Raw genomic sequence first — 72,089 nt, forward strand, 5'->3', positions numbered from 1 at the left:
ACACGCAGACAAACTGACATCTTTGTTAATATCTTATTTGTTCTGCATAAATTTTTTTGTATACAAGTCTACAAAAACGTTTTAAAAAGTTTACTAAATGTTTATTGTTCCATAAGTGTACATATATATGCTCGAAGTATATATAGAATCAGTACATGATACACAACATGCGACAAATAAAAGGGGGGGGGAGGTAGTAATTTTAGGAAACTAAATTAAACTAAGGCTTTGATGAAAGTAAACTTTGATAAAACTGGAAGTTACATAAGGGGAACAGGAAAATAAGAATATATTGCATCACTTACAACAACCTTTAAATTGATCAGTGATTTTTTTTATTACTGACCAGCAAAACCAAGATAATCCAACGATTTTAAGGGTCAATATGAAGTGTGGACCTTAATGTTCTTTATCTTTAAATATAACGCTTATTCTGTAAAATCTTCAATTAACGATTTTGTAAAATTCTTCTATCATTACATGATTTCTTAATTCTGTACATGGTATACACTATTAAATTAAATAATTATTTTATTTTCCGTTGTTATTCTTTATAATTGTGCAAACTTTTTTGTTCAATTTTGACATTCGCCAGTTTCCGTTATACTGCAACTCCCTTTGATATGTACATATTTATGTTTAATATGCCTACAAAAATACCCCCCCCCCCCCCCCCTTAAACGGAAAAAAACAAGAAAAAAAAACAATCGCACACAGGCTGAGACAAGACTGGTAATATTGTGTTTTGTTATTTAGTCCATCTACACACATGAGGGGGGCCTTAAACGGGACTCCGGGATCGGGTGTTTTTAAGCACGGGATTTCGGGATGGATCCTTTATGGATCCGGCTATTCTTTTTTCGAATTTCGGTATGGCGGGATTGCAATTTCTATAAATTCGGGACCTCAGGATTTCATGTTTTTAAGTCCGAGATTTCGGGATCAGGACCCCTGCACCCCATCCCCGTCAAATGCATATCAAAAGATGTCTTTTCCTTTTTAATTTTCTTTTGACCTTGTGTTGTTGTCTGGTTGCTGTCTTATTGAAGTACTGACTACTTACGGGATTTACATTTAACTTTAGGTACTGAAAGTCTGTGACACTGTGCATATTTTTCAGTCGGTATATATAGTAGTACTATGATATAGAGGTGATCGATATAATCTCGTTCTCCACCTTCAAGTTTTATGAGTGTAATATAATTGAGAACAGTTCTATTGTATATTTGAGATGCTACTTTCAGCTAGGGTACATGATTTTTATTCGGTTAATTTTTACCCATATATATATAACAATTTCCTTTGAGGAGACAACCATACGAATCAATACTATTAGGATACTAAGCCCTGTATAAATCTTCAAACCATATACTATTTATACATGTATCTATTTAAAGATTTGTGTTCTATTTTTAACATCGAAATTGCGGACGTGAAAGAAAGCACCATTACAAAAAAAAACAACGTTAGATTACAAAATGTAGGGATGGATTAATGAGGGGGGATAGGAGGGGTCCTGATCCCGAAATCCCGGACTTAAAAAAACGAAATCCCGAGGTCTCGAATTTAAATAAAGTAAATCCCGACGTCCCGAAATCCGAAAAAAAAGATTCCTGGATCCCGAAAGGGTCAATCCCGAGCTTAAAAACACCCGATCCCGGAGTCCCGATAAAGGTCCTATCCCCCCCTCATTAATGATCGTGAAACATCATTTTTGCTTATTTTTAATTTGTTATAGTCTAAAAACTGTATGAATATTAAACTATTGTTCCAACCGTGAACAATGTTAATTAATTTAAGTGTATTATAGTTTAGTGCCATCCATGACTGACTGACAGCAGCGGCGAATTTATGACCAGTATTAGTGTATGTGGTTCATTTCCTTTTCTCTAATTTGAAAATATCTTTACTTGTTCCGACTGGTGTGATAATTTTCAAAATATGGGAGATAGTCTTACCGTACAATACTAAGTTTTAACTTTAGTATTAATGTCCCAAACTTGCACCCCTTCTGCTTATTTTCTGCTAGACGATGTATTTTCCCACTGAATATAGGGTTTTTGAAAGGACAGTTATGACATACCACATATAGAATACTTCCGAGACCACACTTTTTTTCTCATCACAATTATGTAGAATAGTAGTGAGCAACAGTTTTCACACTTGTTTCAACTGGTCGGCAGATATACAAACTCTACCACCCTACGTCCTTATTTTCATTTTGAAGATCGTCTTCAGGACTGTTTTCATATTCATTTTCAATTTTTAGTTTTAGAAAAACAAGTTCATTCTCCTAGAAGTAACATACTTTCCGTCAAATTTACCGATGACATTGTCCCATCGAAAAGTCGCCGGGTGCAATTTTAACATTGCAAAATCTGGTCAAAGGGACGTAATTCGTACAAAACGTCGCAATATTTCGCGGAATCCGCTAGACGGCGTTCATTTACTGTTACTTGACCTTAAGTGTTTAAAAAGTGTCAAAAATCTTTCGTTAAATGAACCTGAAATTTGAGGCCAAAATCGGTCCTTACCAGACCTACTCCTTTGTTACAATCAATATATTTTTACAGGTTCTCCCAAACATGGACTTCCAGGTTTGTTTGAAAGTGTTAAACAGACCACTATTGAGCTGTCAGAGACTCAAACAGATTTGGAGGACCTCTTTATTTCATCTTACCAGATAAGTAGGTCAAAAAACTGACAGGGATGCTTTTAAGGCATATAACAAAACACATTATGAAGCAATAGCTGTCTTGTGTGCATCATTGATAATTAAAATATGAGGTGTGATCACTGGAAGTATTTTTGTGTGTTACAATGATGTATTTGTGCCATTGCTTTATATTTTTTCTCATATAATACACATCCTAGCCCAATAATTTAGATTTCAAGAGTATAAATGCCAATTTTAGAATTATTTCAGATGATGTTCTTGTCTAATTTGATTGCCAAGGTTGGCTTTAGGTTTTTTTTTTAAATTTACTACCTATAAAGGCAACAGAAGTATACCGATGTTCAAATTTGTACCCTTGTTGCTTTGATTTTTAACTATCGAGGCATTGATTAGAAAAAGTGACATATTTAATACTATGTGTTTTGACCATTTTTGAATGTTTCCTGCTTGAAATCCATATGCCCAGCCTTTCCTGGCTTTTATTATAGTATAACGAATTCCCATTTTAGCTCCGAGTTCTTTTACTGCTGTTGATATTCTCCTAGTAAAGGCTCGAAATAATACGAATTTTTACGCTCAACAAGTTCCCATAGAAATACCTCATGGCGAAATGGATTGAAATAATGTACAAACCTTTTTATGCAGGTTCAGAACACATAAATAAACATCAAGAAATGCCAGGTTCAAATAATAGGTGATAAGTACAAGGCGGTTTAGTCGATTGCGATGTGATTTATACATACAGCCAACATATAAAGCATTAGTTCATTGGAATACCTTTGTATATGTAATGAATTAAACAATTACAGAATATTTCTTATACAAAATACATGAACCATTGCTTAACATGTATTTTTTTTTTTTTTGCCGGCTGGGTCATCTGTGTTTGTATGCCCATTCTTTTATTTGGAGCAGGCATAAAACATTTCCTATTGGATAAAAAAAATATAGACTTTACAGAGTATGTAGTAGGTAATGGAGAACCCCTACGATAATATATATAGAACATAATGTCATTTTCCACTTTCTTTTGCAGTCATGCAATTAAAAATCTGGAGGTTATCATTTTTATAAACTTCCTGTTACAAAACTTTGAATTTTTCGAAAAACTAAGGATTTTATAATCCCACGAATAGATTACCTTAGCCGTATTTGGCACAACTTTTTGGAATTTTGGATCCTTAATGCTCTTCAACTTTGTACTTGTTTGGCTTTACAACTATTTTGATCTGAGCGTCACTGAGTCTTGTGTAAACGAAACGCGCGTCTGACGCATTTAATTATAATCCTGGTACTTTTTTATAACTATCTTCTCAGACGACGTGTGACACACAACTTATTGAGCAGAAATATACATCTCCATGAAAGCTCTTTGTGATGAACTTAAGACAGGATGGCCCTGTGCTTAACATCTTAGATTATGTTTTATATAAATTTTGGTCAGACACGATCCTTTTTAAATGAGTTAAATTTCAAGCTCATTAAAAGACTAGGAAGCCAGGATTATACTCCTGCAGTTGTAAATGATAACATAATATAGAATAACCATTTGGAAACAGAGAGGAACGCACAGTGTAAGTATCACTAACCTGTCAGCATACAAGACTACGGGAAAGTTTATAGTTGAACAGGAAGGATTTTAACTGATATCTGCGTCCGTGATGTCGAAAATCAGTAATGCCACTTGCTTAATTAGACTTAAAAGGGGGAGGGACAATTCTCCTTTTATTCGAAATTAAATAACAGAAAAAAAAACACGTTAAAAGATAAATTGGCATCACATACTTTCCAATATCTGTATATCACAAACTCTTGTTTATCATAACTTCCATTTAAAATTGTTGAAACTTGTGTCCTTTTTCATGTTGTTAACTAAGGCTAAAGTGTCGTCTGCTGCCAGTGCCTCGTTCTAAAATTAATTTGCATTTTTAAACATGTGCTGATGTCAATCCACATAGTGTTAAATACTGTCAAAAACGCTATTGTTATGCTTGTTGTAAATAACTGGTCGATGTTTAAAGAAATGTTTATCCTGATATCAGTCCTGTTGATTGAATCGTTGTTACATGAAGTTTTCCATTCTAGACTCTAACAGAACATCTATTGTTAAGCTATTTCGAGAGATGTGACAACATAGACTTTGATAATATTGATGAAACTGACTGTAAAATTTAACAGGACTTTCCCATCAACAATTTGAAGATTTATGTTTGCATGTATTATTACAAAAGTACTCCCCGTATTCCAAAGACATCGGTTGGTTTATTCCTGATTAAAATGTCTAATAAACTCATGTCAACCCTCTTCAAGGTCAGCATTTCAAGTATGCGAAGAGCTATAAATACTTTTAGACAAGCATTAATGAGATCATTTGTATCTTGGTTTTGAAAGTATTACCCGTGAGCAAATTGTAAGGGAACACACAAGACCGCTGGCTTAAACACTTCAAGATGCTGATGATGAAAATATGATGCTTGTATTGGGTGGTACTTATATCTATATCCAGAAAAGCAATATTTTATTTTTATTTTCAAAGGAAATCGTTCAGCCTTCATGAGTTCAAACCACTTGTAAAACCAATGGTAGTTTTTCAACTATTCAAAATCACATGATGATATGTAACGTCGATGACATTAAAAGTTTTGTGACGGATAAAGATATATTTGATGTGGACAGAGGATTTATAGATTTAATTTATTTATTACACGAGCTTGGTATCAAAGCAGCTTTGCCAACATTTTTGAAAGAATACTAGCCGAATGGTGAGTAAGGTAAAATATCATACACATATTGTTGATTTTTAAAAGTCGAGAGAGAGTCTTTAACTTTTATTTATATTCAAAATATTTAAATAAAAAATTATAGATTGAAAAAAGTAAAGATAAACTAATGTTCAGATCGATAACAAAAGAATTGATTGAATAAAACAGCTAATTTCCGAATTCTTGTAGAGTAATACTTTGGTAGGCTTGCTTGCTCTGTGGGTATATACATTTATTCAAGCTTTGTAGTTTACATTGATATCTATGATTTATGGGTTTCAAACAAAAAATATTAACAAATGAAATATGCATGTAAATTTCAATATTTGCAAAAAAACAAGGTTGAATCGGACCATGCACTCATATGCATTAGAAACAAAAACAGGTTGAAAAGGTGGTATGAGTGATTAAATATTGTTTCGGCAATTTCTATTAAACTATTATTGAGTAAAGTGATATCGGGTCAGTGACTGTATTTGACAGAATTTTACAGTCAAAGCATTATATTATATATTTCAGACTGCTGTTGATTTGGGAGGTCCAAGAACAGAGTTTTTTTGCCTTGATATCAAGGGAAATAAATTGATTGATTGTTGGTTGCTTAACGTCCAGTGGCAAATATTTCATGCATATTCAGGACAAGAACAAGTTCACAATGAATACAATAGGTAGGTTGATACAATAGAGGCAATCTGGGATGATGGCCGGAGAAATTTGGACTGCCCCGGAAAAGGAGGGTATATTGGATATGGACAGAAATTTGCCTCTCAACAGGCCACCTACGGACCCCTCAAAGAGTTGTTGAAAGGGTTCTTAACACGAGGCATCGGATTTAACGTCCCCCTCCTGACTGGACGTACCTGCGAACTTGATACACCCCGCACAGCCAAACGGACGCCCCGCTTCGGCAAGCGTTTTACTGCCGGTCGGGAGAAGACCAAGTAATCATATTTCTACACCCCAGTCACCCTTGGTGAAAGGGAAATAAAAGAAAAGTACTTTTCACCACTACGAGAATGGTCTCCAGACTGTACTGTTATTGAAAAATATTTGGTAATTATATTACTTGTAATTGAATGTAAATTTATACTTGCTGTTAACTAGATTTTGTTATTTTCAGCTGAAAAAACATTTTTTTTACCAAAACTATTTGTGCAAAGGAAAAGGTCATGTAAGACCCACTTTTAGCCCCATAAATTATAATTTTTTAAAAAATCGATGAAAGTTTCACTTTAAGTTAGTAATTGTTTAGTAAAATGATGACATTTAAATTACCAGAACAGGTTTTGTCAATGCTCTGCACATGCGTCCTGTACTAAATTTAAAAGTAAAGTTCTGAAGTTTTTCGACATTTTTGCTAATTTCAATAGAGTAGCCCAATTCGAGAGCCAATTGGTTAACATTTTTACTTTAAATTAATCAAATCCAATGTAATAGACATTTAAGTCTATGAAAATTGACGCAATTTTTTTTTTTTTGGGGTGGACGCATTCAACCTGGCAATCATATCTGAATTGTGTGCACAATAAGCCTCAAGGTGTATTGGGCGTTTAAGTTCTGTATTGTTGGCGTAAGTCTGACGTGTGTCTAACTTTGATGGAATGCAAGCTACGAAGAAAAAAAAAGTCTCTTTAATGTATTTGAGATGCACCCCAGTCGTATGTGGGACGATGTTTCGTGCTTTCGGCGTGTCTTGGTAGTTTTATAATGGGATGTTTGTTGCGTAATTTGTGCTTTTATTATTGTATTGAAGGATATTTTTTTTCAAATCGGACCAAGATTCAAAAACGCTTCATTTTCAAAATGAATTTCTCAAACTTACTTTCAGAATTAACCCAAAAAAAGAGAAAGATTTCTTGTCCTTTCTTAACTTTACAATATGGGACATATGAACCAAAGACGCATACAACAGTCAACAGCATGGGTGAAAGGACTTCCAGTTCCATAGGTAGTCTGCAAGATTATTATTTTCATATAGAAACATTATGACTCCTTACCATTCTCCATCCATACATCTGTACATTTATTTGATATCTGTACGTTTCTTTAACCTTAGTTTTTTCTACCTGTCCTGTTATTTGTTGGTGAATTACATTAGACATCTCTAATGCTTCGTCTCTGGTAGACTTCATTCCATAATATTTGTCAGCAGTTGTTGCTAGACGGTTCATATGATCGGCAAGTTTCTCTCGAAACTCAGGGTTAGACTCTCTGATTGACGTTGATACCGACTTCCTTAATTTTGTTGCTGTCAGTTTTTAGGAATCTCCTTTTCCCATAAATGCTGCATCCCCTTAGCTTTTCCAACCGCGACCCGGAACCTCGTTGTTTCTGGGCCATGTGATGAATATACTCTCATCCTCGTCTTCCGTGTAATTAGGTACAAACTTACATAGGTTTATGTACTAAACAATTAAATCATATAACTGACAATCAATTCCAATTTTTTTATCTATTGTCAAAGATAAAAAAAATCCATATGAAGTAGTTCTTGTACATTGACGGTTACATGCTCATTGGCAGCTATAAGACAACACCAAACTTAAACTGAGTACCATTCTCAAAATGTGATTGAAGAAGTGAAAAAGACAGACGGAATGACAAACAATAAGATAGGCGGACTGAACTCGATGAATATCACCTTATTTTGCTAAAAAAAAGACCGTGTGGCTGCGGGATGTATCAAGTTTGCAGTCACATCCGGTCAGATTTGGGACGTTTAATCCGATTTCTCGTGTTAAGAACCATTGCAACAACTCTGAAGTTGTTCGTAGGTGGCCCGTTGCAAGGGAAAATATCTGTCCCTATCCAATATATCCTCATTTTCCAGTGGGAGTCCAAATTTCCCTAGACCATAATTTCGGATGGCCTGTATCTCGTTACAAATTTATCTATTGTATTTATTGTTAACTTATTCTCGTCCTGAACATGCATAAAACATTTGCTACTGGACGTTAAGCTACCAACAATCATGTTTTGGTGAATTTTTATTTTCTTTAACTTAAAACTGTTATTTCGCATTGTATGCATTTTGGACTGACATGATTCCACTCTTTAAATGTTTTTATAATACTCACTTCTGGTGTTCCAGACTCGGTCCAACGGGATGTGCCTTGTCTACTTAAAACTGGTGTGTTGCAAATTGCAGAAAGAGTGCATATGCTTGCTTAACTGCAAGTGGCTTGGAAGGACTATTCGATGAGAAATTTGAGATTCCCAATGATGCAATAGCTCCATGTATTATCGTAGCATTAGGTGAAGTATATTGAGGAGTATAATTGTTATACGTTGTCATTTCGGGGACTTTTATAGCTGACTAGGTGGTATGGGCTTTGCTCATTGTTAATTGTTAATTTTTGTGTCATTTTGGTCTTTTGTTGAGAGTTGTCTCATCGGCAATCATACCACATCTTCTTATTTTTAAAATAATCCGTGTCAGATGTTGTCATTTTTGGGTCCATCAATTCATCAGAGTCTGAAGAATAGACTGTCAGGTCTGGTATCTGTAACTATGTGCTGTTAAACAAATTGTGTTTTGGTGATGGTGATGCTTTTGTAGATCTTACTTTACTGAACATTCTTCCTACTTACATTCATCTTTATTTACAATGAATTTAGCCCATTACAAAAACACAAATTTACAAAATCTATGAAAATTGACTATTAAGGACAATAACTCATCAAGGGGTCAACTGAACATGTTGCCTTATTATTTGCCAAATTGTAAATGGACAAGTTGTAGCAGTTTAACTTTCTCATGTAATACAGTTGACTAACTAAGCTGCAATACTGCTTGCAGATCAAATGTGCCAACCAAAAGTTCAGGTGTACTCTTTGCTGACTCTTGATCTTTTTTCTTTTCTTCTCTGGCTTTGATTTTTCTTTCCTGATGTTTATCGTATGCTTTCTTTATACAATTTGTAAGAGTCCGTTCATTGTTTCGCTGATGATAGATTGTGCACACTGGTCTGGGCTACTTGTATTGTACGAACTTGGCTTACTTTAAAGTAAAGATAAGATTGGGAGAAGTGTTCAAACAACATGTATCTTTAAAGTTTGAATTTAAATGTCTTTAATTTATTTCATAAATGATTTATATATCATAACTTGTTGCTGCAATGTATTTTCACGAAATTCAAATAACAAATGTATCATGGCACTTTTGTTGATTTAGTGATGTTACTATCAGACATTTCAAATTTATTTTTTGTGTGGTACGTTTTACTGCAGTCGTATAATGTTGTGTATACGAGTCTTATACACCCCGAGGGTGAATGGGGTCTAGAAATAGGGTCACTTGGTCTTCTCCCGACCGGCAGTAAAACGCTTGCTGAAGTTGGGCGTCCGTTTGGCTGTGCGGTATGTATCAAGTTCGCAGTCACGTCCGATCAGATTGGGGACGTTAAATCCGATGCCTCGTGTAAAGAGAATGTCACGCTCTTTGCACGTTAAGAACCCTTGCAACAACTCTTTGAGGGGTCCGTAGGTGGCCTGTTGCAAGGCAAAATTTCTGTCCCTATCCAATATACCCTAATTTTCCAGTGGCAGTCCAAATTTCCCCGACCATCATCCTAGATGGCCTCTATTACAACAACCTACCTATTGTATTTATTGTGAACTTGTTCTCGTCCTGAATATGCATGAAATATTTGCCACTGGACGTTAAGCAACCAACAATCAATCAACGAGTCTTATATTTCATTACACAAGTGTCAGTACTCCATGCAATGGCGCCGGTCCCCGAACGGTTGTAAAAAAAGATAACGTGTACTAGTATCTATATTACGATAACCCTGTACCCCTGTACTTCCGCTAATAGTTGACAATCATCTTGTTTCATGTGCTTAATCATTTAAGCAACAAACTCTCAAAGGAGTAAAATTCCTTTGTGGTAATGTCTAGCCTGTATGACAACTTTGCCAACAGTAGTTTTGATTTTAAATCGAGAGTTGAATCCCTGAAAGGTTATAACTAAAGATAGGATAACGTATCAACACATAGTTATAAAAAATGGATAACGTTTACCATAATGAAGCAGCCCTTAGAAACAAGCACTGTTTAAGTCTGTAAATTTCGGTTAGACATGTTGAAGTTCTGCAAGTTTTATGTTGACTTGCATGACTTATTTTAAAAATTGGAAAAATTGTAGTAAAAGAATTTCTATAAAGCTTGCAAATAGAAAATGTTTTTATTTTTTTTATTTTTTTTTTTTTGCAGGCTTAGAGGATACAGAACAAGTATCATATACACCTACCAGAACAGAAGATCTAGAGGAACTGAGGAACGGAGTAATATTTGATGGAATACCATATATTTTTCAGCGGAGATGGACCAGCACGACAGTTTGAGGCTGGTCAGCAGAGAGGGGGAAATCATTCTTGCTTATGCGGTGTTCATAGTAAAGAGCACATTAATTTGGAATGCTGTTTTAAGCGAACACCCTCTGATTTGGAAGACCGCAGGGCAGTATTTTTGAGTCTGGTCAAAATAAAACAAGGAAATATCAACCCATTTCCAAAATTTAAGTAAAGACGAATTAATTGAAGAACTCGAATGTAGAGGTATTAATACTTTTAGGCTTAAGACAAAAGCAAGACTTCAGGAAGAAATGTCAGATTTGCTGCATGGAACATTTCGCCCACCTGCCCTCCTACATTATCCAGAAAAATTCTTGACAGAGTGTAACGTCAGCTGTTATGAGGTACTCCCGTGCGAGCAACTACATGACATTTCAAATGTAGTCCAAAACATAATACAAGAATTGCCACATCATGTTAAATAAAAGTCTACAAAACTTGAGTTGGACAAATTTTGTAACAACAGCATCGGAGACAAAAACCAAATTAAAGGATCGGACGCGCGTCTGTATGCCATAAAACTTTTAAAGTTCATAGAAAATTTAAAATTGGATGTAAAAAGAAAATCGAAGCACTAAATAAAAACAATGATTTTCATAAGATGTAATGTAAATAAGTTTTATTTTACGCAAGTATTTATTTTAACATATATGTGCAGGAAAGCATGGTTATTATTTTTTTTTTAGGTTTTTTTCCGAATTGTATAAATACACATTTGCCACTCATCTTAAAATTATTTTAATGCAGGAAAAGGATTTCCTCTTTTAATGTTTAAATGACATTCTATGTTTTATTTTATTTCTTGACGAAGGTAAAGGAATACACACATTTGACACTCATCTTAAAAGTTATTTTTATCCATGAAAAGGATTTCCTCATTTATTGTTTAAATGATATTTTATTTCTCGTGAAGGTAAAGAAATGCCTGTTATTTTAATTCATATACTAACCAGACCATGAGAAGGCAGTGAGAGCTTTTCATTAAAAGCTAGTCCTTTTATTCTTAGGGATTTTTAAATTGATTCCTTTGTTCCGTCTGGTTTCACGAGAGCATGGCATTTATTCATTTCTGAACTGAAGCAGTCCGTGATTTTGTGCTCTTCTTTTCTTGTCTGTTTTTGCCATAGTTGGTTTTACATTGTTACACTCTTTGATGCTTTTAAACGTTGTAGAAGGGGTTTTGAACCTTTTTTGACTCAATTGCAGGTATATTGTCAATTGTGTTCCATAATACAATTTGTCTCTGTCTGTTTTATGCTGTAAGCAATTTTCTGCCTATTCTTACAAAACTTTGCAATTTTTCGAAAACTTAAGACTTTTCTTATCCTAGGAGTCTGTCATCAAAACTTCGTACATCCTTCTATCAATACCTTAAAATGCCATATCGATAATGAATCCAGACTTTATAGTGCATGGTTGTTGTCTCAGAGATTTTGCGCGGACAGTGCCATACAAGATTTTTTCATTTTCTGTACATATGGATTTGGTGTTCATTGTTCGATAATTTTGCTACTATACCGTGGTTGATTATCATATAATTCTCTAGTTGTCATTTGACGGGTATATTTATTAGTTTTTGTTTGGAGTTCGAAATAAAAGTCCGGTTGAAAAGTATGAGAATATTTTTTTGGCGTGCTGCTTTGTTCTGAACTGTAGTCCTTCAGAATATTTCTACAAGGTTATTTATCATTTCAAGGATTGCATTTGATATAAGATTGGCAATTAATAAGGCTTCAATGTATTTGGATAATTTAATAGCGATGCATCTGGCATCAGATCCTTTCAGTTGATTTTTACCCAATGCTCTTGTATGAAAAACTTTCTCAATTCCGAGGTTTTTTTGTAAATCAGCATGGTATGGCAACTATATTAATATTGTGTGCAGATATTTATCAGCTGATTGGTTTGTCTCAAACATCATTACAGCTTTTATCCATATTGCATTGCAACTATATTAATATATTTATAATACCCCTATTCACCAGTTCATCGATTAATTCTTCTTTTTTATAATTTTGGAATGGGTTTATGATCCCTGTGTACATTTTGTCCAGCATACCCACTTTGTTACTGTTCTTTGTTCGAGCTCGGCTCATAGGTATTTGAAGGTAACAACTTTCTTAATTTGAGTGATTTTTAGAAGCTGTTCGACATAAACAGTTGTAGTTTTCTCCCTTTTGTGACCAGCCTCGAAGTGTCCAGCTGAATTGTTACCACTAAAAAGGAATACCTTAGAATTTGTACCACTTGTTAATTGTGAAATATCATTTAAATAGTCTAGTATCAGCGTATGTTGTTAAGTCCTTGTCCTTATTTGAGAGTTAAGACCATCTAGTAGAAATAAAACTAACCAAGCCACCAGCAACAATGTCACCACTATGTTAAGCAAACAGCAAATCAAGATATCAAAGATATGCAAAAGAGAGAAAATAGAACCTTCAAAGAACAACCACCTTGTCCTGAATACCTCGTCAAACCTTTTCTCTGCCTTGTCAACAAATGTAGCCTTAGCTTTTGATTATGACAGGTGTTTACATGAATGATGATAATATTTATATTCCTAATTAAGAGTATCCAGGTATTTCTTCAAATAATTAATAGAATTGGCTGCCTGTGATGCTTCTTGCCTACATTTACCGCGACCAGTGCAATCTGTATGTCCAGAACAGTCTGAGCTTGTATATTTTGCAGTATTTGCTTTCTGAATTGAAGATACAGATTCCACACAAAAAGAAGAATATCTTTTTTTTTTCTTTTTCTGAAAAAGTAATAAGGAATATAATTATCTTACTACAATCTCTTAATGGCATCCTTGCTGTCAGAAGGAGCTCCTGCATGCAGAAGTACTCTATCCTTTCCCTATACTGTTTCCCAGCACCTGCAGTATGACTGAGCTTAGGAATACTGCGAATGTCAGCAAATTAATCACTATCGTTTGAATCGATGTACAGTTGAGATATAAGATCAATGCGGACAAATAACGAATTACATTGAAATGACCTTTAAAACATTTCTTACAATATCATCATCCAATCAATTAGTATTGCTTGATAACAGTTCAAAGAACGATTCATCAATTTCCGCTCCGTCGTCCTCAACGAGCAGTAAAAAGTAAAATCACAAAAATACTGAACTTAGAGGAAGATCAATTGGGAAAGTCCATAATCACATGGCAAAATCAAATAACAAAATGCATCAAAAACGAATGGACAAAAACTGTCATATTCCTGACTTGGGACAGGCATTTTCAAATGTAGAAAATGGTGGATTAAACCTGGTTCTATAGCGCTAACCCTCTCACTTTAATGACAGTCTCATCAATTTCCGATATTTTTACATTAAAAGTGAGCCCGTATACTGAAAATTTCAGCACCTGAAACTAAAAAAGCAGCAGTCTAATATTCCACAATATTTTTGTTTATCGTGCATATGTCACAGCTTCACTCCGACCTAACAATTGTCCAGTTATGACAAATAAACAACTGTCGTATATCTGACTTGGTACAGACATTTTCAGATGTAGAAAAAATGAACCTGGTTTTATATATCTAGTTAAACATCTGGTTCTTATAACAGTTGCATCAGATTACATTTATTGTACTCAAACTTCAGCATGATATGGCAAAAATCATATCGCTTTATTAAAAATTTCCCATTCTCAATCCTATCTCACACGCAGAGGAATGGGTCCTCTTCTTTTTTTTTTTTGTGCATCAACTCTGGCACATTTCATGAACCCATTGACCACAAAGTGCACTCTACCAACACTGAATCCGATTGTTGGTCAGTATTGGCATTCCCTCCAATGCGCACTCATCTAAGTGGGATCCAAATGCACCAGACAAGCAATCTGCTGACACAACAAAATTTAACCCTTATTATAGTTTCAGTTTTACTTGACTCAATAAATATATCTGGATACAAAGATGAGGTTTGCTTGGTCCAATTTCAAAAAAAGTTTTTTTAATTCGCATAAAAATAGAACTATAAATGTACTAACTATTAAACATCATGTGAAAGTTTTAACCAAAAAACACCATTGACATTGGACAGTAGAACTAATATATACAGCCATGCTGCGTGGAAATCAACATTTGTAATGATGTAATAAAGTTTTCAATAATTCAAGTATTTATAGTGATATCTTTAAATGATAAGTTGATAAGTGGAAATTTGGTTTTTTAATTGGCAGTATTCTTTATCATTCAAACCCTCCTTAACATACATTAGACCGTTGGTTTTCCCGTTTGAATGGTTTTACACTAGTTATTTTGGGGCACTTTATAGCTTTGTTGTTCGGTGTGAGCCAAGGCTCCGTGGTGAAGGCCGTACATTGACATATAATGGTTATCTTTTTTTTAAATTTTTATTTTGGAGAGTTGTCTTATTGGCACCTATGTTCGATGTGAACCAAGGCCTCGTGTTGAATGGTTGACTTTTATAAACTGTTATTTGGATGGAGGGTTGTCTCATTGGAACTCACACCACATCTTCCTTCATCTATTTAACAACAGCTTCCTTGTTTCAGAATTGTAGACGGATACTCGTGTATTGTGAGAACTAAAATAATATTTTTGGATTATTACTGTGACTTTATGGTTGACATTGTCATTGAATTATTTACTATTATTATAGTAATTCTTCTCAAATGGTCATATTATTCAAACTGTATCGAACACAATAATTGTTTTGGTATACTAGTTCCTGTGTGATGAATTAAATTAAACTTCCTCAACTTATTCATCAGATAATTAAGATTTATTTAACAACTCATTCCTTACTTGTATTACATTATTTGTTGTGTAAAGTTATATGTCTGCTTCTTCAGAGGCAATACCCCAACCTTATCCAGGTCACATTATCCGTCAATCTGCGGAACTAATTTAACTATGCAATCTTCAATCAGATAAGGTACCTGTGTGTGGCCATCCTTTTCTGCTCTCCAGATGGACAATCAAATGGAATTTTACCATTAGAGATGCTTTGTGGCACATATCTTGATCTCCATTTCATTGCATGGTTAAAGGTCTATTTAACATTGACTGGAATGTCTGAGGAGGATTATTTATCTGATATTTCTAGGTATTTACAGTTTGCAGATGAATGCGGGCAGAATTGACATGCCAATTGTGGTGTCAGACCACTTTATTCTACTCTCACAATGATTATGTTTAATCCTACCATCTTACACATAGGATACTAGTACTTGACTTATAATCCAGACCAAATACCCCAATCTTAATAAATAAATGAATATATTTAAAATTATGTTTACCAAACAAATTTCATATGAGCAGAAACAAACCGTTGCATTTTAAAAGACTGGACCAAAATGAATAAATATCTGAAAAAAGGAACATACAGAAAGAAATGAATTCAGAGTATTCGCTGTCAAATAAAGACTTCATATCTATCTATAAAGAAAATACGATTCTCCAATCACCGTTTCACAAAGCCTTCTCAACTTGCGATCATCGTTTACGACCTGTTTACATGTGGTTCTAAGTTCACGCTACGTGTGTTTCTCAAAGGCATCGTGAAGGACAACTAAGTTGATGATCGCAAGTTACGTCCTGTGTATCATCGTAAGTGTATCGTAAATCGAGAAGAGTGCTTTCTTTCACGCCCGCACTTTTATCGAGCATGGAATGCCAAATAAACATTTTGAATAATTATTACGGATGGCGAATTAGGGTGATGTTTTAAATAAATATGAATGCAAGTAACAAATTTTAGCCCATCCAAGTTCAATAATCAAGATATGACACTTTTATTATAGATATAAACTTTATACAGAATTTAACACGATTGAAGATCTATGCAAGTATTCCTGAAAATTATTCTGCCTAATGAGTATAATAACATATTGCACAGGGAGAGAAGCTTTCAAATACTTTCTTTCATTGAGTTTAAAACATCTCTCGCCGAGCGGAGCGAGGCCAATTTCTTTAAAAGCGTTTTGGAACTGCTGAAGGCCCGAGAAGCTATAAAACATATGTTGCAAAATCATGCTTTCTGGGTGATCCCCCGATCAGAAGTGAGCAGACCAGTTAATAATTCTTTTTACACTTTCTGTGAAAATATAACCAGAAACCCGGCAATATTGCAGATTTGAAGGCAGATCTTGTTTGACATGACTTAAAGAAAGTAAATTTTCAACGACTGTTGTTAAGCAAGATTTTATATAAGGCTTATATGGAAGGTTTGTTGTTGGAGTGATTAAGTAAACTAAGAGGGCATCATTTGGACTGATTCTATCGTCTGCTGTGATATAGTACCATCAGCACCATTGATGTTTCTTTCTTTTTGTGGAGAGCTTTGAAGGAATTCAATACATTCTTAAATTTGAAGTTTACTTTCAGCTGGTGTCTGTTAAGGAAACATTTTTTTTTTTTAGATTTTTCACCGAATACAAAGTACTTTGTTGGGACAACTTGAAAATAATGCAGTTCCTTCTAAACCTGTAATCAATTTTACAGATTCATACTGAACATCACATAGACATTTTCAGCTGCAACTGTCACTGGCTGTCCAAAACTTCAATAGACAAACCTTTTGGTGTTCTTGCATGGTGGATTGTTGTGATAATTGGGGAAACAGGTCTCTCCGAATTGTTCCCCTGGAGAGACATGACGTGTCACTGGGTTGTGTCGACCGGGATTCAGACTGTTCTCCACACATTTGACTGACTTCTTCAATAGTTCAAAGAAACCACTGTGCCTCAAACTGGAGAGTAACCATTGTACCTAGAAATTAAGGTACACATTTGAAAATGCCTGTACCAAGTCAGGAATATGACAGTTCTTGTGCATACATGTAATACATGTAATAAAAGCATTTTGGTGATGAGCTGAATTAAACTAATGCAGCCTAATGACGTGAATAGTAGAACTGATGATCGTTTGTTAACGTCGGTTCAATGCTTGTTTTAAAATTATCTGTTTCTTTCAGACATATGTTTTTGTGAATAAACATACATATAAGATGAATTAAACATTACACTGTTTTCTATTTTACATCGTCAATTGAGAACGCATGATCTAGTATTGTGTCCTATTTCTCTTTTTGATTGATTAATATACATGTACCACTCTTATCCACACAAATACAATATACAGTATGTCTTGAAGATGAGCATTTTTTTTTTCGATAACATCATTCAAACACATATAATCTAATATTATATCGTATTCTTTTTTTTTACATAATAAATAAAAGTCATGAAAGAACACAAAATTAATTAAATATTATTAAATCATATGATTATGGGGAACTCAAAAGACGATTCATGTAGTGACGGAACACTTAGCATATGGCGAGAGGAGGAAAAAGGATGTTTGCTTAGAGCTTCCTACACCAGGATTGATTAATTGTTGGTTGCTTAACGTTCAGTGGCAAATATTTCATGCGTATTCAGGACGAGAACAAGTTCACTACAAATACAATAGGTAGGTCGTGTCATATTAAAGGCCATAAGGGATGATGGTCGGGGAAATTTCGACTGCCACTGGAAAATGAGGGTATATTGGATAGGGACAGAAATGTTGCCTTACAACAGGCCCACTACCTACGTTCTCTCAAAGAGAGTGCAAGGAGAGTGGCACTGGCACTCTCTTACCACGAGAGATCGGATTTAACGTCCCCATTCTGACCGGACGTGACTGTGAACTTAATACATCCCGAACAGCCAAACAGACGCCCACTTCGGCAACCATTTTACTGCCAGTCGGGAGATGACCAAGTGACCATATTTCTATACCCCAGTCACCCTTGGGGGTCTTACAAAAAGATACAATAAACGGAAAATGCAATGTAATAATCTATAACTACAACATTCATGACATTTCACATGTCGCTGAAAAACATCTCAATTGAACGCCTCTTTGCAATTTGTGCAGGTGGTTTCAATTTCTTCTTTACACTTCTTCTTTCTACCATACTTTTGTCAATAACTTCTGGCCAAATGAACATTCCATTTTTTTTCATGAAAGATACATCAATATCTTCTTCTGCTACACTGATGATCTGAAAACAAAATATAATTGATTTCGTTGGTTTTTTAAACTAAGTATGTAATAAATAGAAAAAACCAGTATGGACACAGACCAGCTTGGATAGTATCCAGCATTCTGTGAGTATTGCATGGCAATACATAGTCCCCATCCAATTAAAATGCATTGTTCCCGAAAAAAAAACAAAATTCAAACTTGATCTGTAACTTGTCATGTTAAATCTATATATAGTTATATATACCAAATATCAAATCAATATAGTCAAGCATGACAAAACAAGAATATTAATGTGTCCATAGTACAGGGATCTATTTAAATAAATTTTAAGGCTCATACTTAATGAATAAGTGAAGTCTTATATTTTAACAAAATACTACTGTTTACCAACCTTTCCAATGAATTGCTTTGTTTTTGATGTTTTTTTCTATTGGAAGTTCCACCAGGACAAAATCATCTGAAAGCAAAAAAAAAAAATTAATCCGTATGTCCCACAACTAATTTTGTCCCCCAAAGATTCCTGATAAAGTGTGTTATTACTTCTGTCAATGTTGAAAGTAAAGAAGTTGAAACATTTCCTTTCTGTACATACTAACTGTTTTATTTAAATGTGATTTATAAAGATCATCTTTCAGCAGTTCCCTATTTATGTGTGAATATTTTGTAAATATATGAACTTGCAACATGAAAGACAGTAGCAAAGTATACCTTTACTTAAAATGTCCTCTGGTGTTTTGGTTGTTCTTGTGTTTTCTCTGGTTGTTCTTGATGGTAGTAAAACCCAAAACACACTTGGTGAAACAGAAACTACATTCAACATCAGACTTAACAATCACCGGTCGTTCTATACAAAAGGAAGAAACTGTCCAATTACGAGACAACTCTTAAGAACAGGACATACTTTTGATAATATCACTTTTTCAAATAATTGAGGTAAACCACAATTGGGACTTCGAAAGGAGAAAACAGCAGAGTGAAATGTTCTAGATGCATCAGCTACGTACTCTTGAATCTGATGGACTTCATGAGAGGGCTGAAAAACAGTTCTACCCAAACCAAAGGAATAAATCATGAATTTTAATTCTATTTAAGTAAAACAACTATTTGTTTTAATTTTAAAAAAATGTTTAAGTACAATAAACGGCATAGTTTGTTTTATACAGATCATCAATAAATACGTTAAACTTTTGTTTAGCTCAAGCTACAAAGATATTTTGTCATGCATCCGATTTCACCTAGATAGATTCACACGCCCGATGAAGCTCATATGTTTAGCGAAATAACTTGCAACTGCAAGTATACTATTAAACATGTTTTAATTAATTGTAATGACTTTGCTGATATTCGTAAGAAGCATTTCAATGTCAATAATATGTATGATTTATTTAATAATGTTCCATTTACAAATATTGTTGCATTTTTAAAAGAAATTGGAATTTATTATATTTAAGTCGTTTTTAATTTTAATCACGTTATTTTACTCATATTGATTTTTATTTGTAAATAATCAATTTGCTTTAGTCTAGAATTTTAGTATATTGAAGGACTTTTTGTCTTATTTTCGAATTAGCTCTCGCTGCGATATAGCCTTTTTATGCTAATGCGGCGTAAAGCAACCAACAATCAATCAATCAATTTAGCGAAATAATGCGTGAATAATATTTAAGATATATCACCTAATTTTATAACACTCATTAGTGTGTTCAAGTTACATTCTTAGACACATATAATTTAATTAGTTATCAAAAGTATCAGGATTGTAATTTAGTACGCCAGATGCGCGTTTCGTCTACATAAGACTCATCAGTGACGCTCGTATCAAAATATATATAAAGTGTATCAGTTTATTAACAAATTGGTCCACACCTAGATAGATTGAATGTTGATTGTTGCTATTTTTAGACACTATATATATATATATATATAAACCAATTTATAATATGGAAAAAATAAATCTACATCCTTTCATTCAAAAGGTAACATAACACGAACAAGTTTACATATTAATCACTGCAGGACATATGATTATTAGTAACTTGTAATACCATCGACAAAAAATGTTGTTACCTGTAGTATGAGATGGCACCAGAACTTTCACCGACTATTAAAGCGGTACGTCTAAACACTGCTAAGGATTCCTTATTGCACTAAGGACTAGGATGACACATCAAAGGGAACATGTTTACTAAATTTCAAGTGGATTGGACTTGAACTTCATCAAAAACTACCTTGACCAAAAACTTTAACCTGAAGCGGAACGAACGAACAGACGGACGAACGACCGAACGGACCCACAGACCAGAAAACAACATTCCCCTCTACTATCGTACGTGGAGCATAAAAATAAATATTAACAAAATTTCAACAACAATTCATTTATTAGTATCCAACTTTACCAAACTTGTCGATTAAACAGAATAGATAGCAGGATTCCCGTGTAATCAGTTATAGAATGAAATTCAAAACAGTGTGGCTGTGGCCATTGATTGACACATTAAATTCATCCATTGACTGGGGCAATTTACGTGAACGTTTGTCTGTAACGACCACTGTTCACGACGTACCTACGATAGACATTTAAACTGTGGGGTTACCAAAGGTTTCTTAACGCCTTTAATTATAAAATAATTCGAAAAAATAACCAGGAATAACCTTTATGTTTTGATTTATATAATTGATATAAATCAAAACATCGTGTTATTTCTGATTAATTTTTCGAATTACTTTATTAAGGTGTTGAGAACCTTTGGTGACCCCATAGTTTAAGTGTCTTTAAAAAGTACATAGTGAGCAGTGGTCGTTACATACAAACGCTCACGTAAATTGTCCCAGTCAATGGATGAATTTAATGTGTCAATCAATGGCTACAGCCACACTGTTTTGAATTTCATTCTATATAATTTGACACGTGTCAAACGGTTCATTGATTTTCGGCACCTCAAAGACGAACAGTCTAAATAATGTTGAATATCTCGTTTATTTATGATTATTTTTCTATAAAATTTGAAATTTATGCATTAAATATCAATTTCTACCTTAGTGGCATGTTATCAGTCCTTAGTGCACTAAGGACTCCTTAGCAGTGTTTAGACGCACCCCTATTAAAGATTCTACTAGCAACGTCAAAACTTTTTACACCAGGAATAATTTACTTTCCGTATTAGCAACGACAAAATAACTCACTATAACAAACATGTTTGAAAACAAGGGGATATGCAATTACATATTTACACCCACTGTAGATAGGTAGAATTAAGACTTTGTTGTATAATTTGAAGACTACATTTAGATTATTTGGGGAAAAGATTAAAGATGATGACATAAGAAGTTCATAAATAAACAACATGCACAATGATCATCAATCAATATGAAAGCTTGTGGTATTTGTTAACTTTAATAATAGGCCGAAGTTGGGTTCTTTCAGGGATCAATAATCGTTGCCGCACACAGAATGCCACACTTTCAATTCAATTATATTTGAATATTTGTAAACTTGGTCCACCATGTATGTAAAATTTGGATAGGATGATGAAGTTTAATTTTCAGAACTGTACTTTAGAAATCCTTTTGCATTAGGTTTTTTTGTTTGAATGCATACTGTGTCTAACATAAGGTAATACTTACTCTTGAAGAGTTCCCAAATGAAATATAAGTAAGAGGCGCCAGCTTTTGTGGTGATCTTTACAAAACTTTGCAAAACTTTTAGCTGAATCAGATTTAAATCCCATAGTATGACAAAGGTTTTCCAAGACTGGTATCCGATTAAGTTAAAAAAAATCCTTTTATAAAATTCATCTCATAATGACCAGAATCTATTCTTACATACAACCAATCAAATTCAAAAACAAAGCGTCATTGAACAGTGAGATGGATTTCTGTGGTATGGTTGGAATAATTGTCCATTGACATAAATGATTTTCCACATCCTTCAATGGCACATACAACAGCTTCTACTTTCATTTTTTTTTATTATCATGTATGGAAGACCATCACAGCATACAAAAGTCGTTTTTTGTTTAATGCTAACTGTCTGTTCAACATGGATTTTTTTTTTTTTTTTTCAACTTATTAAAAACAATATCTTCACAGAGTAGAATATGTAAGCACCTGCAATATATCTCAGTTTAAATGAGCTAGCAGAAGAAGATACTTTGCAGTGTACATTAACACACAATTCTTCTCTTTGTATTTACAATGTAGCTTTAAGTCCAATTTCTTGTTGAATAAATAAGTTGATACTCTGTTTGTTTCCTATCTAGTATTTCCGATTCTTATATATGTTGATATATGTATCACTAATTGAGTATGCATTTATATGTTTAGATAAAGTAGCAAAATCATTAAAGTTTGCCAAAAAGATTATAATTCATATACAAATTCACTATCTTGATTAGCAACAATGCCACAATTCTCATCGAAACTAAAGTAATTTTCCTCAATATCATTATCAATTCATTAATTTATTACCCATCTCACCTTTAATCGCAGCTTTATTTTCATTAAATCCTTCTTTTCTTGGGGTCAGAATCACAGCCTGGAAGTGCAAAGTCCTTGATCATTTTTGCAGCATAGTCGCTAACAATTGCTGCTATTTTCCACCAATTTCGTAGGAAGTCATCCCTTCTCCATATTCCTTTCGTATATTTGTAGATGTATGCCGCCCCTTAAACCTCTTGCAACATATCATGACTGATTTCAAAGTCATCAATAAAACAAAGACGGTTTTTTTTAAACATTCAATAAATTTCGCAATCTTCCAAGGAAAAGTGTGCCTATTGGAAATATGAAAAAGCAGGCTTCTACATGTCTCTTAAAGTTGATCAGGATCACCTACGGCTTGTCGACTTGTCATCCTGTATTATAACAACCTACCTATTATATTAATTGTTAACTTGTTAACTTGTTCTCGTCCTGAATATGCATGAAATATTTGCCACTGGACGTTAAGCAACCAACAATCAATCAATCATTCAACAAGAGTAAATTATAATTAAAGAATCATACATTGCAACCTGTATCTCTTTGCGAGGTGATGGTGTCAAGGCGGCCTTAATGGCAGATGTAAGGGTTGGTATGCATTTGTCACTAGCATCTATAAGCGGCTTCCAAGAAAACTCATCCAGAGTACCTTCATTTAAAGGCTTTGAGAGATTTATAACACCAAGATCCAACCGCTTTTTCTCCTGTCGAACTGCATATTTGATCAATTTCGTGAATCCCTGTCTTGCTGACTTGCTCTTCTCATAAAGGCATTTAAAGGCACTAAAGTAGTGAGAACTTCAAAGGGCCTGAACAGCCGTGTCCACAAAACCCTTTGAACAATGAGTACTAGCTTTTTTTGGAGAGACAACAACCTTTTTTGGTGAATAAATGTTACATCTCTTCTTAGAGACAGAAGACAACAAAGATTAATCTACAGTACTTTGAGGCGAAACAAATTCAAAAGTCTGTTTATTTGGCGTCGTTTAACAGAGGCCGTTTTCTCCTTCTCATGTAAGAAGTGTCTGCTTGAAGTTTGTTGAACTCATCTAATGCGTCTTTAGTAGTCAACTGTGATTTAAAAATTTTCACAACTGAACTGGCAGTATTACAAACATACAAAGACTTGTCAGGGGTTACTTGAATGTCAATTTTTGAAAAATTGGTAATTTTATCTTCCAGTTATTGTCCCTGATATGATTGAATCTACCATTGCTTTTGAACAACTATATCAATATATACTAGAATAAATTGCATTAATGGTTAGTAGGAACTGTTCTTTTACAGTCTGAACTTTAACTTAATTGTATTAATTCTCTTTTAAAGTTGTTGCTCTGAAAATGTGTGTTTTTATCCGCTTTTAGTGCATAATTTGTTAATTTAAGTTATTCTGCTCCTATGAGCCACTTCATTTATGATGAATTAATTGTTCTTTTGTTTGATTATTTGCTAAAAGCATTAAATTAAACATGAATTATTCTTTTCAATTTGTTGTTATACTTATTTATAAGTCCAGCTCCAATATTATGTCAGTAGTTACAAACTAGATGGCAAAATTGTGAAAATTTGAATATGCAGGTTACCCCATTTTGTTTTGGCATATACCAGATACCAACATTATTTGCCGAGCTTAATATTTTTTTTGATTGGGTATATATAGTTTTACTTTGCAAGCAAATATGTTGTTTTACAATAATAAACGGGTCTTGGAGTATTTTGGCTCTGAAAGATGACCAAAATCAGCCATTTTGGACATGAGGCTAAACAAGACATATTGAAACGGTTAGATTATACATACACGTAATAGACAGCATTGTTATTTCTATGCATTCTTACACTTAATGTGATGTATTACTAGGAACAACTATCAAAAAATAATTATTGTTGCCATATATTTTTATTTTAACTTGAAAAATATGCCAAAAAAGGCTTGTTTTTGCTGTTTTCGAGCAATTTCATCTGTTTTAAGATGGTGGTAAAAAAAAATCCAGATCGGTTCAAAATTTTCAAAAAAAATTTTGTGAGGTTATTTACATTACTAAGGTGCACCAATGTGCCAAATATGAACTCATTTGGAAAAATTGGCATTCGGACGGTTTTGCATGGTTTTCTGGCAGATTGGCTCTTAAATGTGATGGATTGGATTTGCTTTAGGACCAATGGTGTATGACTAGACAAAATATATAAAACATACATGTACAGTATATTGCATGAAAACAGTTAAATTTATAACTAAAAATAAATTACATGTAGTAAGCATAAACAAAAATAGGAACAGAAATCAAACTATGACAACTTGAAGTCTTACAAAATAATGTAACATTGACTTACAGTGTGTTGAATTACATGTAATAAACATGATTAATTATAATGAAAAGATGGATCTAGGAATTTAAAAATTGAAAAGACTGACAGTTTGTTTGCTGAATTATATTGTATAGTTGGAACTCAACTATTTTTTCATGAAATTTAGAAAATTTTAACCCCTGTTATCATACAATGTACACTGTTAAACATTCTAATCTCTAATATTTTACAGTACACTTTCTACAATTTCTGCAGCTGATTCTCAGAAGAACCCCTCCAGCATATACGAAAGACAGTCAGAATCAAACCTGCTGATTTTTCCAGGAAACACTTGTGTAATGTCTTCTATTTCTGTTACTTGGTTTACACCAGACAGCGCTGGAGAAAAGAATTCCCATTGAGTACAATGATCTCCTCCTTTTCAAATAACTGACTGCACCGTTCTAGTTTCCTTTTCTGGGTTCTTTTCTCACATTTCCATTGATTTTGTTTTTTTCTTTGTTTGTCATTAAACTTTGATTTATTTACAGGCTTCCAAAATGATGCTGTGAACGATGTTTTAACTGCCAACAACTGATTTCTAAGATTTGTTATACTATCATTTAACAGTTTTACTTCATATATTGTGTCTTCATTAAAACGATGAAATGAATGCCTTCCTGGTTTTAACCGACCGTTTCCTGTGACATTTTTACAAAACAATGCTTCATCATCTTTTTCTAATCTGGCATTTGTTCCTCAAGAACCTTTTTTTTTTTGGTCTTCTAAGGCTGACGTCAATCTAACAATATTGTCTTTATCCCCAGGTAGTGGTACATAATTTTCTGACAGTTTTCACTTTTTATGTAAGCAATTTTGGTTTTAACGTTGTATATGTCTCCCTGATATGAATACTGACGGTTTCTCTCAGTCATGAAACAGTTCTGAATATTTTGTGATCTCCACAATACGGCCAGTAACTATCTAGCCTAGGGTCCTGGCTAATCTTGTCAGTATAGCCAGGCGTGTATCAATGTACTGCCTGTCAATGATTGGTTAATACTAATTTTGTCCTCAATGTTTGTTTTACATCTGTATCCAACCAATTCTTGTTTAACATCAATTAGTAAAAATTAGACTGTAATTATTTTTCTTTATGAATTGATGTATAGTGTTATCATATCTAATTAGTAGTATGATGATAATTAGTAAGCAGAAAAGGGTTATTTCTTATCAGCAATCGCCTGGTGAGAAAGTTAAAAGTTTAAGATTTCACATGTCCAAGGTATCAATTGGATTCCAATTGTGCTGGTTTACATCAAACATCAAAATTTATGCAAATATTTATTCAGCCTCACTTTAGATTCAGAGTCAACTGGCACTGAATCGATCACATGGTATTTGTTCCCCACCTGACCCTTACGACGCGCAGCTAGATTGGGCCGGATCCCAGGCTAGTAACTATCATATAGCGATTTCAGCACTTCATTGTAGAATATCCCTGTTTTCCTCTTCGCATTGGGAATCCAACCAAATTTCTTATCCATTCATCGGTTAGTAGGCAAAGGAGGAGCTGGAACAAAGAAGATGATACATTGATTAGAATTATATAATTTACATACATTTGTACTTTTGAATTTATCAGGAAACCAACATAATTAGATTTATCATTTAATTCCCTAATTTTTTGCATATGCCTACAGATGTATATGGTGTGACATACTATTTTTTATATGGTCATTTTAAAATTCAGACATTGCAGTAAAGACATCTAAAAAGTCATGGTTGAATATCTCCTTTTTTGTTTTTTCAGTCTTTTCATTATACATGATTTACCTCCCTTATTGCAGAGCTACCTACATGTACATATCATTATTAAATTCAGTAATAAGAAGGTATATGGTGAAGTGCAACAAACATACATCATGTACATTACATCAATTAACAAAGTAGCAAAAATCATTCGGGGTCACATCAGGTACATTTTCTGTAAATGGGAAAATGTTAAACCAATTATTACCATTCCTATTAAAAAAAACACATTCCAAGGCAACCTATGGGTCTTCAGGTTCAAATATATATAGAGAGTTAAACCAAATGCTATGGAGCTTGTTTTTATAATTAATATTTAAAGGTATTGATAAAATTCTATATAAGATACATGCAGCTTCATTAATTTTTCAGTTTAACAAACACCTATTTGTGGTTTGATTGCATTATGCAATGTCTTTTTGAATGCTATATTCATAGTATAATTTATGATAATGCCATGCCTGTAATTGTATGTGAATCAACAAAATCAAACATGAAACTGTTGCTTTAGATCATATTATAAAGACAACATATGTTAAATGCCTCTATTAAGTATACTTTTATTTACAATACATTGGACATCAAGTTTTTATTTCTAAGTTGGCATAGGACATATTTTTTTTCAACTCAATCTGAATATCATCAATGTTGACTCACCTTTGTCTTAATATAAATCATCTAAATGGTTGATGATATAATTATTATCATTTTACAAAAATCTTTACAAGTATAAATTCACGGCCTACATACGGAGAATTTATTGCATGTAAATGTATAGTACTAGTATACACTTTTATAATTTTACGTCTATCACTAAGTATACAAGTCAAATGATTAATTTTTAAGAAGGATATTATTTTACGCGAGATTATACATTCTAGCTTTTTGGATTGACAATTTTAAGTAAGTGTGGCACGTTAAAGTTGTATTATTGTGGTGTGAAAATAGGAAATGAAGTCTAGGGGGACTCAATAGGGAGGGGGGTTCTGATGCCAGATCCTGCTGGTTGTTTTGTTTGATTTCTGTATTCAGTTTACACTATGTATGTAAGCAATTCGTTCTTTTTTGTAACTTATTAAAGTCCAGCACAATAATACAACTTTCACGTGTCACGTTTACAAAATATCGTCAAATCGTCACGCTTGGGACTCCAATAAGACCCACTTTGCAGACAGGGCAACATTCAATTTTCATTCATAACTAGAATGAAATATGATACAGGTATTTATAATATGTATATCCCAGAGATGACTTTTTACATTATGGTGGACCCCTGTTTCAATTTATTGAATTATTGGGTTTAATTGGTTGTTCCGGTGTGTTAGGTTGTTCATATTATGGTTATTCGTGCCAACAATATAATAGTTTTTGTTTGTTTTAGGTTTTGGCCATTTAAGCCAAGATGTTTGTTTTTATTATGAGCTTATAGTTGATTTTTTTTTTAAGATTATGGTTTTTTTTTTTAATTGAAATTGGGAATGCACTTCATTCACCAAAGTCACACAATTTCAATCAATCAATGACAGCATCAATCTAAAATGTTTATACTTTTAAAAAAAAATATGGGAGCAACCAGAGGGGTTACAATATGAAAAGGGGGTCATTAACCAAGTTATAAAGGGGTGGGGTGGTTTTAAATATATATGTCTCCATTTAAATGTATCGATCATCACAATAAAGTTGAAACCCTCTCTGGATCAACCACTGCTGACTGGCAACCAACAAACTTCAATGAGGGTGAGGGTTGTGGTTCTTAATCATAGTATAACTTTAAAATAATTGGATAGTTTATCGCTATCAAATCATACTACGTCCGGGGGGGGGGGGGGGGTGATCAAACCATTTTAAAAAGGGGGGTTCCCAACGCAAGACAAAGAGGGGGGGGGGGGGGGGGGTCCAACCACATTTCCTTATTCAAATGCATTGATTGTCCAAAAAAAGTGGGGTTCCAACCCCAGAATCCCCCCCCTTTTTGGATGTATATTTGTTTCCCTTCAAAATCAAACACTACCTCTACAAGGTGTGGGCAAGATCTGCACTTGCAATATTTTTTTCTTTATCAACTTAGGGATCATAATGTGTTAGGAAAAAAAACAATAACCCAACCTTGAGGTCAAATGGTCCTGTTTTAATATGCAGTACATACCGTTTGATGTGATATCTTTAACTCATCCAGATTTGAAACATTGTCGTCGAAATCTAATTTTCGTCTTTTGAATGGAAGCTTGTCCACGATGTTCAGGTTCGAAAATCTAGAGACTTTAATGTCTATTTTCCCAGTTTCAGATACAGATGGAACCATGGCTATGTTGGTAAGTTTTAGCGGAGATTTCATTTTCTCTGCATTTGTGAAAGCACTCAGCTTGTCCGGCGAGAAACACACAGGTCTATGAAATGCATCTCTGTTCTGTAGGGTTGCGTTGAAATATCTTGTATTATTTTTACTTGTCTTTATCGGCGAAATGTCATGCAAATAACCAACAATTTCCTCTGATGAGGATGTAGATGGATTAGGACGCTTAGCCATATTCAGTTGTAAATGAGCGTTTCTGTGAAAACCCCGCGAATTTCCGCATACCTTCGGGTTTTTACCTTTACTTCTACAAGATATAAACAAAGTAAAACCCCGAAGAGATGCAAAAGTTTTCGCGGTTTTTTACAGGAAATCAAGAAGTTTTATCTTAATACCAAACACAAAAAAATGACAACAAAGTCCTATATATACATTGAAATTGGAGTGAAAATATACAATATAAAATAACCTAAATAGTACATGCTTCAAAATTTGTCGAATTTCTTATTAAAAAAAAGAGCAATCATTATGTTAAAACCATGAAAATTGCCGTATTAATGGAACAATCTGTATAATTCACAATTGTTTTCAGCAGTTTCAACTTTGCTTACAATTTGGCTATTATGATATTACAGTATCATTAATGTTGACTAATAATTATTCTTAAAAGCAAATGTTTACAAGAAATGTTTAATAATTAATGTTTTATGAATGTTTATTAGACGTCAATCAAATATAAGCAAACAGATAGTTGAGTAGAACAACAGTACATATGCAAAAAAAAAATCAATATTCAACTATTTTGATGAATTAATGATTTACACATTTTGATAAACTTGTTCTTGTTCTAACAGCTAAAATCATAATAAGAAACCAAAAATAGTCAGATTTATTCATTTTTTAAAGAGAATTATCAATGTAAATGAATATAGAGAAAATAGATATACAGATAAATTTGGTATTATAAAAGTAAATTGTACATTAACATGATAACTGTATAGTGAATAAACTTTTCTCTAACTCTATGGAAATATATCCCTTTCCAAACCCATTGTATAAAAAAAAATCAACATGTGGTTGCCGGTGATCTCAGATGATTGGCTGAGTCAAAGGATCATAACCTTTCTCAGCTCCCTGAAATTATCAAAATATTCTTTCAGGTGTTAAAGTAATTGACAACTCCATGGAAAGTGGAAGGTACTCGAAGGGGATTTTATTCTAGAATAAAGGAAAATGTATCTTTAAATCAGTAGAGAAACCGATTATTACATAGTAACGCGTGGATTATCGGATTTTAAAATTGATAATTTCACTATCTCGATTGGATAAATCCGATAATCCACTTGAATCAATGTAATAATCTATATGTATATATATAGTGAACAAAAGAATTGAAGAAATCAAGTAATCTACAATGTATAAAAAAAAATTACAATGGATATATGCATGTAATTATAGTGTTTATTATACAATTGATAGAAGTGACATTAAGGATTTTAAACATTCAGAATCAGAATCATGTTGATGATTTAGCCATGGTTCATCAAACAGAATGTTAAAATATTGTAGGAAGAGAAATGTGAAATTAAACTTGTGGCCTTCAAAACTCTTTTATTTTATATATACATGTATATTAACAAAAAATTTTTGAAAGTGAACAAAAATGAAAATTTTAAGCATATATATAACATATATAAGTGTAAAAATTGCACCATGATACTAGTAGTTGTGCAAACTTTTAGACTTACATAATTGTTTTTTTATCTGCACAGTACCTTATATCGTAGACGATCCAGTAAAAATTAAATAATAAATTTGCTGGTAGGAACTTTTTATAGACTTACATGTAGATATATGCAAGTCTATAAAAAGGTCCAAACAGAAAAAAATATATATAAAAACAATGATTGTAGTTAATATCAGGAGTGTTCTCTTACAAAGTGCATGGAACTCTCCACTAATACATTGAACAGATGCTAAAATTTAATGTCTCCAATCGTTACAGACTTGAAATTAATAGGTTGAATAATCAGCAAGCGTTCTGCTTTATGGAAATCAAAGTAACACACTTTTAAATTCCTTTTCCTCTTCTACCCATAATCTAATGTAGCTTTAAAGAAGAAAGCTTTGTAAAGAAGCTCTTTCCTATATACAGGTATTACTAGATAAAAGGAGTCTTGAATGCCACTATTTTAAAGAACTCATTTCTTTTCCTACTTGTGAAAAGACAAATTTGTTGAGAGTGGAAACCTTTTTTTCCTTTAAAACCACCCCGTGCACATTTGAGGTTGCATTTTAAGCAACCTTAAATGTGCCAAACCTTTTCAGCAAGTTTAATTTTCAACGTTTCAAAGAAAGCTGGTTTTGGTACATACAATAATCATTACACTGAATCATTGTGTTTCAATGGCCACATATATTACTTTATGATCTGACCAAAAGCAATTAAGAACATCTGATTCAAAGTTTATCTTACTATCAAAATTTAGGAAAATTAAGTCCAACAATGTGCCATAGGATGTAGTAGCTTTAGACACAATTTGTGAAGAACAAAATGTATCTCTCATGAACTTTAAAAAAGAAGTGTTTCCAATGTTTAAATCAATATTAAAGTCCTCCATTATGACACTATCCTGATCACATAAACGATTTACGGTAACATGTAATACAATTATCAAAAAAGTTTTCAAATTAATACACATTATGAAATTATCTTGATCAAATGACCGATATAAGGTAACATCTTATACAATTATCAGGAAAGTTGCTCAATTTACAGTAAAATGTAGAAAAATCATTATTAAAACCGTTTGCAAGTTTGGTGTTACATTCTATATAACTATCACAATGAGTTATCATAAAAGGGGTAAAATTTACTGAAAATATAGTATTTTTTACAAAAACTGATTGGTTCAAGTTAAAAGCAAATGCAATTGTCAATACAAATTATAACATTATCTTGATCACATGACCGATTTAAGGTAACATGTAATACAATTATCAAGAAAGTTCTCAAATTAATACACATAAAATTATCTTGATCAAATGACCGATTTAAGGTAACATGTAATATAATTATCAGGAAAGTTGCTAAATTTACAGTAAAATCTAGGAAAATCATTACAAAACCGTGTGCAGGTTTGGTGTTACATTCTATACAACTATCCTTGGAATGTGGTCGATTTAATGAAACATCAGAATTAGTAATCTTAAAAGGGGTAAAATTTTCTGAAAACAATTTTTTACACAAATTAAGTTGGTTCAAGTTAACAACAGATGCAATTGTCAATACACATTATAAAATTATCCTGAGCACATGACCGATTTGAGGTAACATCTAAAACAATTATCAAGAAAGTTCTCAAATTAATACACATTATAAACTTATCTTGATCAAATGACCGATTTAAGGTTACAACTAATACAATTATCAGGAAAGTTGCTAAATTTACAGTAAAATATAGAAAAATCATTATTAAAACCGTTTGTAGGTTTGGTGTTACATTCTATACAACAATTATTTTGTATAATAATAAGAAATGCACTATATATCGCTGAAATTTAGCCATAACAACCTGTAAAATATAATCCTTTGTCATTACAGTTAACATGGTTGAAAATTCAAAACATGATAAATTAATCAAGATTCTCATTTTAAACTTACATGCATATCATGCTTATGCTCAAACAACATGCACCTACGCCAGAAATTTGTTTTGCATGCACGTACACAAATTTAGGTTTCTCATCCAACACCCTTGTTTGTTTGAATGTTGTCTTAACTTTAGACTGATAATACATGTATCTTATTCGAACACTGTTGGGTCTAATTTTAAGACTTTAAATTATATAGAGTGTCATGATGATTTGGCCTGATTTGCTACATGTTTTTTTTTCATCTTCTACAAATACCTTGCTCTCAATTTAACACCAAATCCACCATAGAACCATGCAATATGTCAATAAGAGGTGCCACAGGCAACATCCCCCGATTTTGATGAAAATTGGTACAAAGGGTCATTATGAGATAAAAATAAATTATGCAAAAAAAAAAATTGAAAATGTTACTATTTATAGAATTATAGCGCCATCTATAACTGAAGAGTATTTTGCCATATTATCATGATAAAAGGTTATAAAATGGAGATTTCTAAAACTTGAATAAAACTTATTTTTTCTGTTGTTTTTTTTAAAGGAATATGAAATATGATGTTTTTTCTTCAAAATAATCTATTTATCAAACTTTTCAAATTGTTAAAAAAACCTCCCCCCATAACACAAAATATGACCATTTGACCTATTTTCAAAAATCTGCAATATTGCATGTTTTAAAAAATCGTTTTCTATCAATATACAAAACAAAACTTAGAAATTGCAATTGCATGTTGATATTGGGATATTATTTTATTTATGACAGGTTTTTCTTGCTGGGCTCTTTATTAACGTTACCATGGCAACCGTTTTATTACGCCTCAGTTTTTAGATTTTAAGTAACCGAATTTGAGAAAAATGAAACATTAGGGAGTAAAAATGAGATTTTTTTCAGGTTAAAATATTACACCTATGCTATTTAGTGGAGATATATAATAACAAGTAACCACAATAGACAAATTCATCTACCATTGACTTATAAGATCACTTTTCTAGGTCCCTGTTTTCTGAACTTGGAATAAATTGATATGTTTCCTCAAGATGTTTGCATAATTATTGTAATAACCTATTCATTTTCCTTTTTCCACGAACTATTCACATTTCTACAAAAAAAATGCTGCTAGGACCAAATCTTTATTTCAAAGAGGAAGGTTGTTACTCTTGTTGCTGTTTTGGTTTTTAGCTAAATCGCATTAGCTCTTCAATTTAGGAGATTACCATAACAACATAGCATCAGAAAAATTATGGAGAGAAGCAGAAGATGAGTGAGATGAGTGGCAAATGTTTGTTTTCTAAGTTTAATGCTGTGGATTGTGGCTTTTCTAACTTTTACAACGATACCAAACAATTTTATAAGCTTAATGAATGTGAAAAGAACACTGATGCCCATCTTAGATCACTACATTCATATAATCTGAACTCAGACGTTTCTGAATCAACACTTATTTTATCTCGTGTCGGAGCGGTTTTCAATTATAGTTGTACATATAACATATGCCAAGCCCACAGAGACACTCTAGGTATCTATTGGCAAAGATCAAACAGAAATGGCTGCAAGCATCCACTGCATGGTTCGTCCAAACGAAAGGCTGATAGAGGAATTTCACTGAAGCGCTCGGTTGAGATTTTCCTTTTTTGGGGAGAGCATGTGCCCATTGGATCAGGTATGTTATATTTTTGGTTAGATAAAAAATTAAAACATTTGGGGATCCACACTTTATGCATTGTAGCCTATAAAGAAATGGCCATTCCACTAAAAATCTAAACGAAACTTGGGGGGGGGGTTACTTTCTGAGTGAGTGGTATCAAAAGTCATAGCATTGTTTATATCTAAGGGTTACCCAATTTGTTTTCTTGTTAGTCCTTTGTCAATATATTTATGTAAAAATGAGGGGTAAGTGTCATATTTGGTATCTGAGGGATAGAAATTTTGCAAGAAAATATGAGTGGGGTTAAAAAAAATGCTTCATGTAAGCTGTTCAGTTTCATGTAGGCCACCCAAATGATTTCAATAAATGGCGGATCCCTACAGAAGCAGTCTTGACCATTACCAAACTACCATGTTTTGGCAAAGGCCAATCCACCATTAAAGCAAAAAAAAAAATACATCATCATCATGTATCCCATTTTAATTTTTATAAAATATTTAAATCTGACACTCTGTCTACCTAATATCATCTACCTATTTTTATGAAGCAGCACACTAATTTTCATTTATGAGAGTAGGAACAGAATTTGGTGCTTTTATGGGTCGCTTTTTCAAGATGTCAAATATATGGCTGGCTTGAAAATTTCAAACAAAATATATGACTAGACCCAAATATTTAGAACAAAATGTATGACTGGGCTGTAATTATCAGACAAATGTATGACTGGGCTTTAATTTTCAGACAAATGTATGACCCGGCTGAAATTTTGGACTAAATATATGGTTACATGTAGATAACATTTTTTTATGCAAAATATATATGAATAGGTCATTTTTTTGGTCTTAGGCTACAGACAATATATGAATGTGTTTCTCATATTCCAGAGAGCTTTTCCAGAGGCACACCTGTACATGTACCAACTTTTAAACAAATTTTAAAGTGCCCCACCCCCAATTCCCATTGTTGGCATAATTTGTTTTCATTTGGTGAAATCAGTAATAATTCTTTAAAACTAACAAACAAGAACAATAGTCAAAAATGAATTATTCATGCTAACTTACATGCACATATAAAAAGTCATTCTTTATAATTTACAGGTATATGCAGAGGCTGCAGAGAAGAACACAGCAAAGAATTATTGAAATTCACATTTTGTGATGAAGACAATGAAGAGTCAAACATAGAAGATGGTATGTAAAAAAAATCATTTGACATTTTGTTCATCATGTTCAATTAAAAAAAAATCAGTTATTTTGATGAGCGAACAAGAATCATGTTGTACATGTATATATATAGAGTGATGTTCAGGTTGCATTTAAAACTTCTTTATGCAAGTTATTGACAATGCACAGCACAATGTAGGAATTAATTTTTAAAAGATAGCCATGATAGTGGCAAACTCTTCATATTTTTAAAACAAATTTAATTTTTACAACAAATCACTAAATGCAATACAAAAGAAATTGAGTGCTTACAACATGTACTTTAATGGAGAAGGGTATATATATATCCCACTTACAGACGGCCAGCTCTGAATGCCCCTCCCCCAAAACAAAAAAAGAGCAATTAAACCTAAGGACACAGCACATGCCCAGATTATGAGATATCTTTTTTAGAATAATAGGTTTAACATGTACAATGCAAGGGCAAACCAATGAAGTAAATACTCCTGATTTAGGAGAGGAGCACAAATGTGTTTTTTTAAGATCCCTTCTCTATACTGCATTTTAAAAAATTAACAGTTAATTCTAAAAATGCTTTTATTACTGTGATTTTGAAATGCAATATGGTTATCTCCATATTAATGAAACCTTGGACTCACTAAGCATGTACATGTACTGTAAATCGTGTACATATGATGCTTTGAAATTTTAATTACTGTCCAATCAAAATTTCCATTAGAATATATGTTTTTACTACTTTTTAGATGAACCAAAAGAAAAGAAAATATGTCTCTCAAGTGAAGTTGTGTGTCGACTTTCTGTGACAGATGGTAACTGTCTTCAATATGGAATTTGCACAACATGTAAGTACATGTAGTTTTAATTTGTATTGTGTATAATCAGCAGCGGATCCAGACACTCTAAAAAAAAAGTGGGGTGGGGGGAGAGGGGCGAATAGGGGGGAATCAGACAATTAAAAAAGGGGAGATGGGGTTGGGGGAGAGATAAATTTTCTAAAAAAGGAGGGGACAACCCCCCTTTCCATCCCTGGATCCCCCACTGAATTATGTAGCTTTAAGTTTTTGATCGTGACAGTATAATACATGTTGAAATAGATTTAACTTTAAGGTCAAGTGAGCTTTTGTCATCACTTGGCGTCCGGCGTCTGTCGTCCATAAACTTTTACAGAAATCTTCTCCTCTGAAACTACTGGGCTAAATTTAACCAAACTTGGTCACAATCATCATTGGGGTATCTAGTTTAAAAAATGTGTGGCGTGACCATGCAGCCAACCAAGAAAGCCGCCATGGCTAAAAACATGGGGTAAACTGTAGATTTTGGCTTACAACTAGGAAACCAAATCTGAAATGTTAAAATTGTCTATTAGGTCAAGAACTATCTGCCCTGAAATTTTCAGACAAATCGGACAACCCGTTTTTGGGTTGCTGCCCCAAAATTAGTATTTTTTAGAAAAATTTGCAGTTTTGGGTTTTTACCTTGAATATTATTATAGATAGAGATAAACTATAAACAACAATAATGTTCAACAAAGTAAGATTTACAAATAAATAACAATGACCGAAATTGTCAGTTGACCCCTTAAGGAGTTATTGCCCTTTATAGTCAATTTTTAACCATTTTTCTAAAATTTTAGTATTCTTTTAAAAAATCTTCCACTCAGAAACTATCGGGTATAATTAACCAAATTTGGCCACAATCATCATTGGTGTGACTAGTTTTAAAATGTGTCTGACGACTTGGCCAAACATCCAAGATGGCCACCATGGCTAATAATAGTATATATTATTACATGTAGGGGTAAAATGTAGATTTTTACTTATATCTCTGAAACTAAAGAATTTAGAACAAATCTGATGAGGGGTTAAATTGTTTATCAGGTTCAGATCTATCTGTCCTGAAATTTTCAGACAAATCGGACAACCTGTTTTTGGGTTGCTGCCCCCGAAATTATTAATTTTAAGGAAATTTTGCAGATTTTGGTTGTTATCTTGAATATTATTATAGATAGAGATAAACTGTAAACAGCAATAATGTTCAACAAAATAAGAGCTACAAATAAGTCAATATTGTCAATTGACAAATAAAGTTTTACTTACTTACTTACGTACCCCATAAGGAGTTATTGCTCTCTATAGTCATTAATATACATGTACGACCGCAAAAATTGAAAATTGTTTTGCCGTATATTGGTAAGACGTTGGCGTCGTCGTCTGAAGTCATTTGGTTTTTGCACTATAACTAGCAAAAGTAAATAGAAATCTATGAAATTCAAACACAAGGTTAATGACTTGAAAAGGAAGTTTGGAATTGATTTTTGGAGTTTTGGTACCAACAGTTTAGGAATTAGGGTCCAAAAGGGTCCAAATTTTTGTTTGATTTTATCTAAAAATGAATTATTGAGGTTCTTTGATATGCCAAATCTTACCGTGTATTTAGATTCTTTATTTTTGGTCCTGTTTTCAAATTGGTCTATATTAAGGTCGAAAGGGTCCAAAATTAAACTTACATGTAGTTTGATTTAAATAAAAAAATGAATTCTTTGGGTTATTTGATATGCTGAATCTAAACATGTACTTAGATTTTTAATTATAGTCCCAGTTTTCAAGTTGGTCCAAATTGGGGTCCAAAATTAAACTTTATTTGATTACAACAAAAATTAAATATATGGGGTTCTTCAATATGCTGAATTTAACCATGTATTTAGATTTGGGATAATGGACCATAATAGGTAAATGTCCAATTTAAAAAAACCAAAAGTTTTAAAGTATAAATTCTTAAACCACATTCATTCTGTGTCAGAAACCTATGTTGTGTCAACTATTTAATCACAATCCAAAGTCAGAGCTGTATCAAGCTTAAATGTGGTGTCCATACTTGCCCCAACTGTTCAGGGTTCGACCTGTGTGGTCGTATAAGGCTGCACCCTGCCGAGCATCAGCTGATTTAACTAATTTTCATAAATTTTTAGAAAATGTTTTCCACTGCAATAACTGGGCCAAGTTCATTATAGATTGAGATAATTGTAGCAACAAGAATTTTCAGTAAACTAAAGTAAGATATACAAACACATCACGATCACCAAAACTCAATTTTGTCATGAATTTAACTGTGTCCATTGTTTAATATGCACATAGACCGAGGTGAGCGACACAGGCTCTGGAGAGCCTCTAGTCAAATGGAATGGTATTATATATACATGTACAGTCTTAGCTTTTTGCCATGAGCATTTATGATGCCTGAGACTACTTAGCAAAATTCAATTTAGACTTGTAAATAACAGGCAAATTATAAAGTTCAAAGCATAACTGATGTTTACTTTAAGAGCTACATATAGTATATATTTGAAATAGTTTTTAGCGAAAACTGCACTATACAATTAATTTATTGAAATCAAAAATGTGTTAACAAATAACAATACCAGAAAAATAAACCAATGATGAACATGATGAAAGGCACTGCTTGCCCAAGTCCAATAAATCTCAACATTGAACAATGAAAATATTCCACAATCATTCACCCTGACCTCACAGTCAGTTGATAAAGATAATTTTTTGTGATTATTTTTGTGTTCAGAAATAATAACCAATTGGTAATACATCCGTAGTATGTTATGGAATTATTCAAACAGGCGAGACATTCAGCATTTGCACTATTATCGTGTATTTTTGCTTATATCCTGTAAACTGCTATAGACCTAGAGCCAAAGTGTAAATTACACAAATAATTCCACCTTATGTAATAATGCTGTATTTTGATTGGATGAGAACCATGGTATTTTTCACCTATTTCTATATATTGAGATTTTCTTTTCTCTGCCGGGGTATTTGCCATTAGGGAATTCCATATGCCGGGGTATTTGCTAGCAAATACCATGAATACCATGGCAGATGGGAAATACCCTAGCAAATACCATGGCAGATGGGGAATACCATGTCTAAAAATAACTCAATGAATTATTTCTATTCTAATATGACAAATTCATGGTCATTCTATATGGTTCCAGATGAAATATTTAGGATAAAAAGCAACATTATTGAATTTTGACCGAATGACGTAAAAATTCCGGGAATGATGTCATAAATAAAACTCAACGAATTGTCAACCGGTCACATAAAACTGGAATCCACTTGTATTATGATTCACTGAAACTGATGAACAAAGTGTAGTAGTCAGCTGAGAACCGGCTTATTATAAAAAGGGAGATATATATATATATACAGTCAGGGATTGTACATAAAAAATGATAAGAAATGATTATACGGTCAATGCAATTTGAATGCGCAAATAGCTCAGCTGCAGTGTATACAAAAATTATACATTCAAGTCGAAATTTCATATGATACCTGATTATAATAAACTCTCTGAGGTGGAACATTCGGTGGAATTAAACAATTATATCATGCTTACAAGGGTATTTGCCAAAAATACCGGTTTCGAGGTAATCAAATTGCCCTCGCCTAACGGCTCTGCAAATTTGTACCTCTCAAACGGTATTTTTGGCAAATACCCCTTGTAAGCATGATATACTTGTATATAATAAGATCTTTGCCTATGAAAAGTGCTAAGGGTGAATTTGTCAAATTTTGGATTTAGGAGTTGTCTCTCTTTGAATACTGAACTTATGTTTAACCCTGCCACATTATTTATGTATGTGCCTGTCCCAAGTCAGGAGCCTGTAATTCAGTGGTTGTAGTTTGTTACATATTTGTTCATTTTTTTACATAAATAAGGCCATCAGTTTTCTCTTTTGAATTGTTTTACATTGTCTTATCAGGGCCTTTTATAGCTGACTATGCTTTTTTATATTTTGGTTTATATCTTTGAAACCAAAGCATTTAGAGCGAATCTGACATGGGGTAAAATTATTGATCAGGTCAAGACCTATCTGCCCTGAAATTTTCAGACGATTCAGACAACCTGTTGTTGGGTTGCTGCCCCTGAATTGGTAATTTTAAGTAAATTGTCAGTCAACCCCTTAAGGAGTTATTGTCCTTTATAGTCAATTTTTAACAACTTTTCGTAATTTTTTGTGTCTTGTACAAAAATCTTCTTCTCTGAAACTACTAAGCCAAATTTAACTAAACATGGCCACAATCATCATTGTGGTATATATAGTTTAAAAAATGTGTCCGATGACCCCGCCTACCAAACAAAATGGCCGACATGGCTAAAATTAGAACATAGTGGTAAAATGCTGTTTTTGCTATATATCTTTAAAACTAAGACATTTAGAGCAAATCTGTAAGATTTAAATGTCCATCAGAATAAGAAATATCCCCTCACAAATTTTCAGATGATTCGCACAACCCGTTGTTGGGTTGCTGCCCTAAAATTGGTAATTTAAAGGAAAATTTGCAGTTTTTGGTTATTATCGTGAATACCATTATAGATAGAGATAAACTGTAAACAGCAATAATGTTCAGCAAAGTAAGATCTACAAATAAGTCAACATGACCCCTTAAGGAGTTATTGCCCTTTATAGTCAATTTTTAACAACTTTTCGTCTTTTTGTAACTTGTACAAAAATCTTCTTTTCTAAAACCGGACCAAATTAAACAAAACTTGGCCACAATCATTACTAGGGTATCTATTTTAAAAAAGTTTCTAATGACCCCGCCTACCAACCAAGATGGCTGACATCAGTAACTACAGTAACCGGTGAGCGACACTGTGAGGCTCTTGAGAGCCTCTAGTTTATATTATGTTCGAAACCTTCAAACAGAATTACAAGCCATTAAGACGCCTTGGAGCCTCTAGTTTTATGTTTCTTATTTCATAAAACTTCTCAACTGAAACTCATGCAGCCCTATATGACTGTGTCATTTTCTAGTGTTCAATCATTTAGTTCCAAATAAACAGTTGCATGAGCAATCCATGTTCATGGGTTGTTCCATATACAGGGCTATCAAGCAGTGAGCAAAGTGATGAATTTATCTGATTAGACTTCAATACATGCATGACAAAATTAGTTTAACCTCAACGTCTTTGATGACCTTATACAATGCATTGTATTTTATGTTATTTATTTAATTTTAGTTGAACATGAAGAATACAAGTCTGTGGAAGGGTCACAGGACTCCCAAGGAGCAAGCACAATACAGGGCACACCATCATCCCAAGTGACAGATAGCCAGACTTCTGATTGGTTTCATGATCAGTTAACAGCAAGAGACAAATTTAACCAAGCTATGCATACTATTTCTAAAGAATTCACACCATTACGGTCTCAACTGTCACATGATTGGGATATCATTGAACGCCGTACCAAAAAATACTACTTATCTAAAGCAGTAGAGAGTATCAACATAGTAGTAAGCTACATTGCTCCTGGTCAAGAAGATAAGATTCTCCCTGATGTATGCATAAAACTTGCACCAGCCAATTACATTGAGAAGGACACACTAATAGATGAACTTATTGTAGCATATATTGCCAGTAACCATTCCGATATCCAAATACAAATATTGTCCATTTTCGCTAATAAATACACAAAAGAAGAGCTGAAAAAACTGGTGCCTGGTTTAACCATCTCCAAAATCGATAGAGCTAGAAAGCATGCTGCACTTTGTGGACCTGGTGATGTTGTTAAAAAAGAGGATATTCATCGAGACAGATTAACAAGAGCAAAGATTGCCCATTTTCTAGAATTTTTGTCATCACCTGCTTACTGTCAAATTGTTGGTTTTGGATCAAAGGTAATCAAGTTATCTAATGGAGCAGAAATCAAAATTCCTAAGGTTGTTAGAACCGTGATGGCGTCACGTGTTATTCAGCTCTATGATATATTTTGCAAATCAACAGATTTTTCTTCATTGAGGAGATCATCCCTTTATAAAATTGTAAAACTCTGTGCTTCATCACAAAAGACTAGCCTTCAAGGTCTTGACAATACAATTGCTGATGGTATGAAAGGGATTGATACTTTAGAGAGAATTGTACGAAAGCTGAACACTTTTGGACTTGATACCACTTCAACCAAAGAAGTTACTCTCTTCCTGTATAGGACAAGTCAACATTTAAAGTTTGACATCAAAGGACATATAGCATTTCAATCAGACGTTGTAAACCATTGCTCAACATATGCTCTTAGTGACAATAAGGAAAATGATTTCTCTGGGGAATGTCAGCATGAACATGATAATTCTTGCTCAGTTTGCTCTGATGTTTTGCAATGCGAGTCAAAGGTGACAGATTTGTATAAGGAAATACAAGATAACATTCCATCTGAGCAAAAGGAGGAAATTGAACATGACTTGGAGATGTCTGGTAAGCAAATCACTGCATGGCATTCACACTGTATTCGTACAGTACACCAAGACAAGGCAAAGCAAGACATTTTGTCAAACTTAAAGCCAAATGAGGTTTTAGTCATTATGGATTGGGCAATGAAGTTCATCCCATTTCTTCATCGAGAAAAACAAGCAGACTTTTTTGGAAAAAAGGGCATGTCATGGCATTTTGCATGTGCAGTAACAAAGCCAAAGGATCAACTTGAACTGAAATGCTTTATACATATATTAGATGATGGAGTTCAAGGATGGTTCACTGTAGCAAACATTCTATCAGATGTCATGGTTGCTCTCAAGAAGCAGAACCCAATGTTAACATGTGCTTTCCTAAAAAGTGACAATGCTGGCTGTTATCACTGTGGTTCATTGCTTGCATTTATACAGGCTCAAAATCTGAAAGGTGCTCCAATACAAATCAAACAGTATAATTTTAGTGAGGCACAGTCAGGTAAAGACTTGTGTGACAGCAAGACATCGCATAGTAAACTTCACATCCTCAGATATGCTGATGAAGGGCACGACGTGACAAGCCCATTTGACATGAAGCAGGCTCTAGAAAGTTATGGAGGACTACGGGGGACATTCACATAAGTTGTTTCTGTCGATAAACATTTGGAACCTAAAGTGTCCATAAAGATTCCTGGTATAAATCAGCTGAACAACTTTCAATTTACTGAAGCAGGAATAGTAGTGAGAAAAGCCTACAAGATTGGAAATGGAAAGATGTTTGAAAATTCTAAGCTTTCACTTAGACAGTGTACAGATATAGACAGTTTGAAGGTATGTTTATCAGCATAACTGAGGTTGCTATATAAGGAGAAATGAAATATTCAGGTTACATACATAAAATTGAGAATGGAAATGGGGAATGTGTCAAAGAGACAACAACCCGACCATAGAAAAAACAACAGCAGAAGGTCATCTACAGGTCTTCAATGTAGCGAGAAATCCCCGCACCCGGAGGCGTCCTTCAGCTGGCCCCTAAACAAATACATACTAGTTCAGTGATAATGAACGCCATACTAATTTCCAAATTGTACACAAGAAACTAAAATTAAAATAATACAAGACTAACAAAGGCAGTATATATATATATATATATACTTGTAATGAGCCTCATTATGGCCATGACACTTGGTGTCAGATGCCCTATAGTGATCACTCTGTGTGTCTGTCCATCTGTCGGTCACCATTTTGTCAAAAAAAGTGCCATAACTCCTAGACAAGTTTTCTGATAGACCATATATTTTTGTTTTTGGTAAATCTAAATGCATAATGTAATGTGCTGATCAATTTTGATAAATGTTACAGTTTATGTGTTATTCTAAAAAAATCCAGTTTAGACACCTGTGGTATATATTTAGCCATGGCAGCAATGTTTTTGGCAGGCAATCATACATTTCACAAATTTAGTCATGTTGATACAAGACATCCTATATACATATATATGCATGAATAAATCCTTTAGTGTATTCAGAAATGAATATCTTGGAAGAAGAATTTACGATTGACAATAGCTATAGACACAAATGATGGCAGAAGCTCACACTATCTAATGATATATAAATGTTTTGTAGATTTTACATCCATTCGGAAACAGTGACAGTGTGAAAGTAGGAAAAGTTACTTTGAAGACATCTCCAGAAAGGGTTGATATTCCAGACACAGATTCAACTGAAACTGAAGAACAAGATGAGGTAAGAAATATTTGTCAAAAGCCATATCAATACTGAGGTACATGTAGGAAAGTAAATGGAAATGGGGAATGTGTCAAAGAGACAACAACTCATCCAGCGAGGAAAAAAATACAACACAGGATGACCCATTGGTCTCCAATGAATAGTGAAAAAAACATCCCACCGATAAGTGGGCTATAGCCAGCCAGACACCACAAAGTGGAGAATAAATAATACACATAAGGACCAACAAAAACAGCATATATAACATAAACAAGAGTGCTGAAATGTCTTGCCTGTTTAATAAATTCCATAATATAATATTGATTACCTATTGCTAAAAGTATCTAAACACAAAAAACATAATAAAAGCTAGCATTATCAATACACTGTGAAAGTGATGTCAAGGTCAGGTGACAGAAATCAGACAGACATGAACATCTTTGGTTGATTTCATACACTAAATGTCATTTACCTACAATGTACAGTTATTAAGGAACAGACCCAATAAAAAAAAAAAAAACATGATAAGTGGACCATGAAAAAGAGGTCAATGTCACCTGACAGGAGTTGGACAGACAGGTATACCAGCAGATAATTCCATATACTAAATATCATTGACCATTTTCACTTTTTGGTCCTATTGTTTCATGGCAGACATTTGTCAGGATGATGCATTCTTGCTTCATAAGCAATGGTCAGGCGACTTGTCCATCAATTTTTTTTTTTTTTTTGTTATCAAGAGGACACAGAAGCTGTGAACAGCATTGGATTTGCCTGTCCGGAGCCTGGATGCCAAAGGGAGTTTGTTTCGGCAAATGGTCTTGAAAGGCACATTTTGAAAGGATCCCATCAATATGTTAAACCAGCAGGAACAGATGTTGTAAAACAAATGTGGGTTGACAAATGCAATAATATCGGAAGTGAATACAAATCTGTGATTGACCAATCTGTTATCTCAGGCTCTGAAGATGATTCTGTTGTTGAAGGATGGGCTTTGAAGAAAAATCGAAAAGTTGTTCGTTTTTCTCCGCAAATTAAAATCTTCCTGAAAAACATTTATGATGAGGGTGAAAGAACAGGGAAACGCCCCTACTATGACGATCTTTGTGACAGGTTAAGGAAACAACGAACAGAAAATGGAACCAAAATGTTTTCCCCTGCTGAATGGCTATCTGTTAGTCAAATTAAAAGTTTGTTTGCAGGTTTTGCATCTAAACAACATTCAAGAAGGGATGTCCCACATGCTTTACATGTTGTAGCTCCTGATCAAGTTGATGTAAATGATGTTGAATTGAGAAATGTATTGTCTGAAATTGAAAACTGGGAGATACAAGAGAACATGTCACTCTTAACCGACAAAATTTTGTCAACAGAACTTGACCCGTTTCATGCAGATACATGTAATTGAAAGTGTTTGTAGCAGATCATGGACTTCTTATGAATACACTTATGAATTGTCTCACTTTAATGTTATTATAAATGATTAATTGTCTTTTAAAATATTCAGAATCAAGTGAGAAATTGAAGTCAGGCTTGTTCACTCTTCCTTTTATCATATCAATTTTGGCTGTACAAATCATTAAAATTTAAAAATAAATTAGGCATCGTCCTTTGATGGTGCATGTTTTGTACAAATTTAAATCATTTACCCTCTAATTTTCCTTGTGAAAAAATACAAAATATCAAATGCTGTTGTCTTAAAGTAAGTTGTGACCTTGACTTTTGACCTTTAAGGCTACTACAGAGCCTGGAAATGATAAGAGACTGTTTCCTCTTGTTACATAGGTGCATGTTTGTACCATATATTTTAATGAAAACTTGATTTGTTTGAAGGTGCTGTTATATGAAAAACTTTAAAAAAAAATATATAAAAAATTGCTATTATCTGTATATATTGTGACCATGATCTTTGATCTACAGAGCCAAATTTGAATCAATTTCTTTTCTCCTCATTCCTTTGGGTGTTTGTTGATTAAGTTTCATGAAAATCCAAAGATGTGTTTCTTTGAGTTCATCTGTAAATGATATTGTGACTTACAAAATGACTTAGGAACAACCAGATGCCAACTTGTATGTATAATTTTGTTAACAGGGGTAAACCTATTTGCCCCTTCCATATATTCATATCTTATGTTGATAGAATATCTTTTTAATACAATTTCAATAATTTTTCAACATAATTGACCTAATAGCTCCAGTTTTAATGTTACTTATTCATGTGCAGAAATTTTGATTTTTACAGTGTTTGAAGAAAAATCACAAAATTTCATAATTTTCATGTCTCTGCCAGACACATAAGAATATGAGTGCCCACCAATTTTATTCTTAAATTAGTTTGTACTATACTTCAACTTTGCAGTGTGATATGATTTTTTCAATTGTCAGTGGTAGATGAGATTTTGTATCTGTTTTAAAATGTGTAATTTTCAACAACAAAAATACGGGAAAATTTAATATAATTATCTCCCTTTGACAGGCAAAACTTTGAAATTTGATTTTGATTATAATTGTGTAAAATGTTTATTTTACCATCAAACTTACTGTCAATAATAGTTAAAATAGTAAGATTTATACTTTGTTGCTTTTTTTTTCCATCTCAATATTGTCACAAAATCGAAGAAATTCATTTTTCTGAGCCAAAAAACTGGTTCCCTGTATAAAATACTGCATTACTCGTTCCAGTGATAAGGTCCAGGGGAAATATTTTGTGTGAAGTCTTGTACTACTATGGTGTTTTTATTCACCAAGTTTCTAGGAGATTTGAAGACCCCTCATGTGTCACTCAATACATGGTTTTATGGTGGATTGGGTGTTAACACGGCACTTTCTCTAAAGATTTGACCGTGTCTTTAAATCGAGTTTGCACCTCCTTTCCATTATACATATAATTGCAAATATCATCAATACAATCACGAACATGCAAAATATGTTCATGCTGATGAGGTCAATTTAAGGGTTTGGTGAATAATTTTGGTATGCTTGAACTTGAAATCATCAAATTTTTAGACAATATAGTTCTCCACTATATACAGCTTTTGAATGATTTTGACAATCATTGGAACTCTTCTGTTACCATGGATACAGGACCAAATATTTCAAAAATTTCAAAATGCTCCAAAATTGATCAAACTTAATATTATTGTTGACTGGCAAGTCTGAATGAGACTTTTGACTTTGGAATTTTCAAGATGGCCACCGTTGCCATGGAAACTGCAAAAAAGTCAAAAACTCTCTAAATGCTTTGAACTTAATGAAACTTGATATTATTGTTAACTGGCAAGTAAAGATTAGACTTTGGACTTCAAAATTTTCAAAATGGCTGCCGTTGCCATGGAAACAGCAGAAATGTGAAATTTTTCTAAAATGCTGATTCTACTGAAAATTTTCAGAAACATGTATTGCCATGCATATATGTGCATTCACTGTTCAACAATTTTGAAATGGCTGCCGCTTAGTGGCAATTTGGGGAAGGGTGACATCCGCTATTGCTTGCAATGGCAATTCTAGTTATGGCACCCTAAACGGAGTTTGGGTGACATATTGTTATTCTACGTTTCTTTTTGTTTTTTTTATTATGGCACCCTCAACGGAGTTGGGGTGACATATTGTTATTCTACGTTTCTTTTTTTTCTTATTATTATTATTATTTTTTTTCTTGCAACAAATTTTGTCCAGGTGATTTCTCGAAATCCAATGGACCAATGTTGATGGAACTCTACTATAGTAAGGACCCCCAGTTGCAGAGTTGCAGGAAGCATGGAATGGTTCAAGATGGCTACCGTTTCCATGGAAACAGAACAAATGTGAAAAAATCCAGTTTTTTGTTTTGGTGAACTGTTTGGATATGCTTTATCTCAGAATCATTATATTTTAATACAATGTAGGTGCCCACTATATACAGGTGTTGGATGATTTTGGTGATCATTGGAACTACTATGTTGCCATGGAAACTACACCAAAAATTTCAAAATTCTCAAAATGCTCCAAACTTCAGGAAACTTCACAGTAACGATGAGCAACATTGGAAGATGTTGAATTTGGCTTTGGAATTTCCAAAATATCTGTTGTTACCTTGGAAACAATGCAAAAAGGTCAAAACTTTGGATTTTCACAGAACATTCCAGAACATCAATGTTAAATTAATTCTAGAGACATTAAATTGTATATGATTATGAACGGAAAAAATTGCAGCAGGGGTTTGACTTTGGAATATTCAAAATGGCCGCCGTTACCATGGAAACAGCAAAAATATCCAAAATTTCAAAATGCTTCAAACTTAATGAAACTTTGCAAAAATGTTACTTGACATCTGTAGATGCACTATTTGACTTTGGAATTTTCAAACTGGCTGCCGCTCACCTGGCAATGGGGGAAGGGTGCCATCCGTTATTGCTAGCAATTACAAATCTAGTCTTTATTATTTTTCTTCCACACTTTTTTGTCCAGTCTGGAACTCTAATATAAATGGACCAAAGAAGATGGAACTATACCATAATGTTAACCACCATGTGAAGATTTGCTTTTTGGGGTTGGCACTTTCAAGATGTCTGCCGTTACCATGGAAACGGAACAACTGTGAAAAAAATCACTTTTTGGTTTTGGGGAATAATTTGAAGATGCTTCAACTCAGAATCCTTATATTTTAACACAATGTAGGTGCCAGCCATATACAGGTTTTGGATGATTTTGGTACTTATTGGAACTACTATGTTGCCATGGAAACAACACCAAAATTTTTAAAAATATCAAAATGCTCCAAACTTTATGAAACTTCACAGTTACGATGAGCAACATAAGAAGACGTGGCATTTGGAGTTGGAATTTCCAAAATAGCTGTTGTTGCCATGGAAACAATGCAAAAAGGTCAAAAATTTAAAAAAAAATGAATATGCTTTAAACTGGATGAAACTTTACAGGAATAGTAACTAGCATAAGCAGAGTTGCATTTTGAAGTTGGAATTTTTAAAATGGCCGCCGTTACCATGGAAACAGCAAAATAGTCCAAAATTTCAAAATGCTTCAAACTTAATGAAACTTTGCAAAAATGTTACTAGACATCTGTAGATGCACTATTTCACTTTGGAATTTTCAAAATGGCTGCCGCTCACCTGGCAATTGGGGAAGGGTGCCATCCGTTATTGCTAGCAATTACAAATCTAGTTATGGCACCCTCAACGGAGTTGGGGTGACATATTGTTATTGTTCGTTTCTTTTTCCTATTATTTTTTTTATTATTTTTATAGCAACCACGTTCAGTACAAAGGCAGACGTCCACATGTGGAGCAGGATCTACTTACCTTTTCAGAGCTCCTGAGATGATCCCCGGTTTTTGTAAAGGTTCGTCTTTGCTTAGTGTTTACTTTTCTATGGTGTGATTTTAATTCCAATTACAAGCTATGTATGTTGTACAGAGAATAATGCAGTCACGCCCAATTACAGTTTCATCCCATTTCCCATGTCGGTCGCCATTCTCTCCTTGGTGTATAAATACGCAACCACATTCATTACAGACGTCTACATGTTTAGCATTATCTACTTACCTACCGGACCATCTGAGATAAATACCCGTTTTTGTTTGATTCGTTTTCCTTAGTGTTTACTTTTCTTTCAAACTTGTGTCTTTTGTACTTATATTTATCTGTTTGTCGTTTTCTTTTTTAGTCATGGCGTTAGTTTATTTTCGATTTAAGCCCTTCATTTATATTTCGTTTTTGTTCAGGTTCGTGTTGCTTATTGTTTAGTTTTCTATGTTGTGTCTTGTGTACTTGACTGTTTGTCATTTTTTTTTCATGGCGTTGTTAAGAGTTTGACTGTCTCTCTGGTATCTCTCGCCCCTCATTTATTATAATAATGCATAATTAAAATAAAGTGTGGTGTAATGAGCATGATAATTTGCAACAACCCTGTGAGGGGTTATTTTATACAATTTTTTTAAGTCCTCTGTAGAATGTATAAATTCACATTGAAGCACTGTTAGAATAAGAAGTTCAGTACAATATCCAGATTAAACAGCAACGCTCTCTTAACATGCTCAAGCAAAACGAAATCGTTACTGACATTTAAGGATTTATTCTTTTCACTCCCAGCGACAAGGATTTAAACATGTGTCAAAACTGTCTTTTCGTATTACTCAGTAGGATGTATTACAAATTAAAAGAGAAATTACAGTGAGAAGGAATACATTGAATCCGATCGGTACTGTTAACAAAATGGAGTGCAATTATCGCTTGTAGAAACACTTTGAGGAGTCATTGCTTTGTGTTTATCTATCTGTTTGTCGTTTAAATTAACAAACAAAAGTTGGAAAATACATTGCGTGTATGTTTGATATTGTGGGATGTATAAATACAGTCCCTCGTTCACTCGATAAGGGACATTAAATCAGATGCTTAGTGTAAAAGAGGGTCGACTGCAGGAACACCATTGGTCATTTATCCTAGTAGATTATTATTGCAGTTGCTTAATATTGTGTTATAATACATTTGTTATTGTCACAATCATGTTTAGTATGTTTGCCCCTATTAGGAACGCAGTCTTGCATGTTTTTGAACTAATCTTGAAAGTCATACAATTTATACGTTCATTTTCAAGACAAATACGATTCAATTTCCAGAAGACAAGTTGAATTCATGAATGTATGCGTCTTCAAAAGAAATACAAATCAAGTGTTAAATTTAAAAGCAAATACAAATTGTCATTTTAATATGTAGAACGTGTAAACATGGACTCACACGGACAATATCTTGACAATGATTTATTGCGAATCGCTGTTGCTGGTGTTTTGCACGAAGTACGTTATCAGTGCTCTGTAATACGCGATTTCGATTTGCCATCAAATTATGTTATGAAAGATACTAAGATACCAACAAAGAGAAAAAAAGCTAAAACAAATTCCAGATTGAAAAGAAATAAAGATAAAGATCGAAAGAGGAAGGAAAGATTATTACTTAAACATACAGACGAATCTATCACTCTGAGTACTAAAAAGACTACAACTACACGATTTCAGAGATTATATAAAACAAATGAAAGATACAAAGAAAACAAAAAAACATACAGTAAAGACAAATACAAGAGTAACGTTTCATATCAAAAAGCAAAGAAACAATCAATTAGGCAGAAATATAAGTCAGATATTCAATTTCGACAAACACAGAACGAGTATATTAAAGAGAAATATAGATCTAACATTCAATTCAAAAAAGCACGACAAGATTACATTAAGAATAAATATAGGTCGAATATACCCTTTCAACAGTCACAGAAGGATTACATGAAGAATAAATATAGGTCGAATATACCCTATCAGCAGTCACAGAAGGATTACATGAAGAATAAATACAGGTCAAACCTTCCATTTCAAAAGGCATATAGAGAAGCAATCAATATGAAATACAGAACGGACATTGTTTTCCAACAAACGCGCAAAGATTACATTAAGAACAAATATGTGTCAAACCTCCCATTTCAAAGAGCACAGAAAGAGTACATTCGGAACAAATACAAGTCAAATATACAATTTAGGCAAATACAGAAGGATTACAGTAAGAAAAAATACAGAGTGAAAATTCAATTTCAAGAAGCTGTTAAAAAGGCAAGATCACAAAAATATGCTAGTGACAAAGACTTTCAGCTTAGAATAAAAACATTAAACCTTCTCAGATATCGACAGAACGTCCGATTCAGAGAACAGTGTAAGAACAAACAACGAGAACATTACAGTAGAGAGGAACAGTATAGGAAAAAGAAGATTTTATTAGTACAAAAGAGAAGAACAAAGAAGGTAGATAATATTGCAGTATGGTTTAAGCAGCAAGTTAGTGACGGTCCTAAATATATTTGTTCCATATGTATCAAATTAAAATTCAGGAAGCAGGTTGTGGAATTGGACAAAGACAAATATCTTAAGAAAGGCACACAGAGTGCAGCAGTGGCAAATAAGTGCATTACTTATCAATTCAAATCTAATTGTACAGATAAATGTCCAATTAAGTGTCCGACCATAATCCACAAATTATGGATATGCTACACTTGCCATCGCCACCTACTTAAGGGTACAATTCCAGCAGATGCAAGTGCAAATGGTTTACAGCTTCCAACTATTCCAGAAGAACTCAACTCTTTAAATTTATTGGAGAAACAGTTAATATCTCTACGAATACCATTTATGAAACTTGTTCAACTTCCAAAAGGGAACCAAAGAGGCATAATCGGTCCATGTGTTTCAGTACCAACAGATGTTCAAAAAACAGTGCAAATTCTTCCTCGTTCTGATGACGAAACACAGGTTGTCCGATGTAAGCTCAAGAGAAAGCAGTCATACATAGGTTATTGCCAGTATGAATTTGTCAGCACCAAAAAGATTTGTAAAGGAATAGAATGTTTAAAGGAAAGAAATCCATTGTATAAGGATATAGCTTTTAATGATAAATGGCATGACAATCTACCACCAGATTTTGAAGATATGACAGCAGCAGAGGAAGAGAATGAAAGACATTCTGAAATATCAAAGGTACAAGACGAAACAAAAGAACACGACCAAGATAAACAACAGCAAGAAGGTGAGAATGTCCAAGGATATGAAAGCAATCCTGAAATATTAGAGGAAGTCAATACAACTGAACGCGATAAAGAACAGCAACATGAAGAAGTTCACAATATCAAAGACAGAGGGTTTCCATCTGATACATGTCTGCAGCCAGTAGATATAGGGCAAGAGATACTTGATCAACACTTTGACGAAATTTTTTGTGTTGCACCAGGTGAAGGTAGTACACCTGTGAGCATGATGACAGAGGTAGGAAATGAATCAATGTCCTTTCCTGCACAGTTTCCTGAAGGATTGTTTGGGTCATTTGATAACAACAGACCAGTTCATCTCACAAGAACAAGGTACTTCCATGCAAGGCTCTTAAGTGGTGATATGAGATTTTCAACTGATTCGTCATACATATTTTATGCACAGTATCTTTCAGAACTAGAACAAGTAATATCCAAAGTTTCGATAGCTCTACGAAAGAGCAGTGGCAAAGATACAGCAGGTAATAATATCACGGCTAGTATGTTGACGGATAGAAATCAATTGAAAAGTCTGTTGTCTACAGACCAGGGCTACAAATTTTTAACTCCCATTCGAGGTACCCCTCCATATTGGCAGTCAGTTTTAAAGGACCTATTGGCAACAATTCGCCAGTTAGGAATACCAACATGGTTTGCCACTTTTTCTGCTGCTGATATGAGATGGTCAGAAATTATTAATCTACTTATGGAACAACAGCAAAGTACTCAATCTTTTGAAGATCTTGATTGGACAGCAAAATCTGAAATATTAAGGTTGAATCCCGTCATGAACGCTGTCATGTTTGATCACAGGTTCCACACCTTTCTTAAGGAGATAATCATTAAGAGTAGCATTGTTGGCAAGGTTAAGGACCATTTTCATAGGATAGAGTTTCAACAACGTGGCTCTCCTCATGCTCACTGTCTTTTCTGGATAGAGGATGCACCGTTGCTCGACAAAGCTGACGACCAGACAGTGTGCGACTTTGTTGACAAATATGTCACGTGTGAATTACCAGATAACACAGTGGACCCAGAGCTTCATGAAATAGTTAGCAGTGTTCAGCAGCACAGCAAACACCATACTAAGTCTTGCAAAAAGAAAGGCACCACCTGTAGATTTCACTTTCCGCGTCCGCCTTCAGAAAAAACTTTTATCTCAAGACGTCAAAGCCTGGCAGATCCAAAAATAAAAAAACCTCCACAACAGCTAAAAGATCATGCTCAGTCTGTTTTACAAAATCTTTGGACCATTATTAATAATGAGAATTTGGGAGATATTACAACTGACCGTTTATTTGCTGCTGCTGGGATTACTCAAAAAGATCTTGAGGATGCGTCTAGTATCCTCACAAAGAGAAATACTGTCACACTGAAACGTTCTCCATCTGACATATGGATAAACCAGTACAACCCCGATCTGCTACGATGTTGGAACGCGAACATGGATATACAATTCATCACAGATGCATATTCATGTGTAATGTATATCATATCTTACATTTCAAAAGCAGAGAGAGAGATGGGGATAGTATTAGAAAATGCGAGCAAAGAGGCAGCAGCAGGCAATTGTGGCGCACAACAGGCTATGAAAAAGATCGGGGGAGCATACTTTCGTCAACGGGAAGTAAGTTCACAAGAAGCAGTTTATAGAGTTTGTGGTTTACACCTGAAAGAAAGTTCTAGGAAGGTGCAGTTTGTTCCTGTTGGTGAACATCAAGTTAAAATGAGTCTTCCATTAAATATGATCATGAAGAAAGCGGAACAACTGCAGGACAACGATATTTGGATGCTGTCCCTATATGATAGATATAAGGCAAGACCAGTAGATATTGTGTTTGAGAATGTATGCTATGCATCTTTTTGTTCGGAGTACCGTGTTCTTTCACCATCTCAAATACCTAAACATCCTATAAAGTGCCAGGTCTACAAGTTACAACATGAATATGGATGCATCCAAAAACGATCTAGGACTGATTCAGCAGTAATTAAATACCCTAGATTTTCACAAGAAAAATACCCTGAATTACATTTTCATGCCAATCTTCAGCTGTTTCTGCCACACAGATTAGAAAGTCAAATAAAACCGATAAAATTTAAAACATACGAAGAAATGTTCATGAATGGTTTTGTAATATTACCACCAGCAAAGCAAGCAGTTAGTGTAAAATCCATTGTTGATACCAACAGACTATTATTTGAACAAAATGTTGAAGACTTAGATGAGGCAGAGGAGTTGTTACAAGCTGAAGGAACACAAGAAGACGCATGGGCTTTGATTGCGCCTGAGGCAGAGGCAGAGCGATTGGATGGAGAACTTAGCAGAGAAGAGTTGTATGAAAAAGAAATTGACATTGAAATACCTGAATTAGATACTTCTAGTAGAAAAACTAATAAAGGCCATGATATTGAAATAAGGCAAACATTATTTCCTGGTCCACAAATGAAAACCTATATTCAACAACTTAATACAGAACAAAGGGGTATATTTTATAGAATACGACAGTGGTGTATAGACAAGGTGAATTCTAAGGATCCTGAACCATTTAGAGTCTTTATAAATGGAGGTGCCGGCACAGGGAAAAGTCATTTGATAAAGTGCATGTATTATGAAATGAACAAAATATTATCACCTCATTCTGCAAATCCTGACGATATAGTTGTCCTTTTAACAGCTCCTACAGCCACAGCAGCTTACAATATTGGAGGTACTACACTTCATCAAGCTTTTTCGCTACCAAAATCTTTACATCTTCCTTATATCTACCTTAGAGATGATGCAATTAACAAACTTCGCTCTAAATTGCAGAATTTGAGTATACTGATAATTGACGAAATATCTATGGTTGGTCAACCGGTCCTTTTGTATATTAGTGAGAGATTGAGACAAATAAAACAGAGTAGAAATGCACTATTTGGTAACATTTGTGTTATAGCAGTTGGTGACTTTTATCAGTTGCCACCTGTTAAACAGAAGTCTCTCTACAATTTAAAGCCCGACAGCCAATTTCCGCTTTGGAGTTCTAACTTCTCCATAGTAGAACTAAAACAGATCATGAGACAAAAAGACGATATCATGTTTGCACAGTTACTCAACCGTTTGCGTGTTAAAAAGAAAAGTGATAGTTTACGGTTAGATGACCAAGCCATTTTAAAGTCATGTGAACAACATACAGTCCCACCTGAGACACTGCACATATTTGGAACAAACAAGGAAGTTGCTTTACACAACAGCCAGATGATTGAATCAGTTTGTGCAATCACCCAAACTATTAATGCACTGGATTATGATAAACATCCTCAAACAGGTAGACTTAAAGTGAGAGAGGTGCCCTATGAAACTTCGTATGATTTTTTACCAGCACATTTGATTATTGGCCCAAAAGCAAGAGTTATGCTCTTGAGGAATGTAGATTTAGCATGCGGTTTAGTCAATGGAGCAATGGGCACTGTTACTAATGTTTTACCCCCAAAACCAGGGTTTTCCTCGCCACAAGGTGTCATGGTACTTTTTGACAATGAGAAAATTGGTCAAGGTAAAAAACAACCTACCTCTGAACATCAGGCTACTAGAATTACCATGTTTGAGGAAAATCTTGAAAAAAATGCAGTCAGGTATCAGTTTCCACTTCAATTGGCGTGGGCTTGTACCATTCATAAGGTGCAGGGCATAACTACTGATAAAGCTGTTGTTTCTCTAAAACATATCTTTGCTGCAGGTATGACATATGTGGCTCTTAGTCGTGTTACATCAATGGCTGGGCTCGTCATTAAAGATTTTGACGAAAAACATATATATTGTAATGAACAAATCGGTAAGGCTCTCCAACAAATGCCTCAGTTTTTGACGGTAAAAGATCGAACCATTGGGCAAAATGAGATGGTTGTAGTCCTTCATAATATCCAAGGACTAATTCCACACATTAACGATATCAGAGCTAATTCTGACATTTCAAATGCAAATATTATTTGTTTGACAGAAACATGGTTGGAAAAGAAAACTGTCTTCCCATCCTTGGATGGTTTTAACTTTTTACACAGAGACAGATATTCTTCTTATCCGTCGGAGAAAACTATATTCCAAGAACTCCAACAAAAAAAACACGGCGGTGTAGGAATTTACGTAGGAAATCAACATCAGTGCTGTTCGCTTACATTGAACTCTATGAATATAGAATGTTTAGTTATATACATCAAGGAGGTCAATACCAATTTAGTCCTTGTTTATAAACCAGAGACATACACTACATCAGTGTTTCTACAGGAATTATATGAAGTGCTTATTTCTATACCCCTCGAGGATGTAAATACGTCGACAATAGTGTTAGGAGACTTCAATCAGGATATTCTGAAGACAAACTCATCTATTAAAGAGTTCATGGCAATTCAAGGTTTCGCACAAATAGTTTCCAATCCAACAACAGATGGAGACACACTTATTGACCATGTCTACCTTAATGGTAATTTAAAGATTTCTGTAGAAGTTATGCAAACATACTACAGTTACCATAACATGGTGTCATTGCGAATTAAACTTCCGACCTTATAGGTGTACAGTTAATTTATTGTCAGAAGCTTCCTCTGGGATTAGATTGAACAGTTGAATAATAAAATGTTACCCTCACCAAATCGAGATATGACGTGTACATAGTGTTTTGATTCATTTTAACGACTGCTTTAACAAGGGAAAACATTGTTCCCTTTACCAGATCAAGGTTTTAATGTCAATAATGATTTCGTTTTCCTATCCTAGTGTTTTAACCATGCTCTGTACGAAACCAATATATATGTGCTCTTATTTGATGTACATACTGTTTTCATTTATTTTCCCCATATTTTCCCATGTTTGAACGACTGCTACAACAAATGAATTGAGTTTTCCTATTGCCAAATCAAGGTTTGAAATGTAAATAATGATTTTGTTTTCCTACTGTTTCACCCATACTCAACTATGATGTAAATAATGTTTTTCATTTCTTTCCCCTTATTTTACCATGTTTTAACAACTGCTTTAAAAAAATGTTATGTTCCCTTTGCCAAATCAAAGTATTGAAATGTAAATATGATTTAGTTTTCCTTTCCTAGTGTCCCAACCATGCTCTGTACAAAACCAATCCATTGGTACTCACCTTTGATGTAAATAATGTTTTTATGTCTTTCCCCATTTTTTACCATGTTTTAACGACTGCTTTAACAAGGGAAAACAGTGTTCCCTTTACCTGATCAAGGTTTTAATGTAAATAATGATTTCGTTTTCCTATCCTAGTGTTTCAACCATGCTCTGTACAAAACCAATACATTGGTACTCACCTTTGATGTAAATAATGTTTTTCATTTCATTTTCCCATATTTTACCATATTTTAACGACTGCTTTAACAAGGGAAAACGTTGTTCCCTTTACCAGATCAAGGTTTAAATGGGAATAATGATTTCGTTTTCCTATCCTAGTGTTTTAACCATGCTCTGTACGAAACCAATATATATGTGCTCTTATTTGATGTACATACTGTTTTCATTTATTTTCCCCATATTTTCCCATGTTTAAACGACTGCTACCACAAATGAATTGAGTTTACCTATTGCCAAATCAAGGTTTGAAATGTAAATAATGATTTTGAGTTCCTACTGTTTCACCCATACTCACCTATGATGTAAATAATGTTTTTCATTTCTTTCCCCTTATTTTACCATGTTTTAACAAATGCTTTAAAAAAATGTTATGTTCCCTTTGCAAAATCAAAGTATTGAAATGTAAATATGATTTAGTTTTCCTTTCCTAGTGTCCCAACCATGCTCTGTACAAAACCAATCCATTGGTACTCACCTTTGATGTAAATAATGTTTTTATGTCTTTCCCCATTTTTTACCATGTTGTAACGACTGCTTTAACAAGGGAAAACATTGTTCCCTTTACCAGATCAAGGTTTTAATGTGAATAATGATTTCGTTTTCCTATCCTAGTGTTTCAACCATGCTCTGTGCAAAACCAATTCATTGGTACTCACCTTTGATGTAAATAATGTTTTTCATTTCTTTTTCCCATATTTTACCATGTTTTAACGACTGCTTTAACAAGGGAAAACGTTGTTCCCTTTACCAGATCAAGGTTTAAATGGGAATAATAATTTCATTTTCCTATCCTAGTGTTTTAACCATGCTCTGTACGAAACCAATATATATGTGCTCTTATTTGATGTACATACTGTTTTCATTTATTTCCCCCATATTTTCCCATGTTTAAACGACTGCTACAACAACTGAATTGAGTTTTCCTATTGCCAAATCAAGGTTTGAAATGTAAATAATGATTTTGAGTTCCTACTGTTTCACCCATACTCACCTATGATGTAAATAATGTTTTTAATTTCTTTCCCCTTATTTTACCATGTTTTAACGACTGCTACAACAAATGAATTGAGTTTACCTATTGCCAAATCAAGGTTTGAAATGTAAATAATGATTTTGAGTTCCTACTGTTTCACCCATACTCACCTATGATGTAAATAATGTTTTTCATTTCTTTCCCCTTATTTTACCATGTTTTAACAACTGCTTTAAAAAAATGTTATGTTCCCTTTGCAAAATCAAAGTATTGAAATGTAAATATGATTTAGTTTTCCTTTCCTAGTGTCCCAACCATGCTCTGTACAAAACCAATCCATTGGTACTCACCTTTGATGTAAATAATGTTTTTATGTCTTTCCCCATTTTTTACCATGTTTTAACGACTGCTTTAACAAGGGAAAACATTGTTCCCTTTACCAGATCAAGGTTTTAATGTGAATAATGATTTCGTTTTCCTATCCTAGTGTTTCAACCATGCTCTGTGCAAAACCAATACATTGGTACTCACCTTTGATGTAAATAATGTTTTTCATTTCTTTTTCCCATATTTTACCATGTTTTAACGACTGCTTTAACAAGGGAAAACGTTGTTCCCTTTACCAGATCAAGGTTTAAATGGGAATAATAATTTCGTTTTCCTATCCTAGTGTTTTAACCATGCTCTGTACGAAACCAATATATATGTGCTCTTATTTGATGTACATACTGTTTTCATTTATTTCCCCCATATTTTCCCATGTTTGAACGACTGCTACAACAACTGAATTGAGTTTTCCTATTGCCAAATCAAGGTTTGAAATGTAAATAATGATTTTGAGTTCCTACTGTTTCACCCATACTCACCTATGATGTAAATAATGTTTTTAATTTCTTTCCCCTTATTTTACCATGTTTTAACGACTGCTTTAACAAGGGAAAACAGTGTTCCCTTTACCAGATCAAGGTTGTAGTGTAAATATGATTTAGTTTTCCTTTCCTCGTGTCTCAACCATGCTCTTTACAAAACCAATTCATTGGTACTCACCTTTGATGTAAATAATGTTTTTTATGTCTGTCCTTATTTTTTACCATGTTTTAACGACTGCTTTAACAAGGGAAAACATTGTTCCCTTTACCAGATGAAGGTTTTAATGTGAATAATGATTTCGTTTTCCTATCCTAATGTTTCAACCATGCTCTGTACAAAACCAATACATTGGTACTCACCTTTGATGTAAATAATGTTTTTCATTTCATTTTCCCATATTTTACCATGTTTTAACGACTGCTTTAACAAGGGAAAACATTGTTCCCTTTACCAGATCAAGGTTTTAATGGGAATAATGATTTCGTTTTCCTATCCTAGTGTTTTAACCATGCTCTGTACGAAACCAATATATATGTGCTCTTATTTGATGTACATACTGTTTTCATTTATTTTCCCCATGTTTGAACGACTGCTACAACAAATGAATTGAGTTTTCCTATTGCCAAATCAAGGTTTGAAATGTAAATAATGATTTTGTTTTCCTACTGTTTCACCCATACTCACCTTTGATGTAAATAATGTTTTTATGTCTTACCCCATTTTTTACCATGTTTTAACGACTGCTTTAACGAGGGAAAACATTGTTCGCTTTACCAAATCAAGGTTTTAATGTGAATAATGATTTCGTTTTCCTATCCTAGTGTTTCAACCATGCTCTGTGCAAAACCAATACATTGGTACTCACCTTTGATGTAAATAATGTTTTTCATTTCTTTTTCCCATATTTTACCATGTTTTAACGACTGCTTTAACAAGGGAAAACGTTGTTCCCTTTACCAGATCAAGGTTTAAATGGAAATAATAATTTCGTTTTCCTATCCTAGTGTTTCAACCATGCTCTGTACAAAACCAATACATTGGTACTCACCTTTGATGTAAATAATGTTTTTCATTTCTTTTTCCCATATTTTACCATGTTTTAACGACTGCTTTAACAAGGGAAAACGTTGTTCCCTTTACCAGATCAAGGTTTTAATGGGAATAATTATTTCGTTTTCCTATCCTAGTGTTTTAACCATGCTCTGTACGAGACCAATATATATGTGCTCTTATTTGATGTACATGTACATACTGTTTTCATTTATTTTCCCCATATTTTCCCATGTTTAAACGACTGCTACAACAAATGAATTGAGTTTACCTATTGCCAAATCAAGGTTTGAAATGTAAATAATGATTTTGAGTTCCTACTGTTTCACCCATACTCACCTATGATGTAAATAATGTTTTTAATTTCTTTCCCCTTATTTTACCATGTTTTAACAACTGCTTTAAAAAAATGTTATGTTCCCTTTGCAAAATCAAAGTATTGAAATGTAAATATGATTTAGTTTTCCTTTCCTAGTGTCCCAACCATGCTCTGTGCAAAACCAATACATTGGTACTCACCTTTGATGTAAATAATGTTTTTCATTTCTTTTTCCCATATTTTACCATGTTTTAACGACTGCTTTAACAAGGGAAAACGTTGTTCCCTTTACCAGATCAAGGTTTAAATGGGAATAATAATTTCGTTTTCCTATCCTAGTGTTTTAACCATGCTCTGTACGAAACCAATATATATGTGCTCTTATTTGATGTACATACTGTTTTCATTTATTTCCCCCATATTTTCCCATGTTTGAACGACTGCTACAACAACTGAATTGAGTTTTCCTATTGCCAAATCAAGGTTTGAAATGTAAATAATGATTTTGAGTTCCTACTGTTTCACCCATACTCATCTATGATGTAAATAATGTTTTTAATTTCTTTCCCCTTATTTTACCATGTTTTAACGACTGCTACAACAAATGAATTGAGTTTACCTATTGCCAAATCAAGGTTTGAAATGTAAATAATGATTTTGAATTCCTACTGTTTCACCCATACTCACCTATGATGTAAATAATGTTTTTCATTTCTTTCCCCTTATTTTACCATGTTTTAACAACTGCTTTAAAAAAATGTTATGTTCCCTTTGCAAAATCAAAGTATTGAAATGTAAATATGATTTAGTTTTCCTTTCCTAGTGTCCCAACCATGCTCTGTACAAAACCAATCCATTGGTACTCACCTCTGATGTAAATAATGTTTTTATGTCTTTCCCCATTTTTTACCATGTTTTAACGACTGCTTTAACAAGGGAAAACATTGTTCCCTTTACCAGATCAAGGTTTTAATGTGAATAATGATTTCGTTTTCCTATCCTAGTGTTTCAACCATGTTCTGTGCAAAACCAATACATTGGTACTCACCTTTGATGTAAATAATGTTTTTCATTTTTTTTCCCATATTTTCCCATGTTTTAACGACTGCTTTAACAAGGGAAAACGTTGTTCCCTTTACCAGATCAAGGTTTAAATGGGAATAATAATTTCGTTTTCCTATCCTAGTGTTTTAACCATGCTCTGTACGAAACCAATATATATGTGCTCTTATTTGATGTACATACTGTTTTCATTTATTTCCCCCATATTTTCCCATGTTTGAACGACTGCTACAACAACTGAATTGAGTTTTCCTATTGCCAAATCAAGGTTTGAAATGTAAATAATGATTTTGAGTTCCTACTGTTTCACCCATACTCACCTTTGATGTAAATAATGTTTTTATGTCTTATCCCATTTTTTACCATGTTTTAACGACTGCTTTAACGATGGAAAACATTGTTCGCTTTACCAAATCAAGGTTTTAATGTGAATAATGATTTTGTTTTCCTATCCAAGTGTTTCAACCATGCTCTGTACAAAACCAATACATTGGTACTCACCTTTGATGTAAATTTATTTTCCCCATATTTCCCCATGTTTGAACGACTGCTACAACAAATGAATTGAGTTTTCCTATTGCCAAATCAAGGTTTGAAATGTAAATAATGATTTTGGGTTCCTACTGTTTCACCCATACTCACCTATGATGTAAATAATGATTTTGGGTTCGTACTGTTTCACCCATACTCACCTTTGATGTAAATAATGTTTTTATTTCGTTTCCACATATTTTACCATGTTTTAACGATTGCTTTATAACACCTTTCATGTAATTAATATTACCTTTTTTTTTTTGGACCATGTTTAAACAACTCCTTTAGCGAATGAATTTAGTTTCCCTTTTATCAAATCAACGTTTGAAATGAGAATAATTGTTTTGTTTTCTTTTCCGAGCGTCTTTGCCATGTTCTGTACAAAACCGATATATTCGTATTCACCTCTAATGTTAATAATGTTTCTCATTTCTTTTGCCTTATATATTTCACTATGAAAATAGTGTTGTCTTTACTAAATCAATGCTTGAAATGTAAATAATGCAAGAATATAAGATCAAACCTTCTGCAACTTAATGGATATGTAACATGACATGTCCCAAAGTAGCACCTGTCTTTTGGAATTAAAGAAATTGTACCAGTTACCATGGAAATAGCAAAAAATTTCAAAAACTTCAAATTGATGTAATTTTGCAAGAATGTTAATAAACATATGTAGATGCTCTCTTTGACTTCGGAATTTTTCAAAAAGACAGCAGCTCACCTGGCAATAGGGAAAGGGTGCCATCCGCTATTGCTTGCAATGGCAAATCTAGTTATGTCACCCGATCGACAATGTCGGGTGACATATTGCTTTTCCTCTGTTTCTTTGTTATTATTATTATTCTTCCAACTATTTTGTCCGCCACTTTTCTCGGAGCCAATGGAACCAATCTTAATGATAGTTAAGTATAATAGGGAACACAAAATTCCGGGTTGCAGTAGGGTCTAAGACCATAAAAAATGGCTGCCGTTTCCATGGAAACAGAACAATTGTGAGAAATTCCACTTTTTGGTTTTCGTGAATAATTTGGAGATGTTTAAACTCAGAATCATTATATTTTGATACAATGAAGGTGCCACCCATATACTGGTTTTGGATGATTTTGGCAATCATTGGAACTACTATGTTGCCATGGAAACTACACCAAAAATTTCAAAATTATGAAAATGCTCAAAATTTTTTGAAACTTTACCATAACGATGAGCAACTTTGGTAGATGTGGAATTTGGCGTTGGAATTTCCAAAATGTCTGCCGTTTCCATGCAAACAATGCAAAAAGGTCAAAATGCCCCAAAAACTTCCGGCTTTGGTGAATAACTTTGGTATGCTTGAACTTAAAATCATGAAATTTTAATGCAATATAGTTGTCCACTATATCCAGTTTTGAATGATTTTGACAATCATTGGAACTACTATGTTACCATGGATACAGGATCAAAAATTTCAAAATGCTCCAAAATTAATGAAACATAATATGATTGTTGACTGTCAAGACTGCATCAGACTTTTGAAGTTGGAATTTCCAAAATGGCCACCGTTGCCATGGAAACTGCAAAAATGTCAAATATTTTCAAATGCTCCAAACTTAATGAAACTTAATATTATTGTTAGCTGGCATGTATAGATGAGATTTTTGCCTTTGGAATTTTCAAAATGGCTGCCGTTGCCATGGAAACAGCAGAAATGTGAAACTTTTTACAATGGTCTAAATGTACTGAAAATTTTTAGAAAGATATATCGCAATTCATAGATCTGCATCCACTGTTAAATTGTTTTCAAATGGCTGCTGCTTAGTGGCAATGGGGGAAGGGTGACATCCGCTATTGCTTGCAATGGCAATTCTAGTTATGTCACCCGATCGACAATGTCGGGTGACATATTGCTTTTCTTATGTTTCTTTGTTATTATTATTATTCTTCCACCTTTTTTTGTCCGACAGTTTTTTTGGAGTAAAATGGAACCAATCTTAATGATAATTCACTATAAGGAGGAACACAAAATTTCGGGTTGCAGTAGGGTCTAAGACCATAAAAAATGGCTGCCGTTTCCATGGAAACAGAATAATTGTGAAAAATTCCAGTTTTTGGTTTTGTGAATAATTTAGAGATGCTTAAACTCAGAATCATCATATTTTATCACAATGTAGGTGCCAGCCATATATTGGTTTTGGATGATATTGGCAATCATTGGAACCACTATGTTGCCATGGAAACTACCCCAAAAATATCAAAAATTTCAAAATGCTCCAAATTTTTTGAAACTTCATAGTAACAATGAGCAACTTTGGTAGATGTGTAATTTGGCGTTGGAATTTCCAAAATGTCTTCCGTTACCATGGAAACAGTGCATAAGTGTCAAAATGCTCTAAAAACCTCATGGTTTGGTAAATAATTTTGGTATGCTAGAACTTGAAATCATCAAATTTTTACACAATATAGTTGTCCACTATATACAGCTTTTGAATGATTTGACAATCATTGGAACTCTTCTGTTACCATGGATACAGGACCAAATATTTCAAAAATTTCAAAATGCTCCTAAATTGATGAAACTTAATATGATTGTTGACTGGCAAGTCTGGTTGAGACTTTTGACTTCGGAATTTCCAAAATGGCCACCGTTGCCATGGAAACTGCAAAAAAGTAAAAAAATTTAAAATGCTTTGAACTTAATGAAACTTGATATTATTGTTAACTGGCAAGTAATGATGAGACTTTTGACTTTGAAATTTTCAAAATGGCTGCCGTTGCCATGGAAATAGCAGAAATGCGATTTTTTTTTAAATGCTCTCAATTAACTGAAAATTTACAGAAAGATGTATTGCCATGCATATATGTGCATTCACTGTTAAACAATTTTGAAATGGCTGCCGCTTAGTGGCAATTGGGGGAAGGGTGACATCCGCTATTGCTTGCAATGGCAATTCTAGTTATGGCACCCTCAACGGAGTTGGGGTGACATATTGTTATTGTTCGTTTCTTTTTTTTCTTATTATTTTTATGTCACCCTGACGGAGGTCGGGTGACATATTGTTATTGTACGATTCTTTTTTATGGCACCCTCAACGGAGTTGGGGTGACGTATTGTTATTGTACGTTTCTTTTTTTTTTCTTATTTTTATTATTTTTCTTCCACCTAATTTTGTCCAGGAGATTTCTGGAAATCCAATGGACCAAAGTTGATGGAACTCTATTATATAGAGGACCCTTAGGTGAAGAGTTGCAGGCACCATGGAATGGTTCAAGATGGCTGCCGTTACCATGGAAACGGAACAAATGTTAAAAAATCTAGTTTTTTGTTTTGGTGAACTGTTTGGATAGGCTTTAACTCAGAATCAATATATTTTAATTCAATGTAGGTGCCCACTATATACAGGTGTTGTATGATTTAGGCATTCATTGGAACTACTATGTTGCCATGGAAACTACATCAAAAATTTCAAAAATCTCAAAATGCTCCAAACTTTTTGAAACTTCACAGTAATGATGAGTAACATCGGAAGATGTGCCATTTGGAGTTGGAATTTCCAAAATGTATGTAGTTACCATGGAAACAATGCGAAAAGGTCAAAAAATTAAAAAATAAATAAAAATCCTGCAAACTGGATGAAACTTAACAGAAATGGTCACTGGCATAAGCAGAGTTGACTTTTGAAGTTGGAATTTTCAAAATGGCCGCCGTAACCATGGAAACAGCAAAAATGTCAAAAATTTCAAAATGCTCTAAACTTCATTAAACTTTACAAAAAGGATAATTTGAATGTGTAGATGCACTCTTTGACTTTGGAATCTTCTAGTTTGCTGCCGTTTCCATGGAAACTGCGAAAATGTGAAAAAATTTCAAAATTCAAAATTCTTCATTATTAGACCTAAGTGGATGAAACTTTGTGGAAGTGTTACCTGATATGGCTAGATGTGCATGCAATATCAAGAGTTTCCAAAATGGCCGTCATTGTCATGGAAACAGGGCGAAAGTTTAACATAAGCCCTATGGGAAAAAACGTCAAAGCTGCTTTTTCTTAAAGAGCATAATATTAAATCCATAGACATTTTATTGGTATGTAACTTGTAATGAGTCACACTGGTATCAGACTTTGAAATTTTTAAAATGGCGACCGTTACCATGGAAATTACAAAAAATGCCAAATGCATCAAACTTTATCAAACCTTACAGAAACGGTAATTGGCCTATGCTTAGTTGAAATATCATTTTGGAAAATGGCTGCCGTTACCATGGAAACGACCAAAATGACAAAATTTTCAAAATACTTCAAATGGTCTAAAAATTAAATGTACTGTTCACTAACATAACTAGATGCAACTTCCGACTTTAAAGGTCGCTGTTACCATTGAAACGGTCAAAATGACAAAATTTTAAAAACACTTCAAATCGGTAACATATCTATTTGCGACTTTCGACTTTAATATGTTGAAAAAGGCCGCCGATACCATTGAAATAACGCCATGTCACATGAATTCCGACTTTAAAGGCCGCTGTTACCATGGAAACAGCCAAAATGACAAAATTTTCAAAACACTTCAAATCGGTAACATATCTATTTGCGACTTTCGACTTTAATATATTCAAAAAGGCCGCCGCTACCATTGAAATGACGCCGCTACCATTGAATAACGCCATGTCATATATAAGTTGCTGTGCTCTTCTGTTAAAGGACAGTAAACCCTTGTCGAACCGACGTCTTTTTTCAATCCCTCATTGTAACAAGGTACTAAACTCTATGCAGGATGTATAAGTACGCAGCCACGTCCAATCAGACGTTCGTCTTATCTTTGTTCAACATACAGTAATGAAATTGCCATGTGCATGTCGTTTTGATTAATGTTTTGTGTGGAGAGCTTACCACGATCTTTACACGATGCACAAGTCGAAATCTACGCCCAATTCACAGATTGTACTTAAATCGGACTAAAGAATTTTCAAAGGCGACATTAATTTTCCTCAACAGGTGTAATGATACACACATATGTTTCATCAAAAGGTTGTACTTCACTCAGACAGAAGAATTTTCAAAGGCGACATAATTTTTAATCAACAGTGGGTAATGATACGAATTATATTTCATCAAAAGACTACTATTACATTTTAAATTGCAAGCCTTGTGTCAGAGTCCTCACGGTCAACCCATTGTTCGACCTAATTTTAGTTCAACAGGTTGTAATAATACGCCACTATTTATATGATCAAAAGTTATATTACATTTCATGCCTCGTTTTGAGAGTGTACCACGCGCTGTAAGCACGCAGTTACGTCAGATTACAAGTGGCTTTGATCTGTCAATGGACAGTAAAAGCCTTGCCAAGTCGCCGTTCTTTAGTTTATTCCGCACGCTACCGCGCTGTGTGTAGGATGTATAAGTACCAATCCACGTTCAATCAGATGTTCCGACCTATTCTTTACACCAGAAGCGTACCGCGCTGTGTGTCGAATGTGTAAGTAAGCAGCCACGTCCAATTACAAGTTCTTTTTATCTTTTTTTCTACAGAAAGTTCCCCTTATCGTTCTTCAAAGTACAGTTAAACACTCATGTGGTTTTGATCAATGTTTAGAGTGAAGACCACAGGTTGTAATAATTCACAGCTATGTATGATGAATAGACTGATATTACATTTCATGCCTCATGTTGTAAGTGTACCAAGATGTGAATGATGTATATAAGCAACATACTACAATTTACTTTGATAGACGGTAATACTCTTGCCAAGTGGCCGTCGTTTGATGTATTCTTCACACTGAAAGCGTACCGCGCTGTGTAGGGTGTATAAGTGTCCAGCCACGTCCAATCAGAGGTTCCTTTTTTCCTTTTTTAACAGAAAGTGTAATACATTTGATGCCTCTCGTTGAGAGTGTACCACGCTGTGTAAACTGTATAAGTACGCAGCTATGTATGATCAAAAGATTAATATTGCATCTGATGATTTGTGTTGTTAGAATTTGATGCCTCATGGTGAGAGTGTTCCTCGCTCTGTAAGATGTACAATCACACAGCCAAGTCAAATTTAAAAATAGCTTTGATCTGTCAATGGACAGTAAACGCTTTGCCAAGTCTTCGTCGTTTAGCCTAATCCTCACGCTGAGAGTGTACCACATTGTATGTAGGATGTATAAGTACCCAGCCACGTTCAATCAGATGTTCCAACCTATTCCTCACACCAGAAGCGTACTGCGTTGTGTGTCGAATGTTTTAGTAAGCAGCCACGACCAATTAGAAGTTCTTTTAATCTTTTTTTCTACAGAAAGTACTTACCAATCGAAAGTTCCCCTTATCGTTCTTCAGAGTACAGTTAAACGCTCATGTTGTTTTCTTGATCTATGTTTAGAGTGAAGACCACAGGTTGTAATAATATACAGCTATGTATGATGAAAACACTAATATTACATTTGATTAAAATACTAATATTACATTTGATGCCTCATGGTGAGAGTGTTCTTCGATCTGTAAGATGTACAATCACACAGCCACGTGAAATTTTGAAAATATCTTTGATCTGTCAATGAACAGTAAACGCTTTGCCAAGTCTTCGTCGTTTAGCCTAATCCTCACGCTGAGAGTGTACCACATTGTATGTAGGATGTATAAGTACCCAGCCACGTTCAATTAGATGTTCCAACCTATTCCTCACACCAGAAGCGTACTGCGTTGTGTGTCGAATGTTTCAGTAAGCAGCCACGTCCAATTAGAAGTTCTTTTAATCTTTTTTTCTACAGAAAGTACTTACCAATCGAAAGTTCCCCTTATCGTTCTTCAAAGAACAGTTAAACGCTCATGTTGTTTTGATCAATGTTTAGAGTGAAGACCACAGGTTGTAATAATACACAGCTATGTATGATGAATAGACTAATATTACATTTCATGCCTCATGTTGTAAGTGTACCAAGATGTGTAGGATGTATATAAGCAACATATTACAACTTACTTTGATAGACGGTAATACTCTTGCCAAGTAGCCGTCGTTTGATGTATTCTTCACACTAAAAGCGTACCGCGCTGTGTAGGGTGTATAAGTACCCAGTCATGTCCAATCAGAGGTTCTTTTTTTCCTCTTTTAATATAAAGTGTCATACATTTGATGCCTCTCGTTGAGAGTGTACCACGCTGTGTAAACTGTATAAGTACGCAGCCACGTCAGATTAGGAGAAATCCGGGTCAGTTCGCCCTGATTCATGTTAGCCCGAGTACCTGAAACCTGTTCGCCCAGGATTCATTCGACCTGATACCTGTTCGACCTGATTTGTATTCTATTCGACCTGATTTGTATTTTTTTCTAGTTATTGTCTAGTCGCATTATTTTAAGTATTTGAACAACATATGTTAAAGTTTGTTGAAAAATTGACAGAATATTTATATTGCCACAATCAATTTATCATTTCCCCTTTGATTTACAGGGTAGAATACTGGAATACAATGTATTTATCTAAAAGCTATTGATATTTGTTAACAAATTAAATGTATTCAGTCAATCACGAATGTAAGCAGTATGACTAATCTTAGAGTATAAATAAATGAACTTGTAAATCTGTTTCATAATTTACCGTTCGTACATCATTGTTTTTATTAATTTTAAAACTGAATATTTTATCAAAACAAAACGTTTGTTTTTATTATTAATCCATCAAAAGATCCGAATTATTTTGTAATTGAACAATTAATGTTCATAAACAAGCCATACACTTTTAAATATTTCAATGTTTCCATAAATTTCAAGATACATGCTATATATACCATAGAAATATCTGAATGAGTTTATTCAACTTCAATGCCTTGACTATTAATATTTTTATAGTATGGCGAACGGACTTTATGAGCGAACGAACTCAGAGCGAACGGACCTAGGGCGAACATGTTTTTAGGGCGAACGGTCCCGATACTGGGAGTCACCAGAACTGTCAATTAACTGTAAATCTTGAAAGTCATACAATTTATATGCCTAACATTTTTTCTTAAAAATTTACCGCCATTTTAATTTACGTTTCAGAGAAGTTACAGCCATTTCATACTATACTCTAGATCAAGTTAGCAGCGTTATTTAAGATATAATTTGAGCTACATTTATTAAAGCAAATGTGAATTTTGATTTCTATGAACAGAATATTTTATCATGGAATCACATGATCAACACGTAGATAATTTTAAATTGCAAAAAGCTGTTTTAAGTCTTTTGAACGAAACACGATATCATTGCTCTGTTATTCGTGATTTCAATCTTCCGTCAGATTATCTGA

At 33.8% G+C, this 72,089-nt stretch overlaps 2 protein-coding genes across 2 annotated transcripts; both read left to right on the forward strand.

The window, feature by feature from the left end:
- Nucleotides 1-34,467: 34,467 nt before the first annotated feature.
- On the forward strand, nucleotides 34,468-45,170 carry LOC139495060 (uncharacterized). The gene is made up of 5 exons (XM_071283214.1): nucleotides 34,468-34,990; nucleotides 36,073-36,165; nucleotides 36,903-37,001; nucleotides 42,196-44,228; nucleotides 45,026-45,170. Exons 1-4 carry the CDS (start codon nucleotides 34,588-34,590, stop codon nucleotides 44,037-44,039), a joined length of 2,439 nt encoding a protein of 812 aa, XP_071139315.1. The 5' UTR covers nucleotides 34,468-34,587; the 3' UTR covers nucleotides 44,040-44,228; nucleotides 45,026-45,170.
- A 6,678-nt stretch (nucleotides 45,171-51,848) lies between these two features.
- Nucleotides 51,849-58,235, forward strand: LOC139493939 (uncharacterized). The gene has a single exon (XM_071282110.1). It carries the CDS (start codon nucleotides 51,849-51,851, stop codon nucleotides 58,233-58,235), a length of 6,387 nt encoding a protein of 2,128 aa, XP_071138211.1.
- The last annotated feature ends 13,854 nt before the right edge of the window (nucleotides 58,236-72,089 follow it).

The sequence above is a fragment of the Mytilus edulis genome, chromosome 11, assembly GCF_963676685.1.
Source record: "Mytilus edulis chromosome 11, xbMytEdul2.2, whole genome shotgun sequence".
NCBI classification, from domain to species: domain Eukaryota; kingdom Metazoa; phylum Mollusca; class Bivalvia; order Mytilida; family Mytilidae; genus Mytilus; species Mytilus edulis.

Bases quoted from the DNA above. Each gene is read 5' to 3' on its own strand.
- LOC139495060 (XM_071283214.1), top strand. From the start codon at position 34,588: ATGAGTGAGATGAGTGGCAAATGTTTGTTTTCTAAGTTTAATGCTGTG. The intron at 34,991-36,072 runs GTATGTTATATT...TATAATTTACAG, and splicing joins GCATGTGCCCATTGGATCAG to GTATATGCAGAGGCTGCAGA. The intron at 37,002-42,195 runs GTAAGTACATGT...ATTTAATTTTAG, and splicing joins ATATGGAATTTGCACAACAT to TTGAACATGAAGAATACAAG.
- LOC139493939 (XM_071282110.1), top strand. From the start codon at position 51,849: ATGGACTCACACGGACAATATCTTGACAATGATTTATTGCGAATCGCT.